This window comes from Somniosus microcephalus, chromosome 11 (assembly GCF_052327205.1).
Source record: "Somniosus microcephalus isolate GS21.2 chromosome 11, FLI_Smic_1.0, whole genome shotgun sequence".
In the NCBI taxonomy this organism is placed as follows: Eukaryota; Metazoa; Chordata; class Chondrichthyes; order Squaliformes; family Somniosidae; genus Somniosus; species Somniosus microcephalus.
In genome coordinates, this window is record NC_140997.1 from 46,346,490 (window position 1) to 46,418,266 (window position 71,777).

Genomic DNA, 71,777 nt, shown 5'->3' on the forward strand with positions numbered 1-71,777 from the left:
TAGATGTAATATCTCCAAGTTTGCAGATGACAAAAAGTTGGGTGGGCATGTGTGCTGTGAGGAGGATGCAGAGAAACTCCAGTATGATTTAGACAGGTTGAGTGATTGGACAGATGCATGGCAGATGCAGTATAATGTGGATAAATGCGAAGTTATCCACTTTGGTGGCAAAAACAGGAAGGCAGATTATTATCTGAACGGCAATAGATTGGGAAAAGGGGAAGAGCAACGAGACCTAGGTGTCCTTGTGCACCAGTCGCTGAAGGTAAGCATGCAGGTGCAGCAGGCGGTTAAGAAGGCAAATGGTATGTTGGCCTTCATAGCGAGAGGATTCGAATACAGGAGCAAGGATGTCTTGCTGCAGTTGTCCAGGGCCTTGGTGAGGCCACAGCTTGACTATTGTGTGCAGTTTTTGTCGCTTTATCTGAGGAAGGATGTTCTTGCCATGGAGGGAGTACAGCGAAGATTCACCAGGCTGATACCTGGGATGGCAGGAATGACGTATGAAGAGAGATTGGGTCGATTGGGCGTGTATTCGCTGGAGTTTAGAAGAATGAGAGGGGGTCTCATTGAAGCTTATAAAATTCTAACAGGACTAGACAGACTAGATGCAGGAAGGATGTTCCTGATGGCAGGGGAGTCCAGAACCAGGGGTCACAGTCTAAGGATAAGGGGTAAGCCATTTAGGACTGAGATAAGGAGAAATTTCTTCACCCAGAGAGTGGTGAACCTGTGGAATTCTCTACCACACAAGGCAGTTGAGGCCAATTCATTAAATATATTCAAGAAGGAGTTAGATATATTTCTTAAGGCTAAAGGGATCAAGGGATATGGGGAGAAAGCAGGGACAGGATACTGAATTTGGATGATCAGCCATGATCTCATTAAATGGCGGAACAGGCTCGAGGGGCCGAATGGCCTACTCCTGCTCCTATCTTCTATGTTTCTATTAGGCTTAGCGCGTTATAGCTCATTTCAGATATGTATCAATCCAAACAGGTTGATCTGGGATGGGCTGCAGTGGGTTGAGTTGCATAAAGCATGATTTCAGTCCATTCTCCCATTACCCTAAATTACTCTTCTCTCCCAGTGGGTATTCTCCTTACCTTCTGGTATAGCTCTCTGGCGTGAGAATGGCTACAAAAATGCAAATTGCTGCGATAATCACGTTATGTGTAGAGTACATACCGGATAAAATCACACCAGCTAATATCACATCTACTGTTACTACACATTTTAGCGGTATCATTCACTTTGGTGCTAAATGGAGACAAAACTGACAAGATTGCGTAATGCTTTAAATAAGTATTTCGCCCTGGCCAGACGGTGTGATCTTATCAGATTTTTTTATTGAATGTACTTGCTGTCCAGAGGGACATTGCGTTGGCAGCATGCTTTGTGGCTGCAAAGTAGCTAAATATTGCCACATGTGGATGCACTAAGTAAACACTATTGATTCTATCCTTACCGTGTGTGCCAGATGTTTATTTTTCTGATGACCCCATTTTGGCTTACTGCCATTTGGTCATCAACACAGTCCACTGATCAGTGGGGGAGTCAAAAGACTTCTGTAATAAGAAAAGAATGAGACATTTGGAAAGTTGTGCTGGCTAATCGGTGGAAAGAAGCTATCCCATGACACTGAAGTTGTGTAAAATAAGGCCATAATTCTGTACAGTTTGTTACCTGCATCATCTGAGCTGGACGCAAGACAACTGGGAAATTATTTTTTGTAGAAAAAGCTTCGTAAGAAAATGAGCAAATCTGTGGGTAAGATGTTTTGCTTCAGGAGGGGTGAGGAGGGGGTTTATTAATAGCTAATACTTGTTTTTAACACCAGAGCATACGATGGATTTCTACATTGTGCATGATTTGTTGTGTGTGATTTCTTTTCTCTTACCTACAATTTTGTAGTATTTGCCTAAGATAAAGATCCCACAGTAGCGCTGGCTCATGAAAATTTCATACATTTGAAATGAGAAAGAAACTGCCAGAAAAACAACAGTGTGCTAATAGTGGTTAAGAATCTCTTCAAAGCTATGGAACATTTTTTTATAGGAAACTGGAAACCAATTTAAATTAATAAGTTTGTAGGAGCTCCATGCATTCCTTTCTATGGTGGAAGAATTTTTTTTCAGACAAATGTCAAAACAAGCGCTTCTTTGTAATGTATATATAAAAAAAAGAGATCATTTTAAAAAGCTTGCATTTATTCACTGCCATATGATGTTTTTGAAATGTTTCAAAGTGTTTCACGCACATTTCCCATGCAAAGGTTCAGTTTGGGGCCCCTACATCGCTAAAACATTAAACATATCACTGGATCCGCTCGAGGCCACTGACTGGCTTAGGCCGCATGCAATTGCACGATCGCATGACCCTAATGCCGCTCCATGTGTACGTAAACACAGCAGTCATTCTGCATCATCACTGCCTCACAGACAACAATGAGATGAATTGCCTGTTAATCTGGTTTTCTTCTGGTTGCGACTGTTGCCCAAGACTCATTGAATAGTGTCACGGGATCTTTAACGTCCACCCAAACTGTCTCAGCAGGACCTCAGAGGTGACATCTTTCTATATAATCTTGATATCATTTATTAATTTGAAGGATGACTCAAGCTGGTAAAATTGGTCCCCATGGCTCTGTGTGGTACAAAATAGGAGGACAGTTACTGGTAATCTTAGATTACGTGTAATGAGAAAATCTGGGAAGATTTATTTTCAGATAACACATAATTCCTGAGCATCTGTTATTGGGAACTAAAAAATCCTCAATTCAACAAAGCCCTAAATACAAGTACGGTGATTCCTTTTAACAGTGGTATTATAGGAATAAAATTTAGTCTGTTATCTTTCCCAATTAAAGTTATTTTCCTTTGCTATATAGAAAAAATAATGCAGAGATTTGATATTACAAGTACAGAATGACATTCATAAGAAATAGGAAATAGGAGCAGGAGTAGGCCAATCGGCCCCTCGAGCCTGCTCCACCATTCAATAAGATCATGACTGATCTGATCCTAACCTCAAATCTTCTATCACTCTGCATCCACCCGAACCCATGTGATCTCCCGGGAGAGGCGAAAAACCAGATAAAGACCCAATGGCCAATTTGGGAGAAAAAAATCTGGGAAATTCCTCTCCGACCCATCTAGGCGATCGAAATTCTTCCAGGAGATCACTCTGTCCCTATATTTTCTACAGTACTTACCTTCTGTAAAGGCGATCTCCACCCCAGCCAGGAACAGGAATAAAACCATCTCCTGAAATCTAACACAGAATTAGAACACAGTAGGAGCAGAACCAGGCTACACGGCCCTTGGGCCCACTCCACTACCCACAGGGCCATGATCATTCCGAACCTAGGCTCATGTCCAATTTCCTGCCCGCTCCCCGTAACCCTCAATTCCCTTTACTTCTAGGAAACTATCTATTTCTGTTTTAAATTTATTTAATGATGTAGCTTCCACAGCTTTCTGGGGCAGCAAATTCCACAAACCTACCACCCTCTGAGTGAAGAAGTTTCTCCTCATCTCAGTTTTGAAAGAGCAGCCCCTTATTTTAAGATTATGCCCCCTAGTTCTAGTTTCACCCATCATTGGGAACATCCTCACCGCATCCACCCGATCAAGCCCCTTCACAATCTTATATGTTTCAATAAGATCGCCTCTCATTCTTCTGAGCTCCAATGAGTAGAGTCCCAATCTACTCAACCTCTCCTCATATGACCACCCCCTCATCCCCGGGATTAACCGAGTGAACCTTCTTTGTACTGACTCGAGAGCAAGTATGTCTTTTCTTAAGTATGGACACCAAAACTGTATGCAGTATTCCAGGTGCGGTCTCACCAATACCTTGTACAACTGCAGCAATACCTCCCTATTTTTATATTCCATCCCCCTAGCAATGAAAGCCAACATTCCATTGGCCTTCTTGATCACTTGCTGCACCTGCATACTAACTTTTTGAGTTTCGTGCACCAGGACCCCCAGATCCCTTTGTACTACAGTACTTTCCAGTTTCTTGCCATTAAGATAATAACTTGCTCTACGATTTTTCCTGCCAAAGTGCATAACCTCACACTTTCCAGTATTGTATTCCATCTGCCAAATCTCTGCCCACTTACTTAGCCTGTCTATGTCCCTTTGCAGGTTTTTTATGTGCTCCTCACTCACTACTTTCCGTCCCATCTTTGTATCATCTGCAAACTTTGATATGTTACACTCGGTCCCCTCCTCCAAATCGTTAATATAGATTGTAAAGAGTTGGGGACCCAGCACTGACCCCTGCGGAACACCACTAGTTACTGGTTGCCAATCTGAGAACGAACCATTTATCCCAACTCTCTGCTTTCTGTTAGAGAGCCAATCCTCCACCCACGCCAGAATATTACCCCCAATCCCGTGATTTTTTATCTTGAGCAATAATCTTTTGTGTGGCACCTTGTCAAATGCCTTTTGGAAGTCTAAATACACTACGTCCACTGGTTCCCCTTTATCCACCCTGCATGTTATATTATATTCAATATACTTCACATTTCAGACATAACAGATGCAAAACAATCTTTAAAAGAGGTATTAAAAAAATCTCCAATGAAACAATCACCTCTTACCTATCTCATTATGCACCTGAGAGCAATTAGACTTTAACTGCCCTCTAATAATGCTCCTGTCCCTAATAAACAGCCTCTGACTTAACGTGAGCAATGCCATGGAGATCGATCATTTATTTTAATGATCTTTTTCTCATTTCCGTCAAAGTGATATGATTATAATGTAAACATTATCCAAATCCTGAATGCTTTATTATCTTTGATTGCATGTTGTGTTTTTTTTTTAGAATTTTGCCTTTTATCGGTTATTGTTTGTCTGAGGTTCATCCCACTGTTGGGAACAGAATCACAGTTACCACCAGAGGAACAGTCAGATGATGAAAATGTCAAATGCCCCCAAGTGTGCACCTGTATTTTTGATGACTACAGTGAAGAACTGAATGTCTACTGCAGCTCTCATAATCTTACCAGCATTCCTAAAGAGGTTCCAGTTAATGCGAAAGCAGTTTGGTTTGACTGTAACAACTTTACAGTTCTTCCATCCCATGCTTTCAGGAACATGTCCAATCTGGACTTCTTGAACCTGGAGAATAGCAACATAGTAAGTGTTGAGCAACATGCCTTCTACGGTTTGAAACTACTGGTCCACCTGCATTTGGAAAGGAACAAATTGAAATACCTGGTACCAAATGCATTCCTCCACACTCCGTCTCTTGGCTTACTTAGCCTGAACAATAACAACTTTGGTAAAATTGAAGATGGGTTGTTTTCTGGCCTCTCCCACCTCTGGTACCTGAATCTAGGATGGAATAATCTGGCGGTTTTGCCTGCTGCGGGCTTTCATGATTTACCAAACTTAAAGGAGCTTATTTTGGCAGGAAATAGGTTAATTTATCTTCAGTCCCAACTGTTTATCAGTTTGACAGAGCTGAAGGAACTTGATTTGTCAGGAAACCTGTTGAGAGTCATAAAGGGGAACATCTTTGTGAAGCTGCAAAAGCTCCAGAAGCTTTATATGAGTTATAACCAGATCAGCACCATCGTACCTAGAGCTTTTATGGGAATGAAATCTCTCAGATGGTTAGACTTGTCCCACAACCGCATTACTGTATTACATGAAGAAACATTCTCTGGACTCCTAAATCTCCATGTACTTCGGTTGCTCAACAACTCCATCACAGGGTTAAGGCACAGGACATTCAGAGAACTTCAGTTTCTGGAGGAACTCCAATTTGGGTACAACAAAATCAAAAGCCTTTCTGAAAACATATTTGATGGCTTAATACAATTGGAAGTCCTCACTCTGAACAATAATCAGATTCAGGAGATCAAACCAGGGGCATTTGTTGGCCTTCGTGAAGTAGCTGTACTGAATCTATCCAGTAACTCTTTAAAGAATTTACCAGAATGCATTTTTAAAGGTCTTCCTAATCTTCATAGCCTGCATTTAGAAAACAATGCAGTCACTAGAATTCAACCAAACACATTTTCTGGATTGATCAGCCTTCGAAGACTCTTCATGCAAAACAATCTCATTTCAGTTATTGACAATCAGAGCCTCAGTGACTTGCAAGAGCTTTTGGAACTGGATTTCAGGTACAACAAACTGATACAGCTATCTCCTCAGGCCTTCACAGGTATACCAAATCTGGAATATCTTCTACTAAAGTGCAATGAACTTGCATACATATCTGATACCACCTTTCAGCCTCTTCAACGTCTCTCTTGGCTTGATTTATCAGAGAACTTTATTGAGTTTTTCTATAATTATACCCTTACACCATTGACCAAGTTAAAGTATCTGAATCTTAAGGGCAACTCTTTAAGGTATTTCCCAGATCAATTTTTGGAGCAGTCATCACAATTAGAGCAATTATTGTTGGAGGGTAACAAGTGGCACTGTGACTGCTTGTTGAAGTCACTCAGGGATTATTGTCTGAAGAATCCCCATGTTGTTCCTCGTTATTTCGAATCAGCAGTAGAAGATGAAACTCATACAATCATGTACACATATAACAACATCACGTGTGCAAGCCCACAAACCATTGCTAGTACAGATCTGAGAGACATCAGTGATGACTATTTTGGTATTTGCTAACATCAATTACAACATGGGTTCCTGCAATGTTCACATACATATTGTTCAAGCAACACTGCTATGGTATTTTACCTTTGACAAGCAGATGTAATTTGCATATACAATTATGACTATACCAAATGAAATATTGGTTATGGAATCAAGGCTAGACATGCCTATTTGGTTTGGAACCCAATGTTTCCAGTGTAATTTGCTAATGGTAGGATGTTTCTTTCTCACTTAGTGAACATATATAAATAAGCTTATCATAATTGATTCTGCAAGCAAAGCTTGGCTGATAGTGTTAAAGTAACAGTAACTGCACTGACCTGAGCATTAGGTTGCATAAACTTAGTAAAAGCTCTCTACTTTGTTTCAAAGTTTTCACAGAAATCAGAAATTGTTATTGCCAAAATCAGTGCAAATTCCTTATGATTTTACTTGTTAGGTAAAGCAGAAACACAATGGGGGTGGGGGTGGTGGAGAGGGCAACTTTAGTAGGAATGTGAACAACAAAATTCCTGCCTTTGCTAATTGTACCAAATAAGTATATGAGTAAAATATGATATTTGGCTTCGATTAGACTGTTACCCCAAACTAGACTTACTTCCCAGTGATACCTAGGGGCAATTATGGATTCATTTATTTCAGAAAATTGACTGATTCCTGGTATGAGGGGATTGTCCTATGAGGAGAGATTGAGTAGACTAGGCCTATATTCCCAACTGTTCAGAAGAATGAGAGGTGATCTCAATGAAACGTATTAAATTCTTAAGGGGCTTGACAGGGTAGATGCTGGGAGGATGTTTCCCCTGGCTGGGAGTCTAGAACTAGAGGTCATGGTCTCAAAATAAGGGGTCAGCCATTTAGAATTGAGATGAGGAGAAATGTCTTCACTCAAAGGGTTGTGAATCCGTGGCATTCTCCAACCCAGAGGGCTGTGGATGCTCAGTTGTTGAGTCTATTCAAGACAGAGATCGATAGATCTTTGGATACTTAGGGAACCAAGGGATATGGGGAGTGTGGGAAGGTAGAGTTGAGATAGATCAGCCATGATCTTACTGAATGGTGGAGCAGGCTCGAAGGGTCAAATGGCCTACTCCTGCTCCTATTTCTTATGTTCTTAAAATTGACTCACAGAATACTTTTATTCAAGTTGACAATATCATTAAAATTAACAAAAACAAGAATTTTGGCCCCCATTATTAAATTATCTCTTACTTATTTCATATCCTAAGGAAACAGAGTGTAGTCTATTGTCCAGTGTATATAAAATGATAGTGTTCAAATTTTAAATAGAATTGTTCAATATGATTTATGTATCATGTTACAAATAAGTATTGTAGAGATACGAGATATTCGCTTTTCTGACGAGATAGGTTCATGGTCCGAATGCTTTGCTGTTTGCCTTTTAGTTCAGAATGTACAAGGTTTGTTTTGAAACAAATGCAAGCTCCATAATTATTTATATAATTTTTTGTGAAAGTCTGAAACCTTCTTCCACTTATTTTTTCCTTGTTTTTTTTCCCCGTTGTCTCCCGAGAGCCCTATTCCCAAGCCTCCCAAAATCCCATTCTGAACAAGGACATCTGGGAGAGTAGTGCAGTGAAATTTGCAGACGAAAGGTTGAATGCATGGAGACTGACACCATTACATTTATAGTGATTCTTTGTCAACAAGTAAAAGATTAATACTTGCAAGTACTTAAGTGGCTTGACAGGGTAGATGCTGGGAGGAGGTTTCCCCTGACTGGGGACTCTAGAACTAGGGATCACAGTCTCAGAATAACAGGTCATCCATTTAGGACTGAGATGAAGAGAAAGTTCTATCACTCAAAGAGTTGTGAATCTTTGGAATTCTCTAGCCCAGAGGGCTGCGGATGCTCAGTCATTGAGTATATTCAAGACAGAGATTGATAGATTTTTGGATACTAAGGGAATCAAGGGATATGGGGATAGTGCGGGAAAGTGGAGTTAAGATAGATCAACCATGATCTTATTGAATGGCCTACACATGCTCCTATTTCTTGTGTTCTTATGTAGAACAGAGCAAGAATTGATATTACCTGCTCCACTCTGGGTAGAGTTCAGTGTCCCATTCGCCAATACTTTCACCCCGTCACGTTGCGCCTTCCTCCCTTGCCTTGTACATGACTCCTCATTTTGACTCCACAATTTCTCCTGCAAACCTGGCTCTGCTTTTAACCAGAGAACAAAGAAACTGCACTGCACTGATCAGGTTTCTCCACGGCTGTTTTCTCTCCTGGAAAGTCAATCACTAATGACACTTCTGCCCCAACCCATAACCATCAAAATTGTGGTTAGCACCTTCCCAATTTCATCTCTGTTCAACAGATAATGGCCATCCTGTTTGTCTAACTCATTAATTTAACCTGTTATTTCTTGCCTGGCATTTCAAAGGAACATGAGATATCTTAAATCCATCCCAGATGGTTAATGTGATCTTGCTGCTAGCCTATCTACCAGTTTCTGCCCTTCCATTGTTCCAGCCAATCTCTGATCATCTTCTTCTTAGGCAGTCCCTCGTAACCGAGGATGACTTGCTTCCACACTAAAAATGAGTTCTCAGGAGACTGATGAGTCCAATGCGGGACCTAATCTTTATCACAGGTGGGGCAGACGGTGGTTGAAGGGGCGGGTGGGTGGGGTGCTTGGGTTGACTTGCGCTCCTTCCGCTTGCTCCCGGCGAAGAGACTCGAGGTGTTTGGCACCTTCCCGAATGCTTCTCCTCCACTTTATGAGGTCTTGGGCCAGGGGTTCCCAGGTGTCGGTGAGGATGTTGCACTTGTTCAAGGAGGCTTTGAGGGTGTCCGTGAAGCGTTTCCTCTGCCCACCTGGGGCTCTCTTGCAGTGTCGGAGCTCCGAGTAGAGCGCTTGTTTTGGGAGTCTCGTATCGGGCATGTGGACAATGTGGCCCATCCATCGGAGCTGATCGAGCATGGTCAAAGCTTCGATGCTGGGGATGTTGGCCTGAGCGAGAACACCGACGTTGGTGCACCTATCCTGCCAATGGATTTGCAGGATCTTGTGGAGGCAGCGTTGGTGGTACTTCTCCACTGCTTTGAGGTGCCTGCTGTAGATGGTCCATGTCTCTGAAGCATACAGGAGGGTGGGTATCACTACTGCTCTGTAGACCAGGAGCTTGGTTTGAGGTCCTGGTCTTCAAACAGAAGAGCATGGGATGCCTTCCATACACAAACGTGGAATGGCACCAACCTGTCTCTGCTAGTTCCTGCTTTTCTGTTGTCCTGACCAATCTCCAATATTAGCATATCCTTGTTGGACAATGACCTCACAATGTGATTAATTGACTTGCATCAGCAGTTTAGATTTAAACTTCACCACTTTGAATGATTCACAATGCAGGGTGGTTGATATGGCCAAGCAAGAGGTGTCCATTTTACTCCTATGCCCAATATTCTTACAGTAGTAATGACTCTCTTGCTTTTCCCTCCATATGGAGAACTACCCCTAGTCTTTATTCTATGATTCCCCAGAGTGTCAGCTAAAAAACAGAAAGTAGGAGCATAGGAATTAGGTACAGGAAACTTTCTGGTATGCGGCACGGACGGGACCGACGTGGTGCCAGTTCAGCAACAATTCCGGATAACCGAACGCTATAGTGAAAGATACGGACCTTAGAGCTCCGTATGAAGCAACAAACCCTGTTGCTTAGCAACAGCTTCAGAAGAACGTCCACAAGTTGCAAGCGTCTCTGTAGCTTAGCAACAACTGCAGCCAAACCCTTGCCGTACTCAATTTGTTGCTGTGCAAGTAATAAAAGTTAGCTGAAACCGACTCCTGAATTTTGCCGGTTAACCGACATTTCCAGTTATTTAGGGGCCGGTTAATCGAAAGTTTCCTGTAGTTATTAATGAACACACTGTCCTTTTCAGTTGTTTGAATTTGGCCCAAACTGATGCAGAAAATGGAAATTCACTTGGGAATAGTTTAGTGAGGTTAGGGTAAAAGCACATTGCTGTGGCAGCATAGAGGGCTATGTTGTTTCACCAGGCTCTGCTGAACCTAATCTGGGAATTCTTACCCAGGACCTACATTACATAATGACGAGAAAAAAAACCCTTCCCTCATAAATGTAACACTTAATGCAACTCGGGGAGTGGGGAAATCAGCAATTTGTATGGTTCCCAAGATGACTACTCTGTACTTAAGATTGAAAAAGTCATGGGGGAATACAGCCCATCCAAAACCAATACCCTTCAGAACATTGGTAACACAGATCATGGAGGCATTTTAGTTGCAGTCTAGCTTCAATGGAAATTTACACCCCGCACAATAGAAATCAAGGATGGAAATGTCGAACATCAGGCAGTAGTTATAAATATTGACATTCATGCTATAGTTATAATTCCAGTTATCCCAGAATTCTCTCGGTTGATACTTATTCCTTTATTTTCATCATTTCCTTTTGGCCCTTCATCTGCTCAGACAGGAGGGTGGAACAAACCCTCCTTCGTCTAGGAATCCCAATCCTTGGTTAAGCCCCACCTCACCCCTTGCCAAACAACTGTGTAAGTGTCTGCTTTCCCTCACTTGCAAATGAGACAGCAAGTACAGCAAAACTTGCCTCCAGATGAAACCCCAAATGCAAATGAGTCAGAACTGGAACTCAAACTTCAGACTCCCAATCAGTTGTTCAGCACTAACATTTGTGTTACTGGGCTAACCTATGAGGCCATTTTCCGATCACCCTATCATAAGGCTGACTGCGATCATGTCATTGAGCAATCTTACTTAAATCAGCAATATATTCAAATTAGCATAACTATCTACAGTATAGCATTGATGGTACTACACACTTTAAATCACTCTCTTTAGCACATAATGCCATTAGGTTTTGTTTCTTGTGAATAAATACTTTTAAGAAACCTAATTTCAGAAGCAATCACTTGAGTTTTTTTTTAAATTAGTGATGGATATTAAAGTTTATATATCATGACAATCCTCACCTAAAGTGAATATCCCAGCTGCAGGTGGCATTCTTAACAAGCAGATATGCACAAGGCAGTCACCAGACAATGTACTATTTCTACATAAGCTCTAGTAAGAGAAAGGATTCAGTTTGTGAAAATAATTATTGCAATATTAAATGTAATTTCATATCTCTGGCTGATTCCTAACCAGTAGATTATGTTGTCAATTCCCAAAGTTTTCTCCTCTTCTTAGGCAGTCCCTCGGAACAGAGGATGACTTGCTTCCACATTAAAAATGAGTTCTCAGGCGACTGATTAGTCCAATGCGGGACCTACAGTCTCTTGTCACAGGTGGGGCAGACGATGGTTGAAGGGGTGGGTGGGGTGCTTGGGTTGACGTGCGCTCCTTGCGCTGCCTGCGCTTGGCCTCCGCTTGCTCCCGGTGAAGAGAATCGAGGTGTTCGGCGCCTTCCCGGATGCTTCTCCTCCACTTTGTGCGGTCTTGGGCCAGGGATTCTCAGGTGTCGGTGGGGATGTTACACTTTTTCAAGGAGGCTTTGAGGGTGTCCTTGAAGCGTTTCCTCTGCCCACCTGGGGCTCTCTTGCCGTGCCAGAGCTCCGAGTAGAGCGCTTGTTTTGGGAGTCTCGTATGGGGCATGCGGACAATGTGACCCGTCCATTGGAGCTGATCGAGCATGGTCAAAGCTTCAATGCTGGGGATGTTGGCCTGAGCAAGAACACCGAGGTTGGTGTGCCTATCCTGCCAGTGGATTTGCAGGATCTTGCAGAGGCAGCATTGGTGGTTACAGTCATTTAAACTCACCATATTGGATCAGCTCAGTTAGGCTGCTAGATGGAGGACTGTTCTGCAGGTGTTCCACCTCAAGGAGTTAGAACTAGTAAACAACTTTGCTCATGCGGGTGACCTCCTAAATCAGCTGCTCTTAAGAGCGGCACTACTGTGACTGGTTCACCTGAATTAACACCTAGAACAGAATGTCTGGCACTGCAAATATTCTTCACTATAAAGCTTAATAAGCTGTGGATGTTCAAGCACATTCACAAAATTAACTGGGTACAAACTTTTATTTTTAATTGCACATTTCAGTAGGTACAACAAAAGGCATTATTGGTCCAGTATTTATAACAAGTGTTTTCCATTTCTGGAAGAAACAGTGATTATCGTATTCCTACATTCCAGGAGTGGAAGTCCTTTATGCTTCTATTCTCCAATCGTCGACCCCAGCAGTCCAATACAAATACGCAAGGAATGATCATGTGCGAAGTGCAGAAGATTCACTGTTGTTGCTTAAAATCTTCTTAACTATGTTATTAATGGCATCAAAGGTTGCACTCTTTGGAAAGACTTGGGTGAAATCTCTACCTCCTTCCAGACTATGCGCCAGCTGAGGATCTAGAGGAACACACCCTGGATAGGAGAAAATATAAACAGTGACGCTTCAAGAGCAAAAAGAAAAACTACTACCTACAAGTCAATGCATTCTATGGCTCAATAAAGCCTTAGCTAAACCACTACTAATCGTGACCTGCACTATTGCTGCTGCAAATGAGAGGAAAAGAAACTCCTACAGCCTTGAAATTGCAATGTGAAATAATGGGTTTGAGCTTGTGTTTGTCTGAAATTCCCCTCTCCACTAAAATAGCAGAGAAAAAATTCAAACATGTTAGCAACTCATACCCATCATAATTTCAAGGCCAAAGTAGAGCTGCAGCATCTTACAGTAAAAAATTCACTCAACAATTTGAAGTATTTCTTTAAAAATTCACATAAGTATCAAACATGAACATTACACAATTGAACAGGCCTACAGACCTCAGCTTTTCTTTTCACTTCATCTGAATATCACCACCCTAAGGCAGAAATGTCAAAATGACAACCATTTAAAGAGGCACATAAAGGGGCCCTTTTTTTTTTATATATAAAGAGGTGTACTTCATTGATACTGCCAAGGAGGGATGTTCTTATTTAATAAAAAGGCTGTGGAAAATCAATGATCTTCCATGGAGTTGCTCAGGGTAGAAACCTATCTCTTTCTCTTCATGCAACAATGTGCTCATTTCCCACATTACAATTTTGTTTACGTGTCTTTCTCTAAAGCTAGGCTGACACTCCAGTGCAGTGTTGAGGGAGTGCTGCACTGTCGGAAGTGCCGTCTTTCGGATGAGACGTTAAACCGAGGCCCCGTCTGCTCTCTCAGGTGGACGTAAAAGATCCCACGGCACTATTTCAAAGACGAGCAGGGGAGTCAACCCCGGTGTCCTGGGCAATATTTATCCCTCAATCAACATAACAAATTAACTGGTCATTATCACATTGCTGTTTGTAGGAACTTTGTGTGCAAATTGGCTGCCGCGTATTACAACAGTGACTACAGCCAATGAAGTACTTTGAGTGTAAAGTGCTTTGAGGTGTCCGGTGGTCGTGAAAGGCGCTATATCAATGCAAGTCTTTCTTTCTTTCGTTAAATGCTTTGCCTCTGTCTGCATGGCTGAGGAATTTTCTCTCATTTCTGTATCTGTCTCAATGTCTTTCTCACTCTCTCCAAGTCTGACCCATCTATCTTCTGTATGCCGCCACAGTCAAGGCAGAAAAAACAACACTGAACGGGGAAGTCCGACAAAAAAAAAAATTGGGGAAAACACGGTGCTTGCACTGAGCTCTCAATCGTGCTTGCGTGAAAGCATGGAAAACAATGCGGCCAATAGCCCCATTTATGGGAGTGAAGCACAAGGTGAACCCAAGAACCTGGAGAGAAGGGGAATCTTCAACTTGGATCCAGAAATTTAATTCAAATTGGTCGGATTTGCAGACATTACATGGGAAGGGGTCACTCCAATGAGGCAGATCTACAGAAGGAACTAGATAAACTCTGCACATGGGTAAAACATTGACAGATCAAATCCAACACCGCTAAGTGAAAGGTAGTGCACATTCATAGAAAAAATGGCCAACAGATCAGTGGTGTTTGACCAGCTACAGGTGAAGCTGAAAGAGATCAAGGAATGTTAATAGCACATGTTCAGTCAGCATGGAGCAACAAAGTAAAAAGCTGGAGAGTTTTTTCTCATGGCTGTCTCAGTCCTTCCACTCTCTCCACGTCTGACCCAACTGTAAAAAGCTGCATTCTAGTGCTAAATCATTGGAGTAGGTTGGAGGACATCATGCTGAAACTGTACAGTAGTCTAGTCGGACTGTGAGTACTGTGCCCAGTTTTGGGTCACAGACTCAAGAGTAACATTCAGGGTGGTATACAGAAAGCCATGAAGCTGAACCCTAATTTCAGAGGACTGAATTTCAAGGTGAAGCAGGGAAACCCAGGCTCTACAGCTTTGAAAGGAAGACATCGAGAAAGGACTGGACAGATGTATACATGGTATTAAATGACATTGAAAAGACAAACCCGAAGTATAACTAAAGGTATGTCCTCAAGGTAGAACAAGTGGGCACAGGTTAGCATATTTTGGACCAACAGCAAAATGTTCTGCACATCAAAAAAAGTGATTAACACTCAGAATGGACTTCCAGTAGTATAGTAATGGAGTTGAAAAACCTTGGAGTCATTCAAGAGATAGCTGAATGCTGTAATTTTGAGGGGGGGGGGGGGGAGGCAGGGAAATTGTCATGTTTTTATTTAGATGGGTCAAATGGGCTTCCTTATCTGTGGCCTGGTTTTGAATGACTCAAATTTCACATGCACATTCACTAAAAAGCAACAATCAGCGTGCTGTACGTCCTACAGACACGCCGTGTATAAAACTTTTGAAGAGGAGTTAGGACTCTACACTCTCAAAAACTGAAATATTGCCTCAAATTATAAATTTATTTTTCTCAATGCTGTTCCTTGAAATGAACACAAATCATGCCATGCATTGATCACAAAAAGCTATTTTAACATTATATTTTTTGAAAAGAAATCCTTTTTTTATTACATAAACATTGTCAAGGTGGTTGGCCGAGATTAATCAAACTCAAACACTCACAGCAAGTGATTTATAACTCAAGTTCAGTTTAGGATCCTCACCTAAAAATGGAACCCCGGACTGCTCAGCAAGTGCTTCTCCTCCTCCTCTGGAAAATACATTCGTGCATTCCTGAAAAGCAATGACCGTTTATTGAGTCAAGAACCTGAAACAGTATTATATTCCTTTAAATCATTACAGTCTTGAGACTTGAATCACATTATGTTCGATACAAGATATTACCATTATTCAAGCAGAGATATGCTCTTTGTAACCTCACATCAATTACCATTTTAACCTACCCTGCTTCAAGTGGAAATCCACCACAGATGCACTTACTTTTTAAAAAATTTTAGATCACTAGTGATATCATGGCTTAAAAAGAAAACAAACTGCAGTCTAACATTTCAAGAGATGAAAAGATCGGAGATTTTTCATTAACATTTAAGAGTTAAGGAATTTGTGATGATAGAAGCAACTTTTCAGCTACAGCCAAGATTAACAGGATGAAAGACCTCACTCATTTTAAATTCTACAATAGTAAAAACCCATCAAGACTTTCATATGTTTAACAGACACTTGTAAGAAATATCGATTAATACTGACACGATCAGCAACTAGCCCAGGTTTTTAAGCCGGCAAAAGTTTCTTCACTTGGTCACAGTGGTCTAATAAACCCGCAGTTAGCATCGTTGAAAAAGCCTTCAGTATCATACTCACTGAACAGTTAGGGCAAACAAAGCCACTCATGTTTTCAATTATTCCCACCACTGGTAAACCAGTTTTCTTGCAGAAGGTCAATTCTCTTCTTACATCTCCTATAGACACTGCCTGTTAATAAACCAAAAAGTTTAGAAACTGTATTCATCCAAAGCATTTACAATAGAAATTCTCAGTTGTTTTAAAATAAAAAAAATACCATCTTTATTAGAAACATAGAAGATAGGAGCAGGAGTAGGCCATTCGGCCCCTCGAGCCTGTTCCGCCATTTAATGCTGATCATCCAAATTCAGTACCCTGCTTTCTCTCCATATCCCTTGATCCCTTTAGCCTTAAGAAATATATCTAACTCCTTCTTGAATATATTTAATGAATTGGCCTCAACTGCCTTCTGTGGTAGAGAATTCAACACGTTCACCACTCTCTGGTTGAAGAAATTCCTCCTCATCTCAGTCCTAAATGGCTTACCCCTTATCCTTAGACTGTGACCCCTGGTTCTGGACTCCCCCGCCATCGGGAACATCCTTCCTGCATCTAGTCCATCCAGTCCTGTCAGAATTTTATAAGTTTCAATGAGATCCCCTCTCATTCTTCTAAACTCCAGCGAATATAAGCCTAATCGACCCAATCTCTCCTCATACGTCATTCCTGCCATCCCAGGTATCAGTCTGGTGAATCTTCGCTGCACTCCCTCCATGGCAAGAACATCCTTCCTCAGATAAGGCGACCAAAACTGCACACAATACTCAAGGTGTGGTCTCACCAAGGCCCTATACAACTGCAGCAAGACATCTTTGTTCCTGTACTCGAATCCTCTCGCTATGAAGGCCAACATACCATTTGCCTTCTTAACCACCTGCTGCACCTGCATGCTTACCTTCAGCGACTGGTGCACAAGGACACCCATTTTACTTGCACTTCCCCTTTTCCCAATCTATTGCCGCTCAGATAATAATCTGTCTTCCTGTTTTTGCCACCAAAGTGGATAACCTCGCATTTATCCACATTATACTGCATTTGCCATGCCATGCTGGTCAACATTCATGGTCATGGGTCACATATGAATAACAACCACTTAAGCAAGGTAGCGTAGATGATCACTGCTCATAGAATCATAATCCAGGAGCTTTCAAGAGAGATGGGGAGAATATTTTTGTCAAGCAAAAGAGCAGAGATAAAGATCAGTAAATAGTGATTAGGCAATGCCAAGCTTGAATTTTTAATAGCCTCAAAATTGTAGGGACAGAAAGACTGAGGGAAGTCAGGAGTTTGACAGTTGCGTTTCAGTGAAGGAATGAATTACAGTATGAAGTTGTAGTGTGATTTTAACAGAGTGAGGATGTGGGAAGAAGAGTCTGTAAGATGGCACATTTAAAGCTGAGAGGGGGGAAATTGCAGGGGAGCACTGACTAGGCCAGTATCAGTGAAATAGGGAGAAACAAAAAAGTTTGCAATTAAGCAAGAGGCATTGGGAGGCAGGAAATAAAGGAATTGTCTATCAGATGTTGAAGAAGCGATACTAGAGGGCAAGGAAATATACCTATTTATTTATATTAAGGTCTATTTAGCAGCTCCAATACTGGATTTATAGAAGTTACACGTAGAAATAAAGTTGACTTGGGATGTCTGAACCTGATCTCAATGCCAAGTGCAGAATTTGAGAGACACAGAATAACAGCCACGATAGAATGATGCTGCAGTACCAGGTCCGACAGAAGGGGAACAGGGAATTACAGTATGAAGTTGTAGCATGTAACTTTCAATGTCAGGTAGAACAACATCACTTACTTCAGAAGAGTAAAAACAGCAGTTAAGAGTGAGGAAATGCAGCAAAGAAATTCTTAAATACCATTCCAGTTGACTGAATTATGATGCCAAACAAGAATGGAACTGGCTTACAAAATGAAAGTTAATAAATTTAAACAGGACCAATAAAATCAGCGCAGTAGTATCTTTGCAATGTCCACTGTTGACACTAGAGGGCAATCCCAACAAAAGTAGAACAGAGACTATTCGCCATCCACCCCTGGAGCATATTAAACAAAAATACCTGCTTACAGCAGTATCCAAATTAAATCCAACTTTCTTAAAATCATAATCACTCAAAAAGATGGGAAATTCCTCTTGCTTTATGTCACTCCAGTGAATGCATTTCAAACTGCATTGTATGAAATGGAGCAAAGCAAGACGTTATGAAAAACCCCAGGAATAGGGATATTTCTGAACCAAAAAACATTAAATTTAAACTAGGTAACTGCTTCATTAGCAAGCATTTCTCACCTTCAATCAGTCTCAGGCATAGTAGAATATATAGTACTACAGGAAACTTTGTGCTATCCGGAGGTGAGCTATCTGGCAATCTGGAGCCACCGGCAAAAATCAGCAGCCGTTTTTTATTCTTTTTGTTTGTTTTTGTTTTTGTTTTGTTTGAACAGTCAAGCTGTACAAGGTCTGTAGCTATAGCAACAGCTTCAGCTACAGAGCTTTAGGGCCACACCCGAGTGTTTAGAAGCTGTTGCTAAGCAACAGTGTTTGTTGTCAAATACGGAGATAAGAATCTCCGTATCTCTCAACATTAACTCTGGAGAGTATGGCAGTTTTGAGGCAACGGCAGCAGCTCGGTCCCGTGGGTGCCGGATAGCACAAAGTTTCCTGTATATAAAATAAAGGTTACCTTATTTTGTCAAAAAGAAACTGGGCCCAAAGACTCAAAGTTTTTGGTGCATCCAAGGTCTTATCAGGACAGGCGGAGCAGATTTTGGGGCCGGACACAAATATGTTGGCTCCCTGTCCCTTTTCCAGTCAGACGTTCTGGCCCATATGGGGGCAGCTGCATATACATCTATCCACAAATGGATGGGCAAATGCAGGAATGATGTAATTTGATGAGATATCCAGATTTGTGTCCTCAGCAACACTGGCTACAAAGGAAGTCTGGCATGTCCCTGAAATGTAGCGTTGCCAAGGACAGCAGAGGCATTTAAGTTTTAAAAGGCCAGTTTCCTTACCACAATCAATTGCAGATGGATGGATTGCAATAGAGAAAACGACCTCTCAGGAAACAAAAAGGCCAATTATTTTCTTTAAATATTTTTGGCCAAGCATCACTGTGCTGCTGGCTGAGCCTTGCCATGGTTTCTCTCCCCACTCCCTACCAGAGATAGGTGCCTCAGTTGCACTGGTAATGACAGATGCCCATCCAAACTATACAAATAAGCCAACCTCAGAATTTGAGATGAGTCAAGGATACAACTAGTGGGCATGAGGTGATTCTGCCCTGCCTCATATCAGACCCCAAAATGGCCTCCCGTGGATCTCATGCCCAAATTAACAGAAGACATCTAACATTGATGTCACAACCAAACCTGAAAAATAATTTTAGTCTGCGAGAACTATACGTTGAACGAAAAAAAAGTTGTTTTTTAAAATTCTCTAGCATATGCTCTATTGCTACACTTGCTCTTATTTAACTGGTCAACAGGGAGATGTGAGCACATCATAGCTTCATAACTTAATCAGAATTTCCCCGCCAGGCTTATGAATAAAATATAATGGCTCCGTTCAGTCTGTCCCACAAAAAACTCCAGCTGAAACCAGAACTCTGTGTCCATAACTGAAAGAACAGGACCCACATGCCTTAGCTCCATGACAAATATTAACAAAGTCAGTCATCAGGGATCCTAGTTCAAACATGCTTTGTAAATTTTCCACAATTTGAAAGCGTCTGCTTGGGATATAAAGCGCACATTTAGCCAGGACAGAATACAGTGTGTCATAAGTTGTGTCATCCAAATACCTAATTATTAAAAAAATTAATCTACACAATATTCAACTACCAACATTTATTGGCCTGGTACACAGAAAAGAAAATTTAAAAACTCCACAGCTAATTCCTCATTTAATGCACCTGAGGTGTTGTAACCAACAGAGCTCCGTCAGGTTTATACCGACGAAGGCACTCCACCACCGAGATGTGTTCATCAGAGGTCCCAGGCGGAGTGTCTACAATGAGATAGTCGAGTTCTCCCCAGGCCACATCGGAAATAAACTGCTTGATAAGTGCTAAGCGGAGGAGAAAAAAGTTTTTAAAAGTCTAAAGCAAACACAAGAAAATGTTGTTATTTTATAAATTCAGGAGGTACAAAGTGTCACAGTTCAACTTGAGTTCTAAGTTCAACAAGATCACTTTAGTACTCTATCGCTTGCACCATCAGATTGCAAGTTAAGTCCCAGGGTTACAGGTCACTCAACTGCACCTCTCAGTTAGACGAGGTCTACTTTATACTACTCTATGAAAATGCACCCTCACTTTCTGGGCTTTTTATAGGACTGAACTGAAATCTGAACTTTAAAAGGTCCAGTTAAAAAAACAACCAAGCCATCAGGGACCATGTTTCCTACTAATTGAAGAAAGGAAATTCTAAGCTCAAGTCACAAATGTAATTTTCATATATACTAAATCGATCTCCCGTGGCACTCCATGCAGATATTCAAAGCCAAGTGTAGCCTCTAGGCAAAATGGGGTTAGAGGGTGGGGTGGTTTTTTGCATCTCCCAGGAGACTACATGGCCACTGGGTTGGGGGGGGTGGGGGGGGGAAAAAGAGGGGTGGTAGGAAGTGTTTAGTCATGGTGCTCCAGGCATCACGAGTGTGGGGCAGGCTTGATGGACCAGTTGGTCCTTTCGTGCCAGTCATTTCTGTATGTAATTCACAAAGGTGCACAGATATAATTCAATCCCCATTTTATAGTCAAATTCTGCTTTTTATATTTCCATGCTATTGGTCCAGAAATTCAGGTCGGGGGCTTCCCACAGGTGCAAGCCTCCGACCTGCACTTACCTTGCATGGCGGCCGTTGAGCTGTGAGCCCCCGTGGGATTCCGATCCTGGGCCTCCTCCAACTGCCGGCGCGCCGTGCTTGCATATCCCAGGGGCGCAGTTAGTTCGATGCGTCCCCAGGGATCACGTGAGCCATGGAGAGCCAATGGTAGCAGGGAATGCTTCATTCATAAGTTTGACAGGAAGACCCGTCAAACCTATAAATACTATAAGCCCCAAAACATCACTAAAACCTCAAATAAATTTTAAAAACCATCACATTTTTAAAATAAACTATAAATTACATGAAATAACTATTTTAAACAATAATTTAAATTTTTGAAAAAATTAATTACATTTTCTAACAGGGCTAAAAATAAACTTACCTTTCTTTAAAGTATTTAAAAATAAATAAACTTGTGGAAAAAATGTTTTAATTTTAATTAATTCACCACTTACCTTGTTAAAAGCAGGCCTTGCGCCTGCTTTTTACATGTCTAACTTCTGGAGACTTACGTTTTTTTTCCAGGTTTCTCCGGGAAGGTAAGTTCAATGCGCACGCGCAGCCTCTCCTGTGCACGCGTTCCACCTCTTAACCCCTTCTTTCAGGGGAACCAAAGCGTCGGTTTCCCACGCATGCGCAGTGCGTGCACGGAACCGGCACTTTCGTTGGGCCTACGCTTGAGTACCCCATGCGTACTCACCCGTGGAGACCCGGAATGCCAATGCAATTGGCCCAGAAATTCGGGTCTCCACGGGTGAGTACGCATGGGATACTCACCCGTAAGCCCAATGGAAGTGCCAGTTTTGTGCATGCACTGCACATGCGCGGGAAACCGGCACTTCGGTTCCCCTGAAAGAAGGGGTTAAGAGGTGGAACGCGTGCACAGGAGAGGCAGCGCGTGCGCATCGAACTTACGTTTTTTTTCCAGGTTTCTCCGGGAAGGTAAGTCTCCAGAAGTTAGACATGTAAAAAGCAGTCGCAAGGCCTGCTTTTAACAAGGTAAGTGGTGAATTAATTAAAATTAAAACATTTTTTCCACAGGTTTATTATTTTTAAAATACTTTAAAGAAAGGCAACTTTATTTTTAGCCCCGTTAGAAAATGTAATTAATTTTTTCAAAAATTTAAATTGTTTAAAATAGTTATTTCATGTAATTTATAGTTTATTTTAAAAATGTGATGTTTTTAAAAATTTATTTGAGGTTTTAGTGATGTTTTGGGGCTTATAGTATTTATAGGTTTGACAGCCCTTCCTGTCAAACTTATGAATGAAGCATTCCCTGCTACCATTGGCTCTCCATGGCCCACGTGATCCCAGGGGTCGCATCGAACTAACTGCGCCCCGGGTTACGCAAGCACTGTGCGCCGGCAGTTGGAGGAGGCCCAGGATTGCAATTCCATGGGGGCCCACAGCTCAATGGCCGGTGCGCAAGGTAAGTGCAGGTCGGAGGCTTGCACCAGCGGGAAGCCACCGACCCGAATTTCTGGGCCATTGTAAGTGGCTGTTTTCAGCCATTCCTCTCGGTGCTACACTGGTTCTCCCACTTGAGTTACACCAAGGAGATGGATAGAATGCCTGTGGAATTTCATGGGCTGGATCAAATCTTCTCCAGCATTGCTCATAAGAAGTTGGAGAATATGGCATCATACCATGTAACACGGAATGTATTATTCTGCTGCTGAGTTGCAGTTTTGTTTATCTTTAAAGGAATCGGGCAAGTTTAAGTCTCATTTCTGTCTGCACAGGACAGGAGATCAATTAGGGGCTAATTGCTGTTCAACAGAGTTTGCAGATTGGCAGGTATTTGTAAACTTATGGCTTCAGGTCAGAAAAATAATACATTATGAAGTGGCTGCCTTTCTCTTCAATTTTATAAAAGACTGGACACTCTGGTGCAATAGATCCGACACATTTTTATGACCAACTATGCTGGGAATGAATTATCAGTCTCAAGTAAAGCTTTGAGCTTCAGGGAAGCACCTGTACCATGAATTCAGATCCCTTGCTTGAATTTTATTACAACCATTTCCTATTTATCTCTACACAGCAAGACCAAAAATTAAATTCTCATCAAAATTTATTGTCCACAGCAACCTGCGCACTATGAAAAAGTCAACAACGTGCTGAAGGAATGCGCCAGACAGTAACAAATTACTTTTAATTCATTATTGATGAAGCACAACGCAAGATTCTTTTGCTGTGTGTTAAAGTAATATGACCTCACCTGTTTTCTTTGGGCCTCTCCATATCACAGCTTCATCTGGAGTCTCCAAGAGAAAGCCTATTGACATCAAGCACATAGTTTTATCTTTGTCTACATAAACTGGTACCCAACCAGCATCGCATTGGTGTACAGCACTATTCAGAACATTCAGCATCCGAGGGATGCTGGGACCACACAGATCAATGTCCAGAATTCCAACCTAGAATAAAACAATTCAGCAATAAATTAAATGAGCAACTGAAAGGGCTTGACAGCAGAGATTGACTAGAATGATACAAAGACTAGAGGTTATAGTTATGAAGGAACTGTGGCCTAGAAATTCACTATGGCCCCGCCAGCTGGCTAACGGCCAAAAGTTAGTGCTGGGCGCGGAGCCATGTGCGACCGTCAAATATTCACTTTTCGCGCCCCAAGTCGGAACCGGGTGCTATTCCAGGGTGTGCCCACCACCACTTGGGGCGCTGAAACTGAATATCAGCGCTCTAAGTGCCGCTGCGCCACCCGATGCGGTGCGGCAGGCTGCGGTACTGCAGGCCTCTTCCTTCACTTAAGGTGGAGGTGCCTGCAACGGGGAGATCGCCGCTGGATTGTGCCGGCAAATGAGCCCGGCACCACGGAGAAGTGCCGGGCTCGCGGAAAGCAGCCGGCAATGCCGCGGGGGGGGGGGGGGGGGGGGGGTGGAGGAGGCCGGGGAAGGAGGTGCGGGCAGGCGGCCGCCGAAAAAGCGGCCAGCCGCACCTCCACCTTAAAGCACCCCAGTAGTGCAGCAGTACGGCCCCGTTTTTCAATCGCTGTTTGCGGCCGCTGCAGAAGAGGCGGCCGCAACTAAATATGGGGTTTGGGCAGGAAGCGGGGCGCTGCGCACACCGATGACGTCATCGGTGTCGGCGCAGCGCTACCGGCTACCGCCGCCATTACCGCAGCGCTGAATATCAGCGCACCCTCTTACACTGGCGCAGAAACCCTATTTGGGCGGTAACTGGGCGCAAAGCCCACTGAATTTCTAGGCCTAGGGCTTTTATCACTGGAATAGAGAAAGTTAAATAAGGAGAAAAGATCAAATAGAGGTTTTCAAAATTATGCAAGGATTTCAGAGAGTACATAGTGAAAAATTGTTACCGATTCAAATCGGACTCAAAATTAGCAGCTGAAAAAGGGGAAGCTAGAATTTTTTTTCCACAGAGCATTATTGGAACATGGAATGTTTTACCACAAGTGGCTATTGAGACAGGAACTAAATTTAAAAAGGAATTGGATAAGCATTTGGAAAGAACACAAAAGGATTTGAACATTTGCAATCTTTTCTTTTTGAATTTACATTTTCTTTAAATAAGTGTTTTTAAACCATTCGATTTTTTTCTTAGTTATGTCCCACTTTATTTTCCCTCTGATGAGATTTAAAGCAAATTAAACAAAAAACAACATTTTGGACCACTTCTGCCAGCAAGTTAGAAATGATCTGGCGACAGTAGTCTGGAAATATTTCACGTTGGCAAACTATCCAGTTACACTGTGGAGTGCTGGAATAAAGGGCTGCCTTAAATGCTGTAATTCTGAACAGTGAGTTCCTTGTTTCAATTAGACTTGTCACGAGGTGTTGGGCAGTCTTGCATATGCCATAGTTGATTGTTCAGGAGTGGTACTGTACAAACAAAGTTTGGGAACCAGCTGCTTGCCCTATTGGTTGTGGAACACGGTATGTATGATACGTGGAACAAAGTTCAGGAGAAAACGTCTTCAAAAATTGAGCCAAGGGGGAACATTTATGCATAACTTTTAAATGAATTGTTTGTCGCCCCAGTGACTTTACAGGTTGAGGTAGAGTTTCTGCTAGGTTGCATTGGTTAGCCCAGTATCCGCCAAACCAGCACAAACGATTGAGGAATTTCAAGCGCAAATCACGGCCCGCCCAAACTGAGTCTCCACGATCTTTCACACTGGTTTTAAAAATAATTCACTGGAAGCCTGCCCCACCCACAAAACTGGCCACGCCCCTAGATCGAATTAATCACCATGGTGAGTTTCCACTAATTGCGCCAGTGTGTGGACCTTTGAGGAGGCTCTTAAAATTAAGCTTTTTTTTTTTTTAGGCGCCTTTTAAAAGTTTTTATTAAATATTAAAAAATATTTAATTTACTTGCCTTAGAGGGAGTGCAACGAAGGTTCACTAGACTGATTCCTGGGATGGGGGGGATTGTCCCCTGAGAGACTGATGAGAGCAGGCCTATAATCCCTAGAGTTTAGAAGAATGAGGGGTGATCTCATTGAAATGTATAAAATCCTTAAGGGGCTTGACAGGGTAGATGCAGGGAGAATGTTTCCCCTGGCTGGAGAGTCTAGAACTAGGGGTCACAGTCTCAGATTAAGGGGTCGGGCATTTAGGACTGAGATGAGGAGAAATTTCTTCACTCAAAGGCTTGTGAATCTTCTTTACCCAAGAGGGCAGTGGATGCTCAAGTCGTTGAGTCTATTCAAGACAGAGATCGCTAGATTTTTGGATACTAAGGGATATGGGGGATAGTGCGGGAAGGTGCAGTTGAGGTAGAAGATTAGCCAAGATCTTATTGAATGGTGGAGCAGGCTCGAAGGGCCGAAAGGCCTACTCCTGCTCCTATTGCTTATGTACTTGTGTATTAAGAAACTAACTACTGTATGCCAATGAAACTAGTAAATGGTTCTCTATAGTTTTTTTTTTTAAAGTCATTTTCAGTTATTTAAAATCAGGTGGTGGACTAGACAGAACCATTAAAAAAAATTATTTTTTGTGATAAAACCCATTTTCAGTTGTATTAATAAAACTGCTCCAGGTTACCACTCATATCAAGAAATATTTTTTTTAAAGTAAGAAAACAAAAATAAAACAATTATGTTCTGAAACACTGCCTGATTGCACTGGTTCATGGAAGATTGTGTGTTCGGCAATATGCTAATGAGTTTGAGTGGAAACTTTAGCAAAAAAATTTCAATACAGAAAACCAGCGCAATTTTGAGCGTAATTTGCGCCCAAAATGGAAACTCTGCCCCAGTTATATTTTAGAAAGAGCAGGAAAATTAGACTAGAGTTGATAGCTCTGGTGTGGAGCTGGCAGTTGCACAGGCATGAGGAGCAGAAATGGCTTCCTTCTGTACTTAATACTTCGATGATTCAGGTTTGTTTCTTTTGTTACCATCAGCCGGTTTTGCATGGTCTTTTCTTTTCTGCCATCATGTTTTGTCCTTAGTGGACTCATCACTGAGATTGCATCATGTGACAGAAAAGGAACTTTTTTTTGAAACCAATACCCTTCACACAAAAAGACATGATGATAATTTTGTTCAGCACTGATCGAATATTCACCGCCTTGTCTTCAATTTATTTTCTCTTACCCTTTTCCCCGCATTCCTCAGTGCAAGTGCTAACTCTGTTGTTATGGTGCTTTTCCCAACTCCTCCTTTGCCAGAAAGAACCAGCAGGATGTGGTCAACAGAGGCTAGGTTATCTTTGTAAATTAAAGAGAGAGTACATTATTAAAATCAAGTACATTTCAGCAATTTAAAAACGATCAAGACACAGCCTAACCTAGGAGAGGAATATGTGCAGGCGAATTCCAATGGTTTAAAAACCATTCAGGTCCTTGGATATTTCACAGCTGCTGTACGACTGGGTTTCTGCTGCTGGAGTTGTTCAGAGTGTCACGTTCAACCAAGCGATCTCCCTCCCCCGGCAGAGGACTAGCACTGATTGATGTCCCCTTACTCCATATGTCATAAGGATTTCATACAAATATTGTGTGTAGAACCTAATAGCTTTCTTCGCACCAAGTTTGTTTTTAAATAGCCCTACGCAGATATTGAAAGACTAAAGAGGATACTGTAGGTATGAAAGTAACACTACTCAACAAGTTCATATACAGTACCCTTTACATCTTGTTCAGATTTTTTATTTTTCCACCTCAATCTTATCTCTTCCTCTCCTCAAGATGGTAGCTCATACTGGGGTATTGGCAAACTTGTGGTACCTCCTTCAAGTGGTAATTATCATAAGCCACAGGACACGGAGTGCTATTAGGCTTTGGGAAGTATCACAGCCAAACTTGATATTCATGTCAGAGTCATAATGGCACAGAAGGAGGCCATGCCGGCTCTCTGTAGAGCAATCCAGTCAGTCCCATTCCCCCGCTCTTTCCCCATAGCCCTGCAAGTTCATTTCCCTCAAGTGCCTATCCAGTCTCCCCTTGAAAACATTGAGTGTCTCCGCTTCCACCACTTCCGTCAGCAGCGAATTCCAGGTCATCACGACTCGTTGCGTAAAAAAGTTTTTCCTCACATCCCCCCTGTATCTCTTGGCCAGAACCTTAAATCTGTGTCCCCTAGTTCTTGTACCATCAACTAGTGGGAACAGCCTTTCCCCAGCTAGCCTATCCAAACCCGTCATAATCTTGTACACCTCTATCAAATCACCCCTCAACCTCCTTTGCTCGAATGAAAACAAATCCAGCTTCTCCAACTTGTCCTTGTAGCTATGACCCCCCATCCCCAGAACCATTCTAGTAAATCTCCTCTGCACCCTCTCAAGGGCCTTCACATCCTTCCTAAAGTGTGGCGACGTTGTGGCCTAACCAGCGCTTTATAAAGGTTCAGCATAACTTCTCTACTCAATACCTCTATTTATGAAGCCCAAGATCCCACATGCTTTGGTAACCACTCTCAATATGTCCTGCCACCTTCAGGGACCTATGCACATTAACTCCCAGGTCCCGCTGTCCCTGCACATTCCTTAAAACTGTGCCAAAGTGTATATTGCCTCTCCCTATTCCTTCTGCTAAAATGCATCACCTCACACTTCTCTGTATTAAATTCCATCTGCCACTTGTCTGGCCATTCTGCTAACCTTTCTATGTCCTGTTGCAGTCGATTGATATCATCACTGTTTGCCACACCCCCAAGTTTGGTGTCATCGGCAAATTTAGAAATTCTACTCTGTATGCCAATATCCAGGTCATTTACATATATCAAAAAAAGCAGTGGCCCTAGCACTGACCCTTGGGGAACACCACTGTCTACTATCCTCTAGTCTGAAAAACAGCCACTTACCACAACTTGCTGTTTTCTGTCCTTAAGCCAATTCCTTATCCAAGCTGCCACTGACCCACCTATTCCATGAGCCTCATGTACCATACAATGCACTTGCACACTAAACAATCAGGACTGCCAGCTTGCTTGATCTTAAAACTTTTGGCACACAGTAAACTAAAATAAATTGTGTACATTTAACAGCAGCTGGATTGGTGTTCAGCTGAGAATTTTCAGATGCAGTTCACAGCATCCTCACTCGCAGATCAGAACATGATCACTAACTTTAATGATACAAAGGATACTATGAAGAAACATGGAATAGAATTTATAATCTGAGCCTCTGAATTCATAGCAAGATGTAGTAAAATGCTCCACATTAAACAGCATTACCTTCAGGTGTCTGGCAAAATGCTTGTCATTTGTTTACAAACAATACAATTAGTTAAAACTGCAATGATTACTTCCAATGCATTGCTTCTACATGATGGTATCAGAACCAAAATGAATTTTGGTATGCTCCCTTCCCAAACAGGATTAAAGATCTACCTTTTTTTTTTTTAAAAACACAAAAACAGTGCTCCTATAAATTGTAAAAAAAAATATTCATTTACATTATCCCTTTTCACCCGCTTTTTAAATAATCCACTCCTCTCCTGAAGGTGCTAAGTCTTGACTGGGTAAACTACACAGGTGCTGCTGCCGTACTCCCTTTGGTGCCTCAGTAAAATGATAATTTTTTCACACGCGAGTCCAGTCAGCATCGACAGACTTTTCAACTCTCTCCTGTCTTCATCCAATATTCACACAGGTGTCATTTCAGCAAGAGTGACTAGATAGCAATCAGAAGCAGGAAAGCTAGCCAATCTATCCCTTCCTCAGAAGCAGGAAAGCTAGCCAATTAATCCTTTCCTAACTCAGGGGCACTGAGGACAACTGAAGTGCCACAACTGCTTGCCCCAGCAAGGATCAGCACTAATCAGTGGTGGAATCAAGGACTTTCCTGGTCTGAAACAGAAATAGAAAACGCTAGGAACATACATCAGGCCTGTTAGTATCTGTGAAGAGAAAAGACAAGCTACCATTCAGGTGTATACCCTTCCTCAGAACTTAAAACGAAAAAGATAAGCAAGCCCCTTATCAGGGGAGAGAAAAAAACAAGGGTGGGAAAGGAAAGAAAAGACAATAAATCCTCAATTAACTTATAGTACATAACAAAATACTTCAAACTCCAAGAGGAAATTACTAGATTAAATGATCTGCAAACTTAATAGAAAAACAGGAACACGTTAGTTGATATAAAAATCTTACTGAAGCAGTGAAAAAGCATTAGAACAAAATACCCTACAAATGGCAACAATAGTGAAAAGCATGGGGCTAGCCACAAGGAAAAAGCCCCCCAAAAAAGGGGGGGGGAAATGTGCAGAAAATCTGAAATAAAACCAGGAAATGTTGGTCCTACACAATAAAGCTACCAGTCACACACGGGAAAAAAGCCAACAGCCCGAGTGCACAATCCCCACCAGAGCAAAGTTCTAATGGAGGCTTTACAACCAACCAAAGTGTCAACGCACCTCTTCTACTGAGCGACCCACTAAACCCCTCCTGCTAAAAAGAAAATGAGGTAAAGTCTGAAGTTATTAAAGTTAATGTTCATATCAGAAGGCTTCATAATGCCCAGAGAGATGATACTGTTCCTGAAGGTTGCATTGAGCTCGGTTGGAGCGGTGCAAGAGGGATCAGAATTGGAATGGGAGGGGGAAGTTAAAGTTGTATTGTACTTATGGCGTAACTAACGCCCAAAATTCCTCGACCAGGCCGCGTATTTGATTTGCGCGCTTCCAAGCGCAAATATGCTGGAAATTCCAGGCCATGGTGTGGGTTTGGCGTTGGGCTGTTTGTTTATACAGATTTATACGTCCAATGTTACCTTCTGGCGTACTCTATGGGGGAGTGGGGGTAGCTTACATTACTTAGGGCACTAAAATTCGCAGTCTGTTCATTCATTAAAAAAAATTCACATGTAAAACTAGATAACAATTAAAATGACATGTTAACGAAGACCAGTGCGCTGAGACATGACGGACACCAGCCCTTAAATCCCAGGTACAACTAGATCGGCAGGCGGAAGAAGTGGCCGCATTCAAATCAGATATGCGGCAATGATTTCCAGTCTCCGGCAGTCGCTTCTCCTCACCACAAAAACACACGGCGCTTGTAGCCCACACTCGAAAAGCTTCCTACCTTCGGCGGCCTCCATGTTGTTCGCTTCCGCGCAACGGCCAGCCAGAGCGCATGCGTACGTACGCTATCACGTGGCAGCGCGCACACACGTCAGCGCGCACTTTGCAAACGGCTGACCGCCGAAAAGCGCGCGAACGCAGCTGTTCTACGCTCGCGCAGATCGCCTCAACTTGAAAGGGGGGACGGGGCAAACGCGATATGATTGACGTGCGCATTATCCACTTATTGAATAGATCGTGATGACGTTTAGTCTTATAGACGTATTAGAGACGGGCTGGTGTGACAGAGGGCGGGGATTCAAGTTCGGTTGAGAAGCAGCCGAGATATATAAATAAACATTGGCTAGGTTGGTCCGTCAGTGATTAAGGGTGGAAGCTGCGCAACTTTAACAGCAGAAAGCGAGTGCAAGAGAGAGGAGAGTCGGAGTGTTAACCAAGGTGGGTGACTGTTGGACATAAATCGCGTTTTAAAAGGTGCTGTCGGAGAGTAGTTCGTGCAGACGGAGGCGCTTTCGGTGGTGTTTTGTGTGTGTCTGAGGCCTGCGGATCCGGGGGCTGGGTTCACAGGCTCATCTCCTCCGGTTTGTGCAGCGCTCTCTGGGGAAGCGTTGTATTTCCCCCCCCCCCCCCCTTTATGGAAAGCTAAACGTTTTCAATAACATTCCTGTGTTTGAAAATCCTCCGCGAGCTGGGGTATAATTCGTTGTAATTGGGTTTTTATCTTCCACTATAAACTTCAAAAATATCTCCACCCACCATATAATTTGGAGGGGGAGGGAAACGGCTGATGTGCATCCATACAATGCAAAGCACAAAGGCGAATCCTTTTTATTGGAACTGGTTTTCATTGTAGCTCAAAATCAGGAGTGAGCAAATGTAAGTTTACAATGTGCGACATCTTTTTCAAATGAAATGTTTTAAGTGGCGCCGCAGCAAATGTTTGAACTCCTTGTATTGCCGTTGTGTGTATTTTTCCCCGGTTTTTTTCCCCCTCTACAGCTTCGTTCCTGTATATTAAAATTAATTAATGGACTGTTCATACCTGAACATCTTTACACGTCCGTTATTGCGTTGAGTGCGTGACCCCACTATTTCTCGGAGACGAGGTCATGTTGCTGAAGAAGAGCTGTCAGTTTTGCCATCTTCACCTTTTACTGTGCTAACGAGTCTGTGAAGTTATCTGAAGTAGTCCTTCCAATAAAACGCAGGTCCGTTTCTTGCCAGAATGAGACCGCGATTTCTTTAGAATTTACCAAGTTGCATCTAATTTTACTCCAGTAACTAAGTCAGTGCTATAACCATTTTTTAAATTCAGATACCTTGGTTGTTTCAGATCTCAGTGATGTGCCATCAATAACTCAAAGACAAGGAGTTTAAAGGATTCAACTGAAGGCTTTTAATCACTAAGAACATTGCAGGTCTTTCCACATCGGGTTCATCTGATAGAATGACTCATACAGCTCTTGAGACCTTTATATGACAAAAGACAGGGGCGTAGCCAATACACACAATAGGAAAAAGGGGGCGGTATACACAATACAAAGCAGGTAAAACACAGGGGCTGATGAAGGCATATATTTCATCACACTCAGATCGAACTTATCTGTTGCCCACTTTGACAAGAAATTGTGGCACAGTAGAATTAAACAAATTGATATGTGTCCATGAACACAGAGACTTAACCTATGGATGTGTCACTGGGTCCTTGACCTTACTTAAATTTCTGAGTTGTACTATAGTAGAGTCACGGGTGCTTTTATTTTTAAACTTTCTTCCTGTCTAATAATGTTGCAGAGGCTCTTGATAGGTTTTTTTTCTGTGGTGTATCATTCATTTGGTGTGGGACCAAACACAGCTTGAACTTCTGAAAATGCTAATTAGTCAGTAGGTATACTTGTCGAGGCAATATGTCATGTTTCTCTTTTTTGGACTTGTATAAACTGATTGATCTTGGGAATCAATAAGTGGAAGTATCCATTGTAATAAATGCCTAGTAGTTAAATATCAAGACATTTCCTTGGTGATTTGGGAATATTTCTGTTCTAGTGAAGTGGAATTGCTGCATCAAAATCACAATGGGATGCTGTTGTTAACCCTTCTGCCCATCTCCCTGCTGTGTACACTAAAATAATTTGTTTTAATGGAACCAGTCCATGTAGTTATGACTACTATAGACTTTGACAGACTGAATCAGTTTGTTTCACTAGACCCTGACAGTGTACCCAAAGATGGGATATGGGAAGATTTTTGCTCTTCACTTGTGAAATCATTTTTTTTTTACAAATAGTGAATAGTGCAACTTTTCTCATGGTGAGAACTTCTATTGTGCAAGCTCTGACATGGCAATAAATAGGTAAAACTTATTTTGGCACAGATTCACATTAAAAGGTACATGCAAGGTGTAATGGTTGCCAATGAGCAAGTAATGGAAGTTTACAGCTGAAAAGGAGACCGTTGTGTCTCTGTCCATTCTTTACCAGAGCAGTCCAGAATGAATTCTGCCCTGTCTTGCACTCTCCCCATAGCCTTTAACTTCCTTTGTTTTAAATATTTATCCCCCTTTCCCATTAAAAGATGCAGTGGTTTCTGCCTCAACTACTTCCTGCGGCAAAGCATTCCATGCTCCAGCTAATTTTCTTGTAACGTTTCTTCACACTTGGTGTCAATTTTGAATTGATTGCCCCTAGACACTGCCTGACCAGAGGAAATTATCTTTCTCACTTCTCCCCCAAACCCCATTTTAAATATTAAATCTCCTCTTGGCATCCTCTGCTCCAATGGAAATAGTCCCAGTATCTCAAATCTCTCTTCATGACTGTATTTTCCCATCTCTGAAATGATCCTGGTGAATCGATGCTGTTTGCTCGCTATAGCTTTAATGTCTTTTAAAACAATAAGAGGTGGAGCAGGCAAGCTCTGAGTTAAGCAGCCATTCCTTTGGGCTTATTGTCTTCTCTCCCCAAGTCTCCACAGCCAATGTGATCTTTGGGCTGACTGCTGTTAAACTGCCTGATTTCTGCTGGTACCAGCTGTTACCTCAACTCCGTGTCTAAACATAGCTCCCTGACCGCACCCCAGCTCCCTGACCAGGAAGAACTGAGTCCTGTCCCTGAGGTTGTACGTTTATATACATGGGTTCAGTGTTTGTGCCTGCAAATATCATAGTCTGTATCAAACATGGCCTGAGAGAACATGGAAGATCTGTGTATTGACATTTTTATTTTGCACTCTGCAAGTCAAGTGGTGCTGTTTTGTCTGTGTTATCAGAATACCTGGCTGGCAGGCCTGCCCCTCTCCTGTCAGGACTCTTCCATCACCTTGGCTAAGGTTTTTTTTTTGAGCTGTTGAGCTCTTGCCATCTAGTAAATGCTAAACCCATATAAGCTTCCCAGCTGACTTTTTTAGAAAATGTTTTCTCCCCAAATTAGTTCTTTTCTTTATGCTTAGTATTATCAAGGCCTTGCTTGAGAGGTGATCTGTCTCTGAAGAAGAGTAAGAATCATCTGAACTGTACCTCCTTATAGACTGATTGTTGAATTGTGACAGTAAGCTCTTTGCCACCATACTGGGAACCAGTCTGAATAATAGTTGATGATAAAATGATCCATCTAGATCAATGGGTGTTCATCTGTGGGAGGCACTTTAATGACAAATGTCCATCATCTTGATGTAATTCATGAAGTCCTGATTCTTGCTACAAGGCTTTGCACTTCCTCCTCAGTCATTGGTTGTCACCAAATAGTTATTACCCTTTTTATTCCAAAGTGTTTTGAGAAATGTGCCAGGGATGTCTTCATTCATTACTTTTCACCTTGCAATAGGACTCTGGCTGCTTACATGTGGGCCACAAATACAAAATGTCATTATGTAATGTCCCTCCTTTTTGTGTCTTGTTTAGTTTATTGCCTTTTGCCTATCAAAGTTTAAAATCAAGTGTGCCCTGATGTTGATGGTTACCTTTGCCTTTCACAGGTCAAGCCGCCGCCTTTCCATTGGGCCAGCTTTAGTATTTGCTGGGTGCAAGTCATTCCTAAGTTACTGGAATGCCAGTTCCCCTCTCTGTTGCCCTCTTGATCTTTATGGCTGGCTGTTTTCAAATTTAATCTGTTACCTAGTCATCTTTAGATAATCTATCCTATTCTTTGGGAAAATTATCCAGGACTACATTTGTATAACGGGGACTGAGTAAGACCACACAAAATCTTCTAAATCTGGATCCAAGCTCAGTCCAGACTTAGAATAAAATTCTTAGTGAAATGAGGGGTTACTCCAGGGTTAGGAGATTGCTGTAGGGTTTAATAGATGGTAAGCATTTAAAATTAAGGATTTAAATTCTACATATAACTAGATTTCCATTCGGAGAACCTGACCCCACGGACTGTTAGCTAATGGCTTGTTGTGACACACCTGTGCTATCTATCTGGCCTAGGGCTACAGTATTTGAGAGATTTTGGCACACTGTGCAGATTTACTGATTGAGCCCCAGAGAATCCACAAAAAATTAATGACTGCAACAAATAGCTACTCGATTCTGGTGTGATGAAAATTTGAATAAAGCTTGGAGGGTTTGTTAATTTTGCTGTGGTTTGAAGTTAAAAATTCAGCAGACTGGAAAAAAGCAGCCCAGTAGAACAGATGAGGCCTTGAGGCTTTAAGACTTGATGACTGCCTGAGTAGCATGACCACTGTTAATATAGAAACATGGTAATGTAGGGAACAAAATGTGATTTGCAGATTTGTGTTAAAAATGCCCCTCATTAAAACCTATTTAATTAGTAAATTTAGGAAGATTATGTAACAATGCTGACTGGCATTTCCTTTAGTCCCTCACAAATTAGCCTTTCCCCCTATCTTTTAGCCTACTTGGAAGTTGCTGCATTCAATTAACATTTCTCTTCTGGTTGGTCTCCTCCTTATTCTTGAGTCTCTTTCTTATTTCAGTCTTTTATACTTCTGAATGTTTGTTTGTGTTTTTTCTTTCCTGAACTTAAATTATTTTACTTTAGCAACATTTTTCTCAATCTTCTAAGGTTCACCTTGCATGTCAATTATGACTTCACTCCAGTCATAATTGGTTTGAAGAAACGTAGATCAAGTCAGCTATGGTGTTTTCCCTTTACAAGCCATCTAATCTAATCTCATTGTGCTACTTACTCTTTAATCAAGCTACCATCTAATTCCCTTTAAAAGTACTTTTGGGATTTTGCTGCAATAATTTTACTGGAGAATTTCACATCTAACCACTGTCCAAATAAGTTTTCTAACCTTTTTGTGGTCTTGTTACTATCTAACTGATGGAAGCAATATCAACCAATTGCTATTTACCCTAATGTTATGAAGATCATCTTCAAGTCAACCCTTCAACCTTCTAAGTGGGGAAAAAATCCATAACTTCTCAAGTGTTGCTCCATAACAAACATCTCATGCTTGGTAATATGCTAGTGAATCTATGCTGTACCTTTTCCATTGCTTTTATATCCTTTGTACAATAGAATGCCTAAAGCTTTGCACAATCCTACAACTGCAGTTTAACTAAGTTTTTGTGATCAACATTGTCTCCCTGCTTTTGTATTCTAGATTCTTGGACATTTCTCTGCATTGAACTTCTTTACTTGTCCAGCTAGCTTATCTGTATCATCCTGCAGTATTTCGCAGTCCTGATCATAATTTGTCATGTTCGCCTCCTCCAATCCCCAAATTTGGTGACATTAGCAGCAACTTTCAATAATTGTCCTTTTAATTACTAAGGTGCGCGTACTGACTCGCACTGGTAACCCCAACTACTTGGCTGTTCTGCAGACAAAATACGTACATACCTGATGGCGGCCCTCCTGCGAAAACTTACGGTCTGATGCTGCGTAATGGAGGGCAGCGTAATGGCCCACTGATCCCAGGGGCACAGCCTGTGTGGGAAACGTACCTGGGATCACATGGGCCTGGTCTTCCAATCAGAAAACTGATGTCTTTCATTCATTTAAATTACTACAAAATTTATTTTCTACAGCCTTTAAAATCCATCACAGATTTAGCTTTTATCGTGGGAGTCCAGTTTATTACTCATAATTCCCACTTCTCAGCAAATACAAATGACTGTAAACCCTATGTTTAATGTGTAGAAAGTTATGAATTTTTTTAAAAACCTGCAGCTTTATCATACACTAGGATTGCTTCTCATTAAAGCTTTTAATTTAATTTAAAAAAATTTGTTTTCCATCTCGGGTATCCCCTTGCGCTGTCCTGTTTCCACCAGCCATAAAAATTTCCGTATGTAAATCGCCCAACTCTGCGCCAGCAATTGGGTTTTTGTGAGCCGTGCGGATGGCCTGCCAAAGAATAATATTGACGGACTGCAAGTTCGGGATTTAGCGCATGCAGAAATCCCAAACTTGCGGTGGATTTCAAAGGCGGTATGATGGTGTACTCTGAGAATACGCCGTCATACCCACCGCAGAATCCGGGCCAATTGCACCCAGTAAACAAATCGTCACCAGTGTATTAAAATTTTAAGTCTATGAAAGATTCATCATAAATTAACAATGCATCTCATAGTCAGTAATATCGCCAGCAAACAAAACCGCTCTCATTTATCAAATATAAACAAGTTATAAAAAGATCCAATCATCATATCAGTAAGCATAACTGTCTATGGCTATTCATTTATTCAGCATTAGAAAAAGCTCTTCTGAAAACAAAAGTTTCAATATCCAAAATGAGAATGCAGTTTTGCACGTGTCATTCCCTTCATTTCCCCCCCGCCACCCCCCCCCCCCCCCCCAACCATGACCCCAAATGATGGGCAGGAGAGGGTCGGGATTAAAAATGGGGAGGGGGGGGTGGGAAACACAATGCGATCCCAACTCGTCTGTTGCCATTTTTACGACAACTAGTGTTGTGGCGTCCGATTTAAACAAATACTTACTTTGAATAATGGCCGCGATTTTTGCCTACCAAGACGGGCTCAGTGCAGCCTAGGTATGTGGCAGGTTGGGACCTCACTCCCAGTTCCATCCCGCTCTGAAGAATTTTCTGTTGATTGGGCTTGTTAAGCCCAGCCTGCGAGGTTCCCGACCCAATTAAAAGGAAGCTGGTCTGATGACATTTGATGACACGCCATCAGCTGGTTTCCTTAAAAGAGCCATGTTCACATTCATTTTGACAGTTGGGCTGTCTATGTTCTACAGCATTGAGATGCACTGCACAAAGGTGCATGGCTGCACCCAGGCTGTCCCATGACTCCCTCCACAGCACACAGGGAGGTTCTCTTCCCTTCCGGGTGGAAGACACCTCCCCAGGACACCACTCAGCCTGGTTGCATATTACACAGGAGGGCACGAGCAGGGATGTTGTCAGGAGGACCAGGCTGCAGTGGCGCAAACGTTTCAATGATCTCAGCAGATCACGAAACGTTACTGCAAAGCCACACTCAACCTCATCTTGCTGTGCCACTCATCACATCCCCATCACTCTGCCTTTCCTACCCTACTCCTGCACATCCTTACTCACACCAACTTACCTTGCACCTCCACCCATCCCTCTCTCCAGCTACATCATCACATCCCCATCTCACTAGCCACCCCATACACTCATCCTCATCCTAGTCCAATCGTACCAACTAACAACACAAGGATAGACACTTGGGTGTTTTTGCCAATGTTCCTGTCAAGTTTCTGTTGATTTGTTGCCAGACATTGAAATCTTTTTTTCACACTTTGCCTTCTTGGACAGATTTCTGTGCACCTTTGGAAGTGGCTTAGTGAGTTGCAGTGAATGGTGAGACATAATGTTACCCCCCACAATGGTGATGAGTGTGAAAGGAATGGCTTGGGCATTGTAGGGATGCTTTATGGTGCTGGTGTGGGGTGGTGTCAACCTAGTGCATCATGTGGCAGCCAGGGTGTACAGCGTCAAGTAAAGTAAATCAGGCCATCCCTGGCCTCCCAGGCAGCAATGTTGTCAGGTGCTGATGTCCTGTGCAGCATCAGGTTGGTGATGCTGGTGTGCCTGGTGATGTTGGGGCTGATCGTAGTGGAATTCTGAGGACCAAAGTGAGATTTTTTTCAAGGGTACCGATGCTGCTGGAATAGATGGCAGGTGAAGTTGAGATGACAGAAGCGATCTGTCAATGGTGAGAGGTTGCTCCAAGGAGGTGACAGTGGATAGAGAGTTTAATCCAAACACTTCCCAAGCTGTGAAATGGTAGCTTTTATACCACTTTTGCAGCTGTCAACTATTCAGAGGAATGGAGAGTCATTGACAGCCCGACCTACTTACCTGACATGATCCCCCAAGTGCCGGGAACCTTGCAAAAAAGCTGGTAAAATGGTAAGTACATGGTAAAATGGTGTTTAAGTACCTTTTTTAACAAGCTCTTAAGTATCTGAATTGGCTCACCCGCCACTTGGTGTTGGGTTTGTAAAGTGCAGACAGACCCGACATGTGGGAAACTGACAAGGAGGCGGGTTGACAGTGGGTCCCGCCAATATCTTCTGCGTATCTTGAATTGTAATTTTTTTTAAGTGCCCGCTGTGTATTCAGCAGCCTCCGAGCACATCCTATCATGATGGCTTAATTGGGAGGTTGTTCACTTCCCGGCTAACAGTAATTCTTTTTTTAAAAGTAGTGTTTAGAAATAAAATTAGAGCTGTCCAATACTTTGGCTAATTTATTGTACGAATATTACTACATTGCAGATTTTAGGAGCACCATGTCTCGTCGTACCAGAAATAATCGTGCCTGGCGGTATGTGTACAGTGGTATTCGAGATGCTGATGCTGTGGCTGTAGTACTGCCTGATGGGTCAGTAGGTCCTGGCCCTGGCTATGACTCGGATGGTCAGGTAGGAAAATATTTCAATGCTAACCTATTTACAGACTGAATTGTCCACAAATGAATAAGATCTTCTATTCTAATCTCCTTCCTAAGGTTATTCTATCCTTTTTTTTAGCTGAAGCCAGTTGTAATGCTAACCCAGTACAGACAGAAATCAAACTTGGATCTACTAGTCAGTGATCAGTGGAGTTGCCTCCTATATAATCTTCTTCTTTTAGACATAGACTTAGGCCCTGAATTTGAAAGCAAAGGCATTTGCTGCTCGCTGTCCCCGAAGAAAACTGCCCACAGCTCTGTGGCAAAGTTTGCCTTTCTCAGCGTAAGTCAGATTAATGGGGAATTCCTAGTGCGAGCTGCGGTGACACCAACAAGCTGTCTAAACAGCCAATCTCAATGCAGGATTCTTACAGACAGGGAACCAGGAAGTGAAGAAGTTGCTTTTATGCAGACTTTAAAAAAATGTTAGAGAGCAAAACAAAGATCGGGGCTCCCTCATGTGGACAAGGTAAACCTGAAACAAATATGAACAAAATTTAATTTTTTTTTTGAAGTTTCTTAAGTTGTAATTTTCATCATTTATGGAGAAATTTGACACGCCGCAAAATTAAAATTAGTTTTTTCAGGGCCATAACGTTTGTTTAGCAGTTAATACGCTGTTAAAACCCCATTTGCACCTAATCCAACAAGGCTTCATTTTTAATGGGGTATTTAACAGCGATATTACTGCAGAAAATCCCAAGTTTTTGTCAGTTTCACTGATTGCCAGCTATGGGGTGGGGGGGCCGGATCCACAGCGCACCTAGTATCGGAGCAGTGATGAATGAACGCAGCTTCAGGATTTTGCATTTAGATGTGCATCCGCTACATCCTGAAGTTGCGGTCAGTTTCAAAGGGGTAATAACAGCGAATGCTGTTCATTTGCCATTCGCTGTTATTACCACCCACAGATTACATAGAAGGACAAGCACACATTAGAGTCACCAATGGGCAACATGGTGCTAGGATTTAGAGGGCTTAATCCTGGATTCAGAATTGCTGGGGCTTTTTAAGATAGCATTGCATGTGGAGAAAAAAATGTGCTGCTTTCAACTGTTGAGTAACTTTATTAGAGTTTGAAATTGTTCTGTGACAATTTTTAAGTCTTTCCCGATTAAATCTAGAAAACAATTTCTGTGACATCAGCTTCCTATAGATGCAAATTTGATTAAAATTATAGAAGTGTATTTTGACTTGATGTCCAATTATAGGACAGTATATAGCTTGAACTTGTACTGTAAACTGCAGCTTTAGTCTGACTAATTCAGTAGAACCTAGTATGGCAAATATGTGAATTTCCGGTTTTGACCAGAAGTTGAATGATATTAAACAATTTTTTATATTATCATTTTGGTCTCTGGAGTATTCTCTTTTTTTTTCTGCAGTACTATGTACAATTTGAATATTTAATGAAATGGAAGTTCTCTGAACCCACCACTGAAACAACGTCTGGCTAAATAAATATGCAGAATGTAATTTCTTTGTCCTTTTGAGTCCCAGAGATTGTGTCTCCTGGTTTTCTGTAATATATTGGGCATAATTCAGAGAGATGGTAACTATCCACTGTGACAATGGTGTTAACCAGAGAAGCTAGCATAATAGTTTCATACAGTCCATGGTTTTTTTAAATGTGTGGTAAACCACTGTTATCGTTCACAACCGTTCACTATTGTTACACTGTTGTTATCACTGTTTACACTGTTGTTATCACTACACAAGGTTACCTCTTGCCACGCATGCTGTTATACCTAGGCATACCTCAGCTGACTCCGCCCATGGCTCCGCCTGCTTGCCCAGGTATAAAGGTGACCGCTTGGCTAGTATTCTTCCTTGTTGGAACCGATCACCCACGAGGGTGGGCTCTGTTATTTAGCCAATAAAAACCTATAGTTACTATCTTAACTCGTCGCTTTTCATGGAATGAATTGATAGGTATATCAATTTTATTGGCTAAATTTTGAAATGACTGACCAGCCCCAGCAGCCGACTTGGCTGCGAGCCCTCCGACCGCCGTACCTGGATCTAAACCCACAGGCAGCGAATTCAGCCCTCGACTTCGATCACTGGCTGAGCTGCTTTGAATCCTACCTGGTAGCCTCCGGCGTGCCATCGGAAGCCGACAAACTAAGAGTTCTGACCGCCCAGGTGAGCCCTAAAGTATTTGCACTCATCCGGGACCTTGCTACATACGAGGAGGCCCTCGACCTGCTAAAAGAGCAGTACCGGAGCCCAGTAAATTCAATGTATGCCAGACATCTCCTAAGATCCCGCTCGCAACAGCCAGGAGAGTCTGTAGATGAATTTTTACGGGCGCTACAAACACTCGGCAGGGACTGTGACTTTAAAGCTGTATCGGCTGCACAACATGTTGAAGGAAATATCCGTGATGCCTTCGTGAAAGGCCTTCAGTCCGACTACTCACGGCAAAGACTGCTTGAATCAAAGGACCTCAACTTGAAAGCAGCTACAGCCCTCGCTCGCTCCCTGGAAGTGGCCCATCGGGACCTCGAGGCATACTCCGGGTACAGTGCTGCGCGACCGTGGGACTCGGGCCCGACTCCGGCTGCAATACCCCTCGCACCGCCGCCCCTGGGACCTACTACGGCGTCTGTGTCCCGGAATCGATTGGGACCGCCACCCCCGGGACCTGCTGCGGCAGCGGAGCCCCGCGATCGGGCCGCCAGCTGCTATTTCTGTGGCCAGGCGAGACATCAAAGGGCGCGCTGCCCTGCAAGGAACGCGACCTGCTCCGGCTGCAGAAAAAAAGGCCACTTCGCGAACGCCTGCAGAGGGAAAGCCACAGACGCCAGCAGTGCCTCATGTGAGTCGTGGGGCGGCCATCTTTGATCAAGGCCACAGACGCCAGCAGTGCCTCATGTGAGTCGTGGGGGCGGCCATCTTCTCCGCCATTTTGTTCGCCGCACTCGGCCGCCATGTTGTCTCCAGACCCGACCACCGCCTCACCTGCCGACGACAGCAGCTCACTCAGCCATACACTGGCCTCCGTCACGCTTGACCAAGCTCTCCCGCATCATCTGTCCAGGTCCATGATGGACATCGAGGTAAACGGCCATGCCACGACCTGCCTGTTCGACAGCGGGAGCACGGAGAGTTTTATTCACCCAGACACGGTGCGCTGCTACTCCCTCACTGTCCGGCCAACGCGCCATCGGATCTCGATGGCGTCGAAGTCCCATTCAACAGACGTCAGCGGATACTGTGTGGTGACCCTGTCGGTTAGGGGCACGGAATATAAAAACTTTAAACTTCTCGTCCTGCCCCAGCTCTGCGCTGCCGTCCTACTAGGGCTGGATTTCCAATGCCACCTCCAGTGTCACTTTGGCATACGGTGGACCCCTCCCCCCACTCAGTCTACAACCAGCAGTTTTTAAACCGCCCGCCGCATACCACCTGCGGCCTCTCCACTCAAAGTCCCGCCCCCCTCCTTGTTCGCTAACCTCACCCGCGACTGTAAACCCGTCGCCACCAAGAGCAGGCGGTACAGCGCCGGGGACAGCTTTTATTAGCTCTGAGGTGCAGCGTCTCCTGAAGGAGGGCATCACCGAGGGGAGCACCAGCCCCTGGCGTGCCCAGGTCGTAGTCGTTAAGACCGGCAATAAAAACCGCCTGGTCATCGACTGCAGCCAAACCATAAACCGGTACACCCAGCTGGACGCATACCCCCTCCCCCGCATATCTGACATGGTCAACCAGATTGCACAGTACCGGGTATTCTCCACCATCGACCTTAAGTCGGCCTATCACCAACTCCCTATCCGCCCTGAGGACCGCCAGTATACCGCCTTCGAGGCGAATGGCCGCCTCTACCACTTCCTTAGGGTTCCCTTCGGCGTCACCAACGGGGTTTCGGTCTTCCAAAGGGAGATGGACCGGATGGTTGACCAGAACGCGCTGCAGGCCACGTTTCCTTATCTAGATAACGTCACCATCTGCGGCCACGACCAGCAGGACCACGATGTTAATCTGGAGAAATTCCTCCGTACGGCCCAACGGCTGAATCTCACTTACAATAAGGAGAAATGTGTGTTTAACACCTCGCGCCTTGCCATCCTCGGCTGCGTAGTAGAGAACGGAGTCATCGGCCCCGACCCCGAAAGAATGCGCCCCCTCATGGAGCTTCCCCTTCCCCACTGTCAAAAGGCACTGAAGAGAACCCTGGGGCTCTTCGCTTACTATGCCCAATGGGTGCCCAATTATGCGGACAAAGCCAGACCCCTCATGAAGTCCACCTCCTTCCCCCTGACAGCAGAAGCATGCGCAGCCTTCTCCCTCATAAAAGGAGACATTGCGAAGGCCACAATGCACGCAGTGGATGAGTCCATCCCTTTCCAAGTGGAGAGCGATGCATCCGACTTCGCCCTAGCTGCAACCCTTAACCAGGCGGGGAGACCTGTGGCCTTCTTCTCAAGGATCCTCCAGGGCCCTGAGATCTGACACTCTTCTGTCAAGAAGGAGGCCCAGGCGATTGTGGAAGCGGTACGACGCTGGAGGCATTACCTGGCAGGCAAACGATTTACCCTCCTCACCGACCAGCGTTCGGTTGCTTTTATGTTTAATAACGAGCTGAGGGGCAAAATCAAGAACGACAAGATCTTGAGGTGGAGAATTGAGCTCTCCACCTACGAGTACGATATCTTGTACCGGCCTGGTAAACTCAACGAGCCCCCAGATGCACCCCAGATGCACTATCACGAGGTACATGCGCCAACGCGCAAGGTGATAGACTGCGGACCCTCCACAACGACCTCTGCCACCCCGGGGTCACTAGACTTTACCACTTCATTAAGGCCCGCAACCTGCCCTACTCCATCGAGGAGGTCAGGACCATGACCAGGAACTGCCAAGTCTGTGCCGAATGCAAACCGCATTTCTATAGGCCGGACAGAGCAAGCCTGATCAAGGCCACCCGCCCCTTCGAGCGCTTGAGCATCGATTTTAAGGGGCCCCTCCCGTCCTCTGACCGTAATGTGTACTTCCTCAACATTATTGACGAGCACTCCCGTTTCCCCTTCGCCATCCCCTGCCCAGACATGACCAGTACCACGGTCATCAAATGCCTGAACGACCTCTTCGCCTTGTTCGGGTTCCCGAACTATATACATAGCGACCGGGGCTCATCCTTCATGAGCGAGGAACTTCGCCAGTTCCTGCTCGCGAGAGGTATTGCTGCGAGCAGGACCACCAGCTACAACCCCCGGGGGAACGGCCAGGTGGAAAGAGAGAACGCGACAGTTTGGAAGGCCGTCCTCTTAGCCCTAAAGTCTAAGGGCCTCCCAACCTCTCGCTGGCAGGAAGTCCTCCCGGCAGCGCTCCATTCCATCCGGTCACTGCTTTGTACCGCCATTAACGCCACCCCTCATGAGCAAATGTTCGTTTTCCCCAGGAAGTCAACTACGGGAACCTCGCTACCAACATGGCTGACTTCTCCGGGGCCCGTCCTGCTGCGGAAGCACGTGAGGACTCATAAAACGGACCCCCTGGTCGAGAGGGTGAACCTCCTGCATGCCAACCCCCAGTATGCCTATGTGGAATACCCAGACGGGCGGGAGGACACAGTCTCCTTGCGAGACCTGGCACCCCTGAGACACCACCGTTATCCCACACCACTCCCCCAAATCCAGCTCCTGTAGGCGGCATGCCGGAACCCCAGGGGCCTTCGTCGACCACGCAGACACCAGCATTAACATCGGATACTGCACCACCGCCGCTGCTGCTGCGCCGGTCAGAAAGGCTTACGAGGCCTCCTGATAGACTGACATACACGAACTGGTAGTACACTTCACCCCGCCGGACTCAATTTTAAACAAGGGGTGAATGTGGTAAACCACTGTTATCGTTCACAACCGTTCACTGTTGTTATCACTACACAAGGTCACCTCTTGCCACGCACGCTGTTATACCTAGGCATACCTCAGCTGACTCCGCCCATGGCTCCGCCTGCTTGCCCAGGTATAAAGGTGACCGCTTGGCTAGTATTCTTCCTTGTTGGAACCGATCACCCACGAGGGTGGGCTCTGTTATTTAGCCAATAAAAACCTATAGTTACTATCTTAACTCGTCGCGTTTCATGGAATGAATTGATAGGTATATCAAAATGCAATCACTTTTATGCCAAATAATTTTTAAATTCTATATAGCCATCTGTTAGTCTGTAGGTTGGGCGAGTCTAGACTATAGATTTATTTACAGCTGATGCATGAGAGCAGATCAAACATTCCTGCAGCAAGGTGACAGTTGTTCCTTTGTAATAGTACTTGAAATAATGTCGTTAGTTTTACTATTGAAGAGAAAAGCTGAGAGCCTTGTCTGGCAGCTTTCAAAAAGCATCTTCCAGGGCAAAAATTGATTTTTCACTGATCTCGGTTCTGCTTTTTATTTGGAAACCTCGGTATTCATTGGGAGAAAAAAGTTCACTCGTGAAAACAATCAAATGTGGGTCAGTTTTCAATTCGTATCTAATTGTTATGGAGATTTGAAAATCTTAAAACCTTTACAGCTCTTTTTTGGTTTAAAAATTGCTGTTGCAAAGTAATTTTTCTTGTTGGAAAATCTGCTCATGGTGCTGAATTAATTAATTTGTGCAAGAATTAGTGTTGTTGAGACCATACTATAACGTACACGTTTTTTTCATGTGGGTTTTATTTCATCTCTTAAAGCACAGCGACTCCGATTCTGAGCCAGAATTCCATTTGCCACCATCAATCCCGACAGCATTACCTGTCACAGGAGAGTCATACTGTGACTGTGTAAGCCAAAGTGACACCCGATACTGTGGTAGTATGCGCAGTTTCCATCGCATGAAGGACTGTCACTGTGGCGAGGAAGATGAATGTAAGAATGAGTAAAAATTGTCTTTTTTTGAGGGATTTGGTAGCACTGTAAGATTATAGCAGTTGATAAGTATGTAGGAAATGTAAACGGATCATGGGATGTTTAATCCTGGTGCTTTATCACTGGATTTCTTCCAGAGTTACAGCATCAGAATTCATCATTCTATAGATCAGGACTTTTAAGAAATCAGTTAACTGATCTGTGGGGTAACTAGTAAATTTGCAGTACCTATTTCTGACCTAAGAGGAGGTTGTATTAAATTTACTAGGTCCCCACTGGCACAAATTGAACTGCATCAGTCAACTTAGTCAAAATGAGGTTGTGGTACATTGTAACATAGCTGCTTTTCAGTATGGATTACACCTTTACCATTTAAGGAATCCCTGGTGTCATTGCTACCAGTACTTCAGTTTAAACTATACCTGCTAGATTTGTCCTTAAGTGAACTAAATGGAGAATAATGGATATGCATGGAATTTCATTCCTGAGTTCTAATGACCATTATGGCAGAAATCTGAACTTTCAAGTTTACAGCCATCAAACCACAAACCTGTATCTGTTTGATCCATAAAAGAGTAGGTGAGGATAGATTTATTGCCTTTTTTTGCTTTGTTGACTTCAGTTGCCATGGAATGTACAGTTAAGGTCAGTGTGCTCCATGTATTTGGCTTGATGGCATTCACACTGCAGAACTTTCACTTGCTGAAGGACTATTAGTTATGTTGTAACCACTGCAGTTTTTCCCAAATTTATGATCAACAGTTAATTACTGGAAAATATTCTGATAGGGTGGTAATTTAAGAGGAATTAAATGTACTCTTTCCTTCCCCTCCACCCTAAACTTCTTACAATAAATGTTTGTGTGCTTTTAAATTTGCATGGATAAAGCTTTGGTTCATCATAAATAATGTCAACTCCTTTGTTCCTGTAATCATGAAATGTTAAAATGAGTAAAACATGACTATTAGTGGTAACTTCACTTTTTAAATAATAAAACTCCTCCCTGCAGATTTTGAATGGATGTGGGATGATTCTACCAAGTCCTCTGCTACACTGCTGAGCTGTGAGAACAGGGAAGTGAATTTCCACATGGATTACAGTTGTGGAACGGCAGCCGTTCGTGGGGACAAGGAAATGAGTGAAGGGCAACACTTCTGGGAAATAAAAATGACCTCCCCTGTATATGGTACAGACATGGTAGGTACAGGAAAAACTCGGTAGAAAAATATGAGCATGGTATTACATTATCATATTTATTGCTAATTAAAATTTAATTTACACGTGGGTCATTTCTGGAAAAGTAATAACCTTTTACTGAAGCGAATTGTGCACCGTAATGAAAGATACCACGAAATGGTGCAGCAGTAAAAGCCATTTTTTGGGGATTTAATGAAACCTGGGATCTGGGACTCAGTAACCAGTTTACACCCAAGTTCATTTTCACACAGTCTGTGTATGCTTATCTTCACTTTGTTCACTAATGTTAAGTTGGAATTTATAGACATAGAAACATAGAAGATAGGAGCAGGAGTAGGCCATTCAGCCCCTCGAGCCTGCTCCGCCATTCAATGAGATCATGGCTGATCGTCCAAATTCAGTACCCGGTCCCTGCTTTCTCCCCATACCCCTTGATCCCTTTAGCCTTAAGAAATATATCCAACTCCTTCTTGAATATATTTAATGTATTGGCCTCTACTGCCTTCTGTGGTAGAGAATTCCACAGGTTCACCACTCTCTGGGTGAAGAAATTCCTCCTCATTTCTGTCCTAAATGGCCTACCCCTTATCCTTAGACTGTGACCCCTGGTTCTGGACTCCCCGACCATCGGGAACATCCTTCCTGCATCGAGTCTGTCCAGTCCTGTCAGAATTTTCTAAGTTTCAATGAGATCCCCTCTCATTCTTCTAAACTCCAGCGAGTACAAGCCCAATCGACCCAATCTCTCCTCATACGTCATTCCTGCCATCCCAGGTATCAGCCTGGTGAATCTTTGCTGAACTCCTTCCATGGCAAGAACATCCTTCCTCAGATAAGGCGACCAAAACTGCACACAATACTCAAGGTGTGGTCTCACCAAGGCCCTGTACAACTGCAGCAAGACATCCTTGTTCCTGTACTCAAACCCTCTCGCTACGAAGGCCAACATACCATTTGCCTTCTTAACCGCCTGCTGCACCTGCATGCTTACCTTCAGCGACTGGTGCACAAGGACACCCAGGTCTCGTTGCACTTCCCTTCTCCCAATCTATTGCCATTCAGATAATCTGCCTTCCTGTTTTTGCCACCAAAGTGGATAACCTCGCATTTATCCACGTTATATTGCATCTGCCCAATCACCCAACCTGTCCAAATCATCCTGGAGTTTCTCGGCATCCTCCTCACAGCACACACGCCCACCCAGCTTTGTGTCGTCTGCAAATTTGGAGATATTACAGCTAGTTCCCTTGTCTAGATCATTAATATATATTGTGAATAGCTGGGGCCCAAGGACCGATCCCTGTGGTATCCGATTAGTCACTGCTTGCCACTCGGAAAAAGACCCGTTTATTCCAACTCTTTGCTTTCTGTCTGCCAACCAGTTCTCTATCCAAGTCAATATCTTGCCCCCAATCCCATGTGCCTTAACTTTACATGCTAATCTCTTATGCGGGACCTTATCAAAAGCCTTCTGAAAGTCCAAATGCACCACATCTACTGGTTCTCCCTTATCTATTTTACCAGTTACATCCTCAAAAAATTCCAGTAGATTAGTCAAGCACGATTTACCTTTTGTAAATCCATGTTGAGTTTGTCCGATCCTGTCACTGTTTTCCAAGTGCTCTGCTATTGCATCTTTTATAATGGACTCTAGCATTTTCCCCACTACTGATGTCAGGCTTACCGGTCTGTAATTCGACGTTTTCTCTCTACCACCTTTTTTGAATGGTGGGGTAACATTAGCTACCCTCCAATCCATGGGTACTGTTCCAGATTCCATCGAATGCTGGAAGATGATCAGCAAAGCATCAACTATTTCTAGGGCCACTTCCTTAAGTACCCTAGGATGTAGATTATCAGGCCCTGGGGATTTATCGGCCTTCAATCCCATCAATTTCCCTAACACCATTTCATCACAAATACTGATTTCTTTCAGTTCCTCCCTTTCATCAGACCCTATGTTCCCTGACATCTCTGGGAGGTTATTTGTGTCCTCCTTTGTGAAGACAGAACCAAAATATGTATTTAATAATTGGTCTGCCATCTCTTTGTTCCCCATTATAAATTCCCCTGATTCTGACTGCAAGGGACCTACGCTTGACTTCACCAATCTTTTTCTCTTCACATATCTATAAAAGCTTTTACAGTCAGTTTTTATGTTCCCTGCAAGCTTACTCTCATTCTATTTTCCCTTTCTTAATTAATCCCTTTGTCCTCCTTTGTTGAATCCTAAACTGCTCCCAATCCTCAGGTTTACTGCTTTTTCTGGCCAATTTATATGTCCTCTCCTTGGATCTTATGCTATCCCTAATTTCCCTTGTTAGCCATGGTTGAGTCACCTTTTTTGTTTTATTTTTATGCCAAACTGGGATGAACAAATTCTGTAGTTCATCCATGCGGTCTTTGAAAGTTTGCCATTGCCTATCCACCGTGAACCTTTTGAGTGACATTCCCCAATCAATCCTACCCAACTCGCGCCTCAGACCATCGTAGTTTCCTTTATTTAAATTGAGGACCCTAGTCTCTGATTCGACTACTGAATTCTTCATCTTAATGAAGAATTCGATCATATTATGATTGCTCCGACCCAAGGGGCTTTGTACAACAAGATTGCTAATTTAACCCTTGTTACATAATACCCAGTCTAAGATGGCCTGATCTCTGGTTGGTTCCTCAACATATTGGTCCAGGAAACCATCCCTTAAACACTCCAGGAATTCCTCCTCCGCAGTATTGTTACTAATTTGGTTAACCCAATCGATATGTAGATTAAAGTCACTCATGATGACTGCTGTGCCCTTATTGCACGCTTCTCTAATTTCCCTTTTAATGCCATCCCCAACCCCCGCATTACTGTTTGGAGGTCTGTATCCCACTCCCACTAGCGTTTTCTGCCCCTTGGTATTTCTCAGTTCTACCCATCCAGATTCCACATCATCAGAGCTAATACCCTTCCTTACAATTGTGTTAATCCCTTCTTTAACCAGCAATGCTACCCCACCTCCCTTTTCCTTTTTGCCTATCTTTCCTGAATATTGAATACCCCTGGATGTTGAGTTCCCAGCCTTGGCCACCCTGGAGCCATGTTTCCGTAATCCCAATCAAATCATATTCGTTTACCTCTATTTGCGCAGCTAATTCATGCACCTTATTACGAATGCTCCTCGCATTAAGACACAAAGCCTTCAGGCTTGTTTTTTTTAACGCTCTTACACCTATTAAAATTATTATTTACTGTGGCCATGTTTGATTTAAACCATTGATTTCTCTGACTGCCACTTTTGTTTTTCTCCTTCCTATCTTTAGCTTTTATCCTTGTTTCCCTTTCATCTGTCCCCTTGCTCAGGTTCCCAACCCCCTGCCATTTTAGTTTAAACCCTCCCCCAGAGCACTAGCAAACACTCCCCCTAGGACATCGGTCCTGACCCTGCCCAGGTGCAAACCGTCCGGTTTGAACTGGTCCCACCTCCCCCAGAACCGGTCCCAATGTCCCAGGAATTTGAATCCCTCCCCCTTGCACCATTCCTCTAGCCACGTATTCATCTGAAATATCCTTCTATTTCTACTCTGACTAGCACGTGGCACTGGTAGCAATCCTGAGATTACTACTTTTTTGAGGTCCTATTTAATTTACCTCCTAACTCCCTATATTCCCCTTTTAGGACCTCATCCTGCTTTTTACCTATATCGTTGGTACCTATATGTACCACGACAACTGGCTGTTCACCCTCCCCTTCCAAGATGTTCTGCAGCCGCTCTGAGACATCCTTGACCCTTGCACCAGGGAGGCAACACACCATCCTGGAGTCTCGTTTGCGGCCGCAGAAACGCCTATTTATTCCCCTTACAATAGAATCCCCTATTACTGTAGCTCTCCCCCTCTTTTTCCTCCCGTCCTGTGCAGCAGAGCCACCCCTGGTGCCAGGAAGTTGGCTGCTGCTGCCTTCCTCTGGTAAGCCATCCCCCCCCCCCCCCCCCAACAGTACCCAAAGTGGTGTATCTGTTTGAGAGGGGGATGTCCACAGGGGACCCCTGCACTACCTGCCTGTGCCTGGTACTCTTGTCTGTTGGTCACCCATTCCCTTTCTGCCTGTCCAACCTTTGCCTGCGGTGTGACCAACTGATCAAATGTGCTATTCACGACTTCCTCAGCCTCGCGAATGGTCCAGTATGAATCCAATCGCAGCTGCAGTGCCGCAATGCGGTCTGCCAGTAGCTGCAGCTGGACACACTTCCTGCACACACAGTTGTCAGGGACACAGGAAGTGTCCCTGAGTTCCCACATAGTGCAGGAGGAGCATACAACGGGGCCGGGCTCTGCTGCCATGACTTACCCTTTTAATTAATTGCAATTAAATTAAATCAAATCAATCCCACCAATTACACTACCGTTAAATAGTATATTTAAGGGTCCTGGTTTATAAACAGTCCCCGCTACACCACAGAGACTTTAGAAACTATAAACCACAGAGTTAAAGTTTATAAAGAGCGAAATACTCACCAACCAATCACTTACCTGCTTTCTGGTGACGTCACACTTCGATTACTTTTTACTTCTTTCCCTCTGAGATTGGAGATCGGTACGCTCTGAGGCCTACCTGGTCTCTTGGTGCCTTTTGTACTGCCGCCGCTCCGCGATTCCCACCGAGATTTCGCCCGCTGACGCTGTCGTGCCATACCTTTTTTTAAAAATTAATTGTCATCCCTTTTAAGTACTTCCCTAAAGCATTGCTTATCGCTGTTCATCAATCCTTTATTCGCACAGTTCCTACTGGAACACTATTCTCCATGTTAATTTATTGATTACCGTCTTTTGTGTTGTGTGTATGTCCTGCCCCGCACTATTCCGTATCTAAATGGCGAAAATGGGATGATCTTCTGGATTTACTCACTGGTTTTATAAATGTCTTGTTTCCTCGGGAATGTGCCTGTTCTCTTTTTCTGCTTTTATGAAGAAGGCATTAAGTGAAGAGTGAAATAAAAAACAATATACAGTCCCCACCACTTACAGCAGGTGTGTTGGATGGTTTAAAGGAGTAGTGCTATTTCTGTTGAACACGACTGTTGCAAATCACTATTGAAGCTGTAACCCCACACCACTTGGAGGGGATTAAGTACACTAGGGTAATTGGACCATAATGAGAAGCTATTTACTTCTTGAACATGTTAATGTAGTCAGTGCTGCGTTGTGTAACCCACCACCAGTTAGAGGTGATAAGTATTGAATTGAATATATTTAAGGTGGAGATACAGATTTTTGAACAATAAGGGGGTGATGGGTTATGGGGAGCGGGCAGGGAAATGGAGCTGAGCCCAAGATCTGATCAGATCAGCCATGATCTCGTTAAATGGGTCCAAATGGCCTACTCCTGCTGCTATTTCTTATGTTCTTATTCAAGGGAATCCTTGCACCTTAACAAGGTTCAAACTATTCACTGTCTGTTTCTGCCCGAAATATACAATGCATAATAGTCTAAGCGGCAACTTTCTAATTAATATAATGGAAATTGGTTAGCGTTTTTGGCCGATTAAAATGATTGCCTGATTTAAGCTTGCTCTTTTATTTAAAAAAAAAAGTGGTGGCGAGTCTACTGCACAGCAGATCTATCAGCATTTGAAAAGATGAAGTGGAGACTGAATTCTTTTGAACTGAGTTCAAATGCAGGTTTGGTCAAATAAAACCATCCAACCATTTGGTACCAAAATTTAAAATCCATCTAAATTAATATTTAAAATAATTAAGCAGTGACTGTCAGTCAAGTTACAAATTGACTGGGCTCACAGTGTTAACTTTAATATTGCAGAAAATTGGCCATTGGGTTCAATTATTTTTGATACTGAATGGCTGAAGTTGGATCTTTGAGCTTAAATAAAATGTTCATGCCTATTAAATTAAAGATGATCCAACCTTGTATTTGTTAATGTGACATTCTCTTGATCTAGTAGCTTCCTGGACAGTGTATTAAATCTATCCATTGTTGTACTAAACAGGACAAATTTATAATGGCCCAGAAATTCCGATCACAGGCCTCCCGCGGGCGGAGGGCTACAATCTGGAAAAATCTGCGCCAAGACCAGAGGGCTCCCGGAAGGCGCAGAGTTCCGATGCTGGGCCTCTCCAAACTGCCGGTGCGTGGGGCCCACGTATCCCAGAGGCGCAGGCGGTTCGCAGTGTCCCTGGGATCACATGGGCCATGGGAGATTCCCTTCTCTGATTGGCTCCCCTTCATACATTTGACAGGAAGACCTGTCAAATATATGAAGAGATCACCCCCAAAACATAGTAAAACTTTAAATAATTTTTTTTTTAATCACATTTTTAAAATGACTTGAAATTACATAAATTAACTTTTAAACAAAATTTTTAATTTTTGAAAAAAATAAAGTTTTTAACAGGGCTAAAAGTAAACTTTTTAAAGTATTTTTAAATGATAAATCAGTGGGAATTTTTTAAAACTTTTTTCAACTCTTTTATCCAGGCCTTGCTTTTACCAGGCGCAAGAATTGTAAGTGTTTTCTGCAGGCGGAGGGTGTCCAAAAAACGGAACTCTCTGCCCGCAGAGGCCCTGCTCCAGGGCAGCCGGAGGATCTGTCGAGGGCTTTCTTGCGCAGTGCATGCCTGAAACCAGCATTTCTGATGTCCCTGTGGGTGAGTACACAGCGCGTACACACCCATAGGGATCAGAATTTCTGCACCAATGTCCTTAATGATTTCCATTAAGGAAACGTGCAGGAGAATGAATTGCTGTGGTCACCATGAGCAGTAATATTTACAAGCACACTCCTTTGGAATATATTTATGGCATTTAACCATAACAACTAGCGTATTTATCTACCTTTTTGTAACTTGATGTATTTGACTTGTCCTGTCTTATTTTTGTACACTATTTAGATGGTAGGAATAGGAACAACTGATGTCAAACTGGACAAATTTCGTCATACCTTTTGCAGCTTACTAGGAAAGGATGAAAATAGTTGGGGTCTCTCCTATACAGGTACTACTCTTGTGAAATAGTAGGTACTTTTTCCTTGATTTTGATCGGCTTTCAAATGGATCTAAATTAATGTGGTTTGTATGCTGGTTTAGAGTATCCGAGCATAAGCTGTGCTTGTGGATGCAATGGCACGTTCTCTTGAACCTGTGCCTACCTTTTCCATTCCACTTCCAGCGAAGGAAAAAGTTCAGCTGTGGAAGGGACTGCTTTTCCCTGCTGCTCAGCACTGATGAAACTGCTGAGTAAGATTGAAGAACTGTTTCACCAACGCTTTGGGTAATATGTATAAGGGCTGCTCGCCATGAAAAATGAACAAGATAACTGGGAATGGAGAAGTAAATGTGGTCACAAAGCTGGGTACAAATTGGGAGAAGAAAGGAGAGGAAGTGAAATTGTTCTTGTATGTATACAAGATTTCTGTGAACAACTTGGAATTCTGTGCAAACAGGATTGACTATTGGTGCAAAATGTTTTGTATGTACCCTGTTTTCTGTAATTGGTGCAATTTTTGCAGTAGCTTTGAGAAAAGGATCCAATTTTCACATGCAAACCTCCTACTAAAGGAGAGCTTGAAACTCAATACACTTTGGACTCGGCCAAGAACTGTAAGACCATCCTAAGTTTTTAAACCTCTCTCATTTCCATTGGAGTTTGTTACATTTAAATGCTTTCAAAAAGATACTTTATTTGAATATCTTATTTATACATGAGATATAATTTTGAATAGTGTTGCAGTCTTGTGTTTATAGCGGAGTTTAAAAAAAAAAAATCTACAATTTGTTTGTTGTAGGTGTACTACATCACAAAGGTGCCAAGATTCACTTCTCAACCAGATTTGGACAGGGCTCCATCATGGGTGTTCATTTGGATACCTGGCATGGTACCCTGACATTCTTCAAAAATAGGAAATGCATAGGTATGATCTAGTTTTATGTATTGGGAATTTTTATATTGCCTATTGTTCCTGAGCTTAAATGTTTAATATAATTGAAGTTAATTTTCACAATTGCCTGTTGAGCTCCAGTAGACTGGATGCTAACCTGTTTTTGCAAACTGTGACCTATACGAAAATATATTTTTTTTTAAATAGGTAATATGTATTTAAAATGTAGTGTATAACAATCTGGATTATGTTACAAGACATTAAGATGTTTTAAACTCAAAGCTGCAAACTCACTCCATTTGTATTCTGTGATCTGTGAATGTGAAAGGATCGGGTTCTGCAAATGTCAAATTTGTACTGCGGTACCCTTGGGTTTTAAATAATTGGTCAGAAGTCTAAGTGTGTATTCCATGTGACCACCAGGACTGTTCTAATGAATTGGCATCCAGCAGCAAAAGCTTTATAAAAAAAAAAGCACACTCTTGCAGCTATAATCTTGCTATATCACCACAGACCTGAAAACAGCTTTGAAATTCATTTTTTTTTTTTAAAGTTGCATAAATAAATATATTACATGTTGAAAACTGGTACCTCACACAAAATAAATTGCCTTTGTCACTGCCAATATAAGCCACTTGCACCTGCAGAACTTTGAAACTTGTACACTGGGTGCTGCTTAGTTCTCCATAAAATTCCATTTTCTCTAGATATGTATTATGCAAATGACAATAGCAATTTTAAGGTCTTCGCAGTAAATGTTTGCTTGCTATCATATGTAATTTAAAAGGTTTGACAAAGTGAAAAATAACTTTTTCCAACTTTAGCTTTTTATTTCTCTGTATTCTAGTGAAAATCGTGGGATGATCTGTATATTTTCAAAGCACCATGTTGTATGGGTTATTGGCCAATAATTTGATGCTTTAGGAGCAAAGTCTAACATCAGCCATATTTGCTCTGAATTTTTTTTTTTTTTTTTTTTAAAGGGTTTAATTTTTTCCTGGCAGCTAGCTGATCTGGCAAAACCAAGTTATATTGAGGTGATATTTGAGTGGCAGTTTGAAATTGACATGAGTTTTCAATAGTCCAAAATATTTGCTGTATTGTGAAATGATGAATGATGGTAATGGTGTGTGCCCAGCTGGCATTAACGAGTGTTTTTCCTTATAAAGGAGTTGCAGCTACTAAGCTGCAAAACAAGAAGTTCTTCCCAATGGTTTGCTCAACTGCAGCGAGGAGCAGTATGAAAGTGATTCGATCGTGTTTCTCCCCGACCTCGCTCCAGTATCTCTGCTGCCTACGGCTCCGACAACTATTGCCTGATCACAATGACAAATTGGAGGTCCTTCCCCTACCCCCAGGTCTGAAACGCATGCTACGCAATCGGTTGGGTTGGGTCCTCTCTATGAATCATGAAGGCAGTGGCAAAGAGGCTGCCTGCAGCTCATCAGGCAGTGATTCTGATAGTTCCTCCTCAGTAGATGCTGAAACTTGCCAACGGAAAAGATGTCGGCGGACTTAACATTCATATTGGTTTGATTTATTTTTTAAAATCATGACTATTGCAACTGCAGCAGTTAAAATTGTACTTAGTATGGACATGGACCAGTACTGCTACATGATGAGCCAAATGCAAGATGATCAATGCGCCCAACTTCATTTTAAATGCTTCTAGCTCCTCGCACAAAACTATTGGGGATTGTATTACCTGTGAACTGCGATTGGCAGAAGTGCTAGATGACGGCTGAAGACACTCTTCTGAACAAAGTACCTGTGTACTTCAAGAATTCTTTTTCAATCTACATTTTGGCTTTTTGTAGGTCATTTAGTGCTTTCACCTAAAAATATTAAATATTCAGCTTGTCTAAAATATTTACAGCATGTTTCTTTTTTCCGAGAGAACTTCAGCAAAATCTACTTCCTCTGGTTAAGTCTCTGAGCCACGTAGACGAGGAAGGTCCTTTGTTTGATTCCTTGTCTATGCTGAGTTAGCTCTCAGCTGGGGCAAAGATAGGGTGCTAAAATTGGCCACTCTGGCCTTGGGTTAGAGTAGGGAAAAATCAACCAAGAATCCCGTTCCTAATAACCTTCTAGTGGGCACTGCTTGAAGTGTATGTGAATGTCTGTCTGAGTCAAATAGCTTGCTGGCAATGACGGTCAAGGCTTACACTTACATTTATGGTCATTTGGATGAACTACAAGAAGGCACATGCTCTGTGGAGCAATATCCCAGCAAAAAAAAATTATTTCCTGTGGGGAGGGGCGGGGGGGAAAGCTTTGGTAAACTTTTTGGTAAAGGTGCAATTAATAATAATTAACCAGTACCAACATCCGCTTTAATGTTACATGACTTCAAAAAAAAAAAGAAACTCTAATTGGGGTCTAACCCTAATTGCTGTGTGGTGTACAGATGTACTTAAGTATGGGAGCTGGAGCTGGCTGCTAATGGCTATAATGGAAAACTATATTCCTGTCTAAGATGTATTCAATAATAAGTTCTGAATGAACAAATATATTGATGGGTTTCATTTGAGCTTTGATGTTTACAATACTCTGACCTTTTCCTATTACAGGAAATGGGACAGAGTCGCAGTGCATCTTTATGTCTGGCATGGCCATTAGCTGTTTGTGAAATTTTTGATATGGTCATAAATTACTCTTGGGCAGTTTGGAGTACAGTATTTGTCCTTACTCAGCCCACTGAATCATCGTCCAGTACACTGCAAATAATTGCAGTTACGTAGAACTTGATCCTCTCCATCAGAGAACACCAGGAGGATTCCAGATTGTCCAGGTGAAGTAACAGTAAAAGTCTAGCCTTGGATTTTCCCAGTTTGACAGATTTATGGTACAAGAGTCAGCAATTTGGGAATAATTTTATAACTGCAAGAGTGAGACGTGACCATTTTATGTAGGTACTAGTTGGAGTGCCCGGCGGTGCCGAGGGTTTTTTGAGGGCATGTTGTTGTTGTTGGAAGAGAGAGAGAGAGAGAGAGACGGGGGGGGGGGAGCGACTGGGGGGAAGAGAGAGAGACGGGGGTGGGGGGGAAGAGAGAGAGAGAGAGAGACTGGGGGGGGAAGAGAGACGGGGGGGGGGAAGAGAGAGACGGGGGGGGGGGAAGAGAGACGGGGAGGGGGGGGAAGAGAGAGACTGGGGGGGGGGGGGAAGAGAGACGGGGGGAGTGAGAGAGAGACGGGGGGGAGGAGGGAAGAGAGAGAGAGACTGCTTGGATTTAGTTCGGGATTAGCCTGGAGAGAGAGGGGGGGGAAGGAGCGCCTCAGGCCTGGCCCGATGGACCCCTGCGAAGGAAGGAAGGAAGAAGGCGAGCTCTCCCTCCCTGTCCCACCCCCTTTTTCTTTCCCTCCCTCTCTCTCTCTCCCTCCCCCTGTCTGTCCCTGCTTTACTCTCCTCTCCTTTCCCTCCCCCTCTCCCTCCCTCCTCTCTGTCTGCCTTTCCTGAGAGCCCGGCCGCGGTGAGCCGAAGCCCCCGTGTGCGGATCAGCGCCTCGGGGCCGGCCGGTGCGCGGCCTAGCGCGTGAGGCCCGGCCGGACTCGCCTTAGCTGAGGTCGCGCTCTGGGCCGACGTTGACGCACGCGCTGACTCCCGCCCCGCCAGCCTTTACTAAGATGGCTACGCTCAGCTCAGTTCCACGCTGCCAGCCTTTACCAAGATGGCAGCGGGACGGGCGGTGCCTAGCTCGGGCGTGGCTGGCGAGAGGCCGAGGCCTGCAGGCAGCTCATCCACTGCCGAGGGGGGGAAAGCCCAAGTGCCCTTTGGAGAAGGATTTTTTTTTTTTTCTTTTAAAAGCAACTTTTTTTTTGCTGGAAATCTATATTTCAAAATAAACACGCAGAAAATGGGAAAAATAAATGAAGTTAGGAATCAAGATGGCGGCCACTCACCTCCGCTCAGAAGGATTAGGCCCGTCCACACACGCAATGAAACGCCCCCGTGACGCACCGATTGGTCAACCATCAGGTTAATCCCCTGTACGATTGGTCAACCATCACGTCACTCAATGCTAATGAGCGGAATGTTGCCGTTTTTTTGAACCTTTTTTGTATACTAGCCGAACAATTTTTGTCTGACCAAAAAGTAAATACACCTATTAGACTCCCCTAATGATGAGCTTTCTTTTGATATAACGTGTGTAGATACGCTCTATAACTTTTGAGTGTATAGCGAACAGGCAAACAAACAGCCAGACAAACACAGACAGACAGACAGAGAGACAAACCGCTTTTATATATAATTAGCATCTTAAGTCTTGCAATCTGTAACCCATTCTGTTAAGATTGAATCATTCAAAATCTTTGGGTTAATAGTTTCTAACTGCTCTGCCCCCCCCCCCCCCCCCACCCCACCCAAAAAAAAATAGTTTTATAATTCCTTTTGTGTATGTTGTAAATTACACAGCAAATATTTGGCAAACTACAATTTACATTAGGCAATATAAGTTATCCATGCAAGGCTGGCTAGTCTCTCTCTCATGTAATGTATTGTATTTTACTTTGGTTCAAATCCCAGCTTCAGCGCATATTTGTCTGTTTTGCTACGGGTAATTTTGCCTTTGCCTAGTATGGAAGTTAGCACACCCGTTTTGCAGACCGGCCCATTAGAATTTAAAAATAGGGCAGAATGCACACTTACTCGATACTCCAGTATGCACTTCGAGTGTGTGAAGTTCTGCGCCAGGAGTGCAAACTAGTAACATTACCTCCTATTGGTGGCAACCCATTCTGCCTTCCTGGCAGAAGATGGTTTGTGTGGAGGTAGGATGACGGCTGTAAGCGTGTATATAATGGAAACCGCTAGTAATTTTTGAAAGCTTTCAGTTGCACTTGCATGTATGTATGTGTGTACTTCCATAATTGATGTGCAACATTTTTCAACGCTTTTTTTAAACTGTGGAATTCTGGTTATTTCCATTCTGGTTCCAAATCTGTGGTGTAAAATTTAAACTGAATCTTGGATTTTCTTTGTCACTTGGTCCAATTTTCGAATGCTGTTGTAATGTAGCCGATGCTGTACCTTCTGTTCCTTGGAGTCATGTTTTATTTCAACTCTTTTTTATTTAAAGGTTTTCAAAATGGACAGCAAGACAATATAACAAATGTGGTATTCGATCTTTGGTAAATATTGCACACTGCACGGATCGTAGATAGAGGAGGAGAATTTTTTTCCCAAAAACGGCTGGTAAATGCTCCTTTAGAAAGATTTGTTCAGTACAATGTTGTAGGGAGGAGAAAGACAACCAAACATGAAATTGACTAATCTTGAAACAAGCTAACTCAGTAAAGCCAGAGCCAAGAAAAAAAGTTAGCTGGAAGAAATGAAGCCAGAGTGGTTGTATCAAGTGAAATGCCAAAATAACTAAGTATTGCGTTGTAGATATGAGAGTTGTCATTTATACCAACAGAGGTTTAACTGGAGGCAGGAAGACAGCTGTGAAGCAGTGTGTACAATGATAGCTTTGTTACACTTGCATGTATGTATTTCCATTATAATTTCAGCAGAGCAACATTCTACACTTTAATTTGGGAATCTGCACTTTAATTTGGGAATTTTACAGACTGAGATTGAATCATCCATATAATGAATAAAAAGGTACCAGTGTAATCCTTATTGCCTACATCAACCAATTTTTACAGACTATACATATCTAATTTTTAAGTGTGCCACGTCACTATTGTTTAAGTGTAATTAATGGTCTTGGTTGTTTTCTAAGGCAGGAAATCCTGAAGTTGCGGTCCGTCATTCACTGCTCCTCCACAGGCTGTGGACCCAAGAGCCGGCAATCAGTGAAATTACTGATCTGACAAAAACGTCCCCTTTTCCGAACAAATATCACTGTTTAAAAACCCATTTAAAAAGTTAGATCCATTCACACCCGTCTTCACACTGAGGAAACCCTCCATGTTGTGTGGCACTACCACTGCTAAAGGGGATAGATTCAGAACAAATCTAGCAGCTTGAAACTGGCCATCCATGATGCCATCAGCAGAAGCAGAATTGGATTCCACCACAATCTGTAAACTCCTGGCCCGGCACATCCCTCACTCTATCATTACCATCAAGCCAGGGGACCAACCCTGGTTCAATGAGGAGTGCAGAAGAGCATGCCAAGAACAGCACCAGGCATTCCTAAAAATGAGGTGCCAACCTGGGGAAGGTGCAACACTGGACTACATGCATGTTAATTAGCAGAAGCACCGAGCTAAGCAATCCCACAACCAATGGATCAGATCAAAGCTCTGTAGCCCTGCCACATCCAGTCGTGAATGGTAGTGGACAATTAAACAACTAATGGGAGGAGGAGGCTCCATGAACATCCATATCCACAATGATGGCGGAGCCCAGCATGCGAGTGCAAAAGTCAAGGTTGAAGCATTTGCAACCATCTTCAGCCAAAAGTGCTGAGTGAATGATCCATCTTGGCCTCCTCAGATCCTCACCACCGCAGAAGCCAGTCTTCAGCCGATTTGATTCACTCCACATGATACCAAGAAACGGCTGAGCGCACTGGATACAGCAATGGTTATGGGCCCCGACAATATCCCAGCTGTTGTGCTGAAGATTTGTGCTCTAGAATTAGATGTGCCTCTAGCCAAGCTGTTCCAGTACAGCTACAACACTGACAATGTGGAAAACTGCCCAGGTATGTCCTGTCTGCAAAAAGGACAAATCCAATCCGGCCAATTACCGCCCCATCAGTCTACTCTCAATCATCAGCAAAGTGATGGAAAGTGTCGTTGACCATGCTATCAAGCGCACTTACTCACCAAATCTGGCCGACCGATGCTCAGTTTGGGCTCCGGCGGGACCACTTGGCTCCAGACCTCATTACAGCCTTGGTCCCAACATGGACAAAAGAGCTAAATTCCAGAGGTGAGAGTGACTGCCCTTGACATCAAGGCATTATTTGACCGAGTGTGGCATCAAGGAGCCCTAATAAAACGGAAGTCAATGGGAATCAGGAGGAAAACTCTCCACTGGCTGGAGTCATACCTAGCACAAAGGAAGATGGTTGTGGGTGTTGGAGGTCAATCATTTCAGCCCCAGGACATTGCTGCAGGAGTTCCTCGGGACACTGCCCCAGGCCCAACTATCTTCAGCTGCTTCATCAATTACCTTCATTCCATCATATCAGAAGTGGGCATGTTTGCTGATGATTGCAGTGTTCAGTTCCATTTGCAACTCCTCAGATAATGAAGCAGTCCATGCCTGCATGCAGCAAGACATGGATGACATTCAGGCTTGGACTGATAAGTGGCAAGTAACATTCGCGCCACACAAGTGCCAGGCAATGACTATCTCCAACAAGAGAACGTCGAACCATGACCCCTTGACATTCAATGGCATTACCATCGCCAAATCCACCAACATCAACATCCTGGGGGTCACCATTGACCAGAAACTTAGCTGGACCAGTCACATAAATATGATGGCTAGAAGAGCAGGTCAGAGGCTGGGTATTCTGTGGCAAGTGTCTCACCTCCTGACTCCCCAAAGCCTTTCCACCATCTACAAGGCACAAGTAAGGAGTGTGATGGAATACTCTCCACTTGCCTGGATGAGTGCAGCTCCAACAACACTCAAGCTCGACACCAGTCAGGACAAAGCAGTCCACTTGATTAGCACCCCATCCACCACCTTAAATATTCACTCCCTCCACCACCGGTGCACCGTGACTGCAGTGTGTACCATCTACAAGATGCACTGCAGCAACTTGGCAAGGCTTCTTTGACAGCACCTCCCAAACCTGCAACCTCTACCACCTAGAAGGACAAGGGCAGCAATCGCATGGGAACACCATCACCTCCAAGTTCCCCTCCAAGTCACACACCATCCTGACTTGGAAATATTCATTGTCGCTGGGTCAAAACCCTCCCTAACAGCACTATGGGAGTACCTTCACAACACTGAGTTCAAGAAGGCGGCTCCCTACCACTTTCAAGTGCAATTAGGGATGTGCAATAAATGCCAGCAATGTCCACATCCTAGGAACGAATATAATTTTTTTTAAATGAGCTGTGATTGGGTTTTTAACGGCGATCTGAGTAATAACTACTGATAAACAACCGTTGGGGGCAAGGTATTGACTTGGATAGAGAACTGGTTGGCAGACAGAAAGCAAAGAGTTGGAATAAACGGGTCTTTTTCTGAGTGGCAAGCGGTGACTAGTGGGGTACCGCAGGGATCGGTCCTTAGGCCCCAGCTATTCACAATATATATTAATCTAAACAAGGGAACTAGATGTAATATCTCCAAATTTGCAGACGACACAAAGCTGGGTGGGCATGTGTGCTGTGCGGAGGATGCCGAGAAACTCCAGGATGATTTGGACAGGTTGGGTGATTGGGCAAAAGCATGGCAGATGCAATATAACGTGGATAAATGCGAGGTTATCCACTTTGGTGGCAAAAACAGGAAGGCAGATTATTATCTGAATGGCAATAGATTGGGGGAAGTGCAACAAGACCTGGGTGTCCTTGTGCACCAGTCGCTGAAGATAAGCATGCAGGTGCAGCAGGCGGTTAAGAAGGCAAATGGTATGTTGGCCTTCGTAGCGAGAGGGTTTGAGTACAAGAACAAGGATGTCTTGCTGCAGTTGTACAGGGCCTTGGTGAGACCACACCTTGAGTATTGTGTGCAGTTTTGGTCACCTTATCTGAGGAAGGATGTTCTTGCCATGGAGGAAGTGCAGCAAAGATTCACCAGGCTGATACCTGGGATGGCAGGAATGACGTATGAGGAGAGATTGGGTCGATTGGGCTTGTACTCGCTGGAGTTTAGAAGAATGAGCGGGGATCTCATTGAAACTTATAAAATTCTGACAGGACTGGACAGACTAGATGCAGGAAGGATGTTCCCGATGGCCGGGGAGTCCAGAACCAGGGGTCACAGTCTAAGGATAAGGGGTAGGCCATTTAGGACAGAAATGAGGAGGAATTTCTTCACCCAGAGAGTGGTGAACCTGTGGAATTCTCTACCACAGAAGGCAGTAGAGGCCAATACATTAAATATATTCAAGAAGGGAGTTGGATATATTTCTTAAGGCTAAAGGGATCAAGGGGTATGGGGAGAAAGCAGGGACCGGGTACTGAATTTGGATGATCAGCCATGATTGCATTGAATGGCGGAGCAGGCTCGAGGGCCGAATGGCCTACTCCTGCTCCTATCTTCTATGTATCTTCTATTTTTCTATGTTGTGGCCCTGAAATAATAATTTTAGATTGGTGGCATATAATTTCTCCATTAAGTTTAAAAATTATTACATTTTTAAATCAATTATTAAAAAAAAAACTTTTAATTTGTTCATGATATTTCAGCTTCTACCTTAACCCAATGTATATGTTAAAAAAATCTTTATTTTGCTCTCTGTAAAGTGATTGATTGTAAGTGCTTTCTGTTTCCTGTCTGAGAATTCTGCAATGTGATTGGCTGCTTAGACAGCCTGTTGGCATCCCAGCAGCTCGCACTATGGAATTCCCACTGTACTACGTTGATTTCAGTTGCACGTCAGAAAAGCTGAACTTCTTGCCAGAGAGATTGCAAGATCTTTGTGGGTAGCTTACTTTGGGACCAGCGGCGTACGTCTTTGCTTCGCCGCTGACTGCAAATTACAGGGCATTACTTTTGCCTACACATTGTTGGACCCTTTGATCTTCTCTTGGACCCCCCAGTTGAGAACCCCTGTTCTATACTATCAACGAATAATGATATTATTGTAACAGCAAGTTGCTATTATAACCTGTCCCTGGCAAATATGCAATTGGACTGGATACTCTTTGTATCACTTTCTTGTATTGGATGGCCTTTTATAGAAACTAAGGAGAGAGCTTGCCTTGTCATATCTCACTTTTTCACCGTGCTTGCTCTTTCTGGAGATCAATGTGTACGTTTTGATGCTTTTTAGGTCGATGACCAATATTTTTGTGATAACTATGCCAAATCTGAACTCTTGTATAGAATCTCAATAGCTGGACAAAAAAAATATCCTTGTCCTGTTTAACTCTTGAACATTGAATATTCTTCAGAACTTCCAAAATATTTCAATTATTCACATGTTTGATAGATTCCATTGAAAAATATTTTGAATCATATGGTTTTAATAATTCACAGCATTGAATAAATTAAGAAAAGCTCTATTAGAGGGTGTCTTGCACACTATATAAAATGACAAAATACTTTGAATTAAATGTATTCAAAAGTGTAAATGGCAGCTGGGGAATTAAGTAGCTTGCTGGATTGTGATTTAATGGCTGTTGCAATTATCATTGCACCATCGTTTTGGTAAAAAAGTAAGTTATTTTGACTTGTGTTTGCCAGGACTACCATTATTTTGATTCATGGAAGAGGTCAGACTTGTATCACTGCACCCCCTCAAATAGCTGAAATACAGGAAACTGGTTTATCCGGAGGTTGTATGTCCAGAAACCTCGATCGACCGGCAGAAATCGGGAGCCGTTTTAGGTTTTTTTTCTTCTCGTGGCTTTGTTTTCAACAGTCGGGTTCTGGAAAGTCTCTCTGAAACATAGAAAAATAGAAGATAGGAGCAGGAGTAGGCCATTCGAGCCTGCTCCGCCATTCAACGAGATCATGGCTGATCATCCAAACCCTAGCACCTGGTCCCTACACCGACAGCCATCCCACCCAAGCCCTATCCCCGTAACCCCACGTATTTAATCCCCCCTAACACTAAGGGCCAATTTTTTTAAAATTTTTAATTTTTTTTTTATCATGGCCAATCAACCTAACCCGCACATCTTTGGACTGTTGCTAAGCTACAGAGACGCTTCCAAGGTACGGGCCGACTGTTTATAAGCTGTTGCTAAGCAACAGTGTTTGTTGTCAGATACGGAGATGAAAACCTCCGTATGCTTCAGCATTAACTTTGTATGTCCGGCAGTTTTGATAGATCGGCAACAGCTCGGTCCCGTCGGTGCCAGATATAACAAAGTTTCCTGTATTTGGTTCCTAAGTTTCCTTGTGGATAACCTTTTTAGAGACTAGAAGCAGCTATGTTACATTTTGCCACCATTATGTAAGAATGGTGGCAAAATGTAACTTTATTCCACAGGAGAAGAGGCCTATGCCACATTTAAAAAAAAAAATATATATTCTGAACAAGTTTGTTGCAGAGTAAAATTCCCTCTTCCACATTCAATTCTATAATCCCTCTCTGCCTCCAATTATTTAGTAAGCACTGCCCTTTGCATTTTGCTGTATGTAAACCTTTGCCACAACACTTGTATAGATATCCCCCATTCAGAAAAAATAAAATGGCCTCTGGTAGGATGTGAAGTTGAACCATGTGGTTACCCAGCAGCACTTCTAATTTGTTTTTAATTGAATTAATAAATTTCAAAGTTGAGAATTTGCAAGTAGGAAAAATTCTGTAGTATTTATTTTTATTTTTAGTGTTGGCCTACAATGCCTATAGTAATTCTGAAGTCCCCCCTATGTAACCATGAGCCAGCATTAGTATTGTGTGGCACTGTAAACGGTTACTATAATACTTGACTTCCTTCCTTTTGTAAGACTTGAAGAATTGATGCCATACTTTACATACTACTGATTATTTTATTTGACCACATCCATTAATACAAAGATGATACAATTGTCAACTTATTCATCACAAACAGCGTCTCTCTTTTCAGGATTAGTGATACTGTACAAGCTTTGTAGAATACAGCAAGGTAACTATCAATATGCTTTCAGAAGGATTTTATGTTGGTGTAGTTAACCATATAAAGACATTTTGATTGTGAGACCTTAGCAGATTTTGTGATACAGGCTCCTCAAACATGTTTGTAGTAAGTTTCCATCCCTTCTCCTTCTCCTGTTTGCTTGCAGTTGTGTGTGTGTGTGTGTGTGTGTCCAGTTCCTCTTTTTACTTGTGCTTAGCTTGAATTTTTACTCTCTAACTTGCAGCCTAATGTGTAACTTTAAATACTTTATCACAACTGAATCTCCACTCCATCTGAAGTCTTTCTTCATCAAAGTTAGAATACCAATTAAAAGTACACAAGCCTGTCTTTCAATTATAACTGTCCGCTTCAAGCTTATCGCCACAACATTCTCCCCAACTTCAATTAAAAGGTAGAAAGTGCAAGTTATTGTTTGTTGTCTAAATTTAAGTGCTGTAGATTGTTTGACCATGAGATTGGAAGGAAAATTAATTTCCCCTTTGATTTGTATTACTTCATTATCACTATCTCAAACTTCAACTACCAACTTCTCCTGGTACTAATATCATAAAATACTGAGTATAAGATTTGCTATAACTTTCCTACAAATCCCCTTTTTCGGTGGGCAGATATCTATTGTTTCTGTATTGCAAATTAATCAGTCATAGGCAGGGTACATTACCACATAACTATTCTAAATTAAATTGCATTTAGTCATAACACACCTACATAATTGTTATACATACAAATACAGTGCTAAAGGCTATTAATTGATAAATCATACAACATTGCAAATACAGTATGTCAATGAATTGATGTATTCATAACACTAGTCATATGAACTACAACAATTTTTAGCAAATTTTATGTATATGTGTTTTATAAGTACCATTTCCTCTATTGGTAAGGTAAACAATTATGATTATTTTATCTTTAGATAATTTATGTACATTTTTAATTTCCAGTTTTAGGTCAGAGTTAATTGTATCAAGGACAAAAAGCAATTCCAAAGGACTTCTGTCAGGCTGGAGAAAGTCAGGAAATCTGTAGCTGAACACCACCCCCTCTGGTAAACTGACCTTTTATTAAAAAAAAAATCAGCTGCTCACACCAGAACCTAATAAATAAATGGTTACTGGTCTCTGAATTAAATGGTTGACTGACTCTGCTATCTGCTTTCTTGGAGTAACCTTTTAAAGGTGGAATCTCCACTATTGATGTATATTTATGCAGGAAGTAAGTCTGTTTTGACTTACTTTTCACTGGTACTGATCTGTTGCTATAGTAGTTAGCTGTGTACACAACAGCTTTCCTGTCACAGGCAGTTTCCACCAGTACCATTTACTGTGCTTCATTGAATTGCTGACTGTTCCCTTTTTTTTCAGTCTAATTTTTTTTCTCTTGTTCCATGTTTTAAATGAAGTCACATGGAACTGGGTTCTTCACTTGAATTTTATTAAAGGCCTTCTCACGGAGTTATTGTCATCAATAATTTCTGCCTTGGAGTCCAAGTTTTGTAAATCATAACTAGAACAAATGCAGTTCTTCTGGTTGATTTCATCATAAGTTTCCTGAATAAAACTTTAAGATCATTATTCACAGCTTTCAGTTTAGTGTCTTCATATGATTTGTTTTTCTTTCACCTATTATTTGTTAATTCTTCACTGTAGCATTCTGTGTGGAAATCTTTATCTTGGTAAAGTTGTAGCCTTTGACATTCCATTATCATCAGGTCTATACCAACTGTTGGTTCATCTTCACCTGTGTTTTGGGCAAGACTTGGAGAGCTCGCAATCGACTGTTAATCCTATTGGTTTGAACTGCTCTTGGCTGATGAGGGAATGATAGTCTAGTTTCTTGGAATGAAAGGGGTTAACATCGCTGGCTCTGCCGTAGTAATTTGACACTTCCCTTCCACGTTCCACTCCTCTGCTAGGCTCTCATCAGATTTAAACACCTTTTTCAGTTACTTGGCAATTTGGCTTCAAATTTTCTCTCGCACAGGTCTGACTGAAATATTTTGTCCTTCACTTCTCATATTTATGGATTGCTTTACACTGTTTCTTTTGCACACTATTTTTGAAATTTATCTTAATCGTAGTGTTTTCTCCAATGTTCCTTATTGACTGACTTATTTGCTTACAGCTCCTTTTTATTGACTTTTCAGACTTTATTTCCCCCCCTCCTTTACTCTTCAGATCACTTTTCCTAACCTAGCAAATATTTTTGCCTTCTGGTATTTAACTTATTTTTCTTCTGCCTTCAAATGTATCTAATCACGTTCTGCTTTTCTTTGATTCAGTTCAATTTATTTTTTAACTTTTTTTTGCTTTGTTGTCTTATATTTCAGGTTTTTTTTAATTTCCTGTTGATTGAACTGCTTAGTTTGTAAAGCTAGCAGCAATAGAGGGCACAGCAGCTGCCTTTTTTCAAATTTTCCAAGAGTATCATTTTGTCTGAGTTATGAATTTCTTGTTGCCATAACTTCAGAAATAGTCCACTTTTTTGGGTGATGATCCTGTAGTGGCACAGAGTAGCTTTGATTTTCTCAATTTTTTCACTAGTTGGAGCAGCGGTGTCTTTGGCAAGCTTACATTTACCAGTTTAATTGTGATTTTATTGCTGGGTGGTGGCCTTATCAAAGTGATTACATTTCTCCCAAGTTATTTTTCTGTTAGTGCTGCATGTTTAGAGTTATTAAAGGCCAAATGGGATTATAGGGTTATGGTATTTGTATTCATGCATGTGATAATTAAGCTGCTGTTAATGATTTTACCAGTTTTTTAAAAAGCAATGTATTATTTTTGCTGAGAACTGAAGGCAAAGCCCAGCATTTGACCAAATTATTTTGAGTGAAAACCTCAATATAGCTCCCAACTAATGTTTAAACTGGGGTTAATTTGATGTAGCTTATTGTGGCTGGCCAGCCACTCCAACTCTTTCCATATCTCTCTTGTACTTGCCTCTTGCATACTAACTTTTCATACTCTCTAACTCTTAAAACTTAAAGTGCAAACTTAAACGCTTCACATTATATCAACTGAAGAACTTCTTTATTCAGTCTGACCAATTAGTCTTCAAGATTAGAATTCTAATTAAAACTGCACAAATATGTTCTTAAATTGGGTTTGTCCAATTTGTTATCTTTCGAGATTTCCCACAGATATGCTGATTTTAAAAGCGGTTTTCACGTTATCATACAATTTGCATGAAGGATTTAAGTGCTCAATCTTTTTGATGGAGGGGAGAAGAGAACTCTCTCTTTGTATCACGGCCTACTACTGTCCCAAGGGTTCAAGTGCCAATTTGCTTTATGGTGCTGATGCATAAAGAAGCTACTTCATAGTAAATCTTTAGCAGCCTTTTGCTACTTAGCCGTGCCAAATGAAATTCATAGAAGCTTGTTAGTTCTCCCCCCCCCCCCCCCCCCCCTTATGGCAATGTGCAGGATGGCAACACAGCAAATTCATATTGTCTTTCATGACTTGTAACAAACTCAACGAGGAAAATGCCATCCAATAGTTTCCTTCACATTTAGCGCTATTATTTGTAAAGCTGAGGTGCCACATTTTGCAAGAAATTATTCTTGGGCTTTTATCTGTTGGTAGCAGCAAGCTAATGGAAGAGTGCTTTGACGCACTACTTTATGGAATATAGTGGGTTTATACTTGTAGTTCCCCACATCAGAACAGAATCTTAGCCAATTTGGGGGAGGCTCCAAATTATAGGATTAACTAATCTGTACCCCCAGTGACAAAAGCTTGGGAGCTTTTTGCCCAAACAGTAGAGTGAAATATGGAAGATTTGTATTGAATCCTGATAACGTGTAAATTCTAAGTTTTGGTGAAGATTTATACCTGCTTCTGAAGCAGTGAAGAATTTGGCTATATTTGGCTTGCCTTTTATGAGCAATGAAATGCTTCCAGCTACTGGGAGAGGGAGAAGTGATTAAACAGATGTATGGAATTGCTGGAGATTGCTGAATAATAAAATTACTCCCAAATCTGAGACGGTACCAGACTAATATAAAGAAGAAACTGTTAAATGAACTGAATCTTCTGGATAGGTTTCCAGCAAGAGTGGGTAGAGTGTTCAGTCAGTGCTAGTTATGATATCACCGAGATGGTTATAAAAAATAATGGGAGCACAAATCAAGCAGCAGAGTAAATTAAATTACGCCCAAAAAAGTTGTTTTTTTTGTTGTATGCTGCTACTATTGATATATTGGGGGGAGGAGAAATAGTATTTTTTTTATAAATGAACAAAAGTAATTTAACTAACTGTACATATCAATAAATATTTACTCGTTCAATATATAATTCCTCCCGCCCCCCCCCCCCCCCCCCCCCCCCCCGGAGCCATCCTTGCCTGAGAAGGCAGGCAAGACTAAGATTGAGACCATCCTCTGCCGCATCCCTCCCTTCGCCTAGCCTACCTAACCCTGAACTTGCATTGCTAGTTTCTCTCCTATCTCCCCTCGTGCCCTCTCAAGGTCATTTTGTTCACGAGACACATCTTCTGCTCTCTCGACCCTTTTGCCACTAAACTGCTAACCACCCAACTTCCCTTCCTGGCCCCCATGCTAGCTGATACTGTAAATGGTTCCCTCTCCTCTGGTACTGTCATGTTCCTTTTCAAATCTGCTGTTATCGCCCTCTCCCCATTAA

At 42.7% G+C, this 71,777-nt stretch overlaps 3 protein-coding genes across 4 annotated transcripts; 2 read left to right on the forward strand and 1 right to left on the reverse strand.

The window, feature by feature from the left end:
- The first annotated feature begins 1,681 nt into the window (after positions 1-1,681).
- Positions 1,682-7,012, forward strand: igfals (insulin-like growth factor binding protein, acid labile subunit). The gene is made up of 2 exons (XM_086000601.1): positions 1,682-1,770; positions 4,843-7,012. Exons 1-2 carry the CDS (start codon positions 1,755-1,757, stop codon positions 6,651-6,653), a joined length of 1,827 nt encoding a protein of 608 aa, XP_085856727.1. The 5' UTR covers positions 1,682-1,754; the 3' UTR covers positions 6,654-7,012.
- Positions 7,013-12,653: 5,641 nt separating this feature from the next.
- Positions 12,654-30,799, reverse strand: nubp2 (nucleotide binding protein 2 (MinD homolog, E. coli)). The gene is made up of 7 exons (XM_086000604.1): positions 30,629-30,799; positions 26,699-26,811; positions 23,333-23,531; positions 20,195-20,349; positions 16,288-16,398; positions 15,630-15,699; positions 12,654-13,015 (listed from the first exon to the last, which is right to left on the reverse strand). The coding sequence occupies exons 1-7, from the start codon at positions 30,642-30,644 to the stop codon at positions 12,861-12,863; spliced, it is 819 nt and encodes a 272-aa protein (XP_085856730.1). The 5' UTR covers positions 30,645-30,799; the 3' UTR covers positions 12,654-12,860.
- Positions 30,800-30,921: 122 nt separating this feature from the next.
- Positions 30,922-57,288, forward strand: LOC147110540 (SPRY domain-containing SOCS box protein 3-like). 2 transcript variants are annotated; one of them, XM_086000602.1, is made up of 7 exons: positions 30,924-31,065; positions 39,318-39,463; positions 46,170-46,344; positions 47,354-47,541; positions 54,434-54,536; positions 55,327-55,452; positions 56,589-57,288. In XM_086000602.1, exons 2-7 carry the CDS (start codon positions 39,332-39,334, stop codon positions 56,936-56,938), a joined length of 1,074 nt encoding a protein of 357 aa, XP_085856728.1. In that variant the 5' UTR covers positions 30,924-31,065; positions 39,318-39,331; the 3' UTR covers positions 56,939-57,288. The 2 variants fall into 2 exon arrangements, with proteins under 2 accessions (XP_085856729.1, XP_085856728.1); XM_086000603.1 differs by lacking the exon at positions 55,327-55,452 and having other exon boundaries at positions 30,922-31,065.
- The last annotated feature ends 14,489 nt before the right edge of the window (positions 57,289-71,777 follow it).

What these genes read in the sequence shown, in the direction of transcription:
- LOC147110540 (XM_086000602.1), top strand. Translation starts at nt 39,332, where the DNA reads ATGTCTCGTCGTACCAGAAATAATCGTGCCTGGCGGTATGTGTACAGT. An exon ending in CTGTGGCGAGGAAGATGAAT is followed by an intron (nt 46,345 to 47,353) that starts GTAAGAATGAGT and finishes TCCTCCCTGCAG; the next exon opens with ATTTTGAATGGATGTGGGAT. An exon ending in CTGTATATGGTACAGACATG is followed by an intron (nt 47,542 to 54,433) that starts GTAGGTACAGGA and finishes TACACTATTTAG; the next exon opens with ATGGTAGGAATAGGAACAAC.
- nubp2 (XM_086000604.1), bottom strand. An exon ending in TGAGGAATGCGGGGAAAAGG is followed by an intron (nt 23,532 to 26,698) that starts GTAAGAGAAAAT and finishes GTTTTATTCTAG; the next exon opens with GTTGGAATTCTGGACATTGA. An exon ending in GAGAGGCCCAAAGAAAACAG is followed by an intron (nt 20,350 to 23,332) that starts GTGAGGTCATAT and finishes TCCTCCGCTTAG; the next exon opens with CACTTATCAAGCAGTTTATT.